The 72,089-nt window shown below is 40.4% G+C and overlaps 1 long non-coding RNA gene across 1 annotated transcript; it reads left to right on the forward strand.

Annotated features, from left to right (window-relative positions):
- Window positions 1-8,343: 8,343 nt before the first annotated feature.
- Window positions 8,344-42,236, forward strand: LOC142164768 (uncharacterized). The gene is made up of 2 exons (XR_012695739.1): window positions 8,344-9,040; window positions 41,940-42,236. It is a non-coding gene; the product is annotated as an uncharacterized LOC142164768 (long non-coding RNA).
- The last annotated feature ends 29,853 nt before the right edge of the window (window positions 42,237-72,089 follow it).

Genomic DNA, 72,089 nt, shown 5'->3' on the forward strand with positions numbered 1-72,089 from the left:
ACCTTACCCCTAACCCAAAAAGGGTGGAGAGACTATTTCCCGGAGACTCTCGGCTCAACAAGAGAGACAATAATATCAGAAAAGAAACAAAAGAAAAGGCATGTAACAACAAAAGATGCCAGAAAGAAAATAACAACAACGAATAAGTGAAAGGACAATAACACAAAACTATGCAAAACAACAATGTGAACACAACATAAACCACTAGCAAACCTAAACAAAACTCTATCAGACTACCTGATACAAAGAGGGAAGAACTCTCGACTACCCCCTAGCCTACCATCCTAATGTTCGACCTCCGCATATTCCTATCAAGAGCCATGTCCTTAGAAATTTGAAGCTGCGCCATGTCCTGACTGATCACCTCGCCCCAATACTTCTTAGGCCGCCCTCTACCTCTTCTCGTACCTGCCAAAGTCAACCGCTCACACCTCCTAACCGGTGCATCTAGGCTTCTCCTTCATACGTGTCCTAACCATCTAAGTCGCGCTTTCCGCATCTTGTCGTCCACAGGAGCCACGCCCACCCTCTCTCGAATATCTTCATTCTTAATCTTATCCAGCTTAGTGTGCCCACACATCCATCTCAACATCCTCATTTCTGCTACTTTTATCTTTTGTATATGTGAATTCTTGACTAGCCAACACTCAGCTCCATACAACATGGCTGGTCTAACCACCGCTCTATAGAACTTACCTTTGAGTTTTGGCGGCACATTCTTATCATACAGGATTCCAGACGCTAATCTCCATTTCATCCACCCCACCCCAATACGGTGTGTAACATCCCCGTTGATCTCCCCATCTCCCTGGATAATTGAACTTAAGTACTTAAAACTTTCTCTCTTGATGATGACCTGTGAGTCACGCCTGACTTCTACATCCGCTTCCCCCGTCACGTCGCTGAACTTACATTCCACATATTCTGTCTTAGTCCTACTCAACTTGAAACCTTTAGACTCCAGGGCCTACCTCCATACCTCCAGTCTCCCATTCACGCCGCATCGTGTCTCATCAATCAGAACTATATCATCAGTGAACAACATATACTATGACACCTCTCCTTGGATATGGTGTGTTAGTGCGTCCATCGCCAGAGCAAATAAGAACGGACTGAGCGCAGATCCTTGGTGTAATCCCATAACAACCGAAAAAGGCTCTAAGTCACCTCCCACAGTCCTAACCCGAGTCATAGCTCTATCATACATATCCTTTATCGCCCTAATGTAAGCTACCGACACACCTTTTACCTCCAGAAACCTCCAAAGGACGTCCCTAGAAACCTTGTCATACGCCTTCTCTAGGTCAATAAACATCATATGCAAATCCCTCTTCCTATCCTTGTATAGTTCCACCAACCTCCTGATAAGGTGGATAGCTTTCGTAGTAGAACGACCCGGCATGAATTCAACTAGTTTTCCGATATAGACACCGCCCTCCTTATCCTCCCTTCCACCACCCTCTCACACAATTTCATGGTATGACTTAGTAAATTGACACCTCTATAGTTGTTACAATTCTGGATATCCTCTTTGTTCTTGTATACTGGAACCATTGTACTCCACCGCCACTCATCAAGCATCCTCTTTGTCCTGAAGATAACATTAAACAACCCAGTCAGCCACTCCAAGCCTGCTCTAGCCGCATACCTCCAAAACTCTACTGGAATCTCGTCTGGTCTGGTCTCTTTGCCCCGACTCATCTTACCCATCACACTCACGACCTCCTCAACCTTAATACGCCTACAATACCTAAAGTCTCAGTGACTCTCAGAGTGCCCCAATTGCCTTAACATAATGATTTCATCCCCCTCTTCATTCAGAAGTTTATGAAAGTACGACTGCCATCTTTGCCTAATTTGGGCCTCTTCCATCAATAATCGACCGTCTTCATCTTTGACGCACCTCGATTGATCCAGGTCGCAAGCCTTCTTCTCTCTCGCTTTGGCCAACTGAAATAACTTCTTGTCCCCACCTTTGCCCCCAAGTTCCTCATAAAGCCGACAAAAAGCAATAGTCTTAGCCTCTGTTACCGCTAATTTCGTCTCCTTCCTAGCCTTCTTATATCTTTCTCTGTTCACTCTCCTCTGATCCCCGTTGGTGCTCTCTACTAACTTAATGTAAGCCGCTTTCTTGGCTTCTTGTCAAGATCCAAAACTAACCCTGTCGTGATGGCGCCTAACGTGGTACTAGGCAAGCCGATACACTACAAAACCAATTAATATTTTCATTTTTAAGACAAAACCAAAGCTATTTAACAATAAACCTGCATAAGGAGTTTAAATCAAAACAACAGTACGGAAAGAAAGCTCGACATCGGGGTGTCACTAGTCATGAGCATCTACTACAACCATCTGACAACATCAAGACTAACATAGACTGGAAATAACTGAATACAACTAAGGGAGGATATTTAGGGAGAAAAGCAGGGTTGCGATCGCTAGACAGCTACCTTACTAACTCCGATGGACTTGGCACTGAGTAATCAACACTCGCTACCGGATTCAGAAATACCTGGATCTGCACACAAAGTGCAAGGAGTAATGTGAGTATGCCAAATCAGTAAGTAATAAAAGTAAATAGAGACTGAACAGTAATGACGAGCAATAAAACATATACAGTTCATATCATGAAATCTCAGTAAAATACAGCAGGCTTTTAAAATCAGGGTTTTGAATCAACTCAGCTCATTTAAATCCAGTCTTAGTAAAACCATTTAAAACATCTTTCAATAGTTTTCAACGAAGTGATGAAACAGTGAGTAAAAATGATGAAAACATAAACAGCCCCTCAGGCAAAACTCACTCGTATATAGCCCCTCGGGCAACATAAATCAAGAACAGCCCATGTAGACATGTAATTTTTGACGCTCCCCGAAATTTGACATATTTTAGCATTTAAATATTTAGTTTAGGCCTAATATTGCTATTTCAATTAGTTTTGACTCTTTTACTTTATTTTGTCACAAAAATAAAAATTACAAAAATATTTTCTTTTATTTAGCTAATTGATATAAAATAGTTTCACTTTTAGTTTTTGAATTTTTACTTTAATTAATTAGAAATAATTTCATAATTTTGTAGTTGTTATTTTAGGAGTTAATATTTTTAGTCTAGTAGAGTTAAATGGCCAATTTAAAGATAAACTTTTTAAAGGTAAATTTGGCAAAAATTTAGAGCAAATTATGTTATATACCTATTCTACCCAAAAATATTACCGGCTTTACCTATTCTAGAAATAATTACAGTACATACCTATGCAATCAAAAATAATAACCCGGCCATCTATCTTCCTATTTTTGTTTTCTCTGCAGCTAACTTTTCTCCTCCCTTTTTCTTTCATCCCCTATCCTTTTTTCCTCTCTTTCTCTTTCTTCTCTTTCTGACGTTGCCAGTATAGTATGATCTATCCACCTTTCCTTTCATGTCTTTATCATCCATCCGGGGGTAAAAAAGGCTACCAAAAAAATCTATCAAAAAATAATAAAAATTTCTAAGGTTTTAGTCTGCCACAAAATTGTAAGGTTTTATAGGTAGTCATCATTTGTAACGATCCAACTGATTGTTTTATGTAGTTGCGCCTTCTTTCCCCTTTTGATGCTTTACACACGTGTAATTTTGGCTTTATAACTTGCGAGGTTTATTTTCGTTCCGAAAAGGCTTCGGGTTATTTTGGTCCCTTTGGTTCTTGGTTTAGAAGCCTAAGTTGGAAATGTTGACCAAAGTTTGATTTTTGTGAAAACAACCCTAGAACAGTATTTGCTTGGAGTCAAATTCGGAGGTCCGGATGTTAATTTGTATTGTTTTGCCGAAAGTTGGCAATTTATGTTTAGAGGATTTTCCAAGTTGACTGATATTAGATTATGATGTAGATTGAGTTAATTAGCTTATGTGACAACTGATATTATTTCAGTGTAATAATAGAATTAAATCTTTTTTAAACTCTCCGCGTACAACTATATATCATGTTGGTATATCTATATACTATACTGGTATTATATGTTAATTGGAACCTTTTTTGGTTGTATTAGTTATATTTAATTGGTACATTGTTTGACTTTTCTTTAGTAATAGTAGAAAAGTACAGTATCTTGAATTTTTAAAATTTTCCTTTATGCATGTTTATTATGTAATCATTTTAATTTTTTCTTTATGCATTTGTTTTATGTAATAGTATTACAGTACAATATCTTGAAAGACATTATTATATTAATATGTGGCGCACTATTTTTTGATTTTTCTCTTTATGCATGTGTATTATGTAATAGTAGTATAGTCATATATAGTTGCCTGGAATTAATTAGTATAAATGTATACCCTATTGGTATAATTATATGTCATACTGGTATCATATGCTAGTTGAATCATTTTTTGGTTGTATTAGCTGCATTTAATTGGTATACTATTTGATTTTCTTTTAATAATAGTAATATAGTACAATATCTTGAAATACTTTATTATATTAATATGTGTTACACTATTTTTTTTATCTTTCTCTTTATGCATGTGTGTTATGTAATAGTAGTATAGTCATATAGTTGCTGAGAATTAACAAATAAAATTATATACCATGTTGGTATAGTTATATACCATATTGGTATCATATGGTAGTTTGAACATTTTTTTTGTTGTTTTAGCTGCATTCTTAAGTGAATTCTATTCTAAAATTATTTATATGAACATGATTTGCAGTACTGGAATTTTTTTGTGCCGATAGACATATATTATGTGTATTATGTAATAGTTTCTATAGTAATAGCCAACTATTGGAATGATCTCATACAACTATATACCTTGTTAGTATACGGAATGAGCAAATTGCTTTGCGAATATTTAGCTTTCAATGCGAGCATGTAATTTTCTCATACTTATATTGCATCCTTTAATGTTTTGGTACAATAGTATAGTCGCAGATAATTGTTGCAATATTCTAGAGCAATCATATACTTTGTTGGTATACATGTATACCATATTAGTATCATATGGTACTACAAGTCTTTTTTGCTACTTATACTTTTATTGCATTTTCCAGTATTTTATTATCATTTATATTCTAACTAGTATATATAGAGATTTGGTGGTCGTAGATTATGCTTTCTTGCTCCATAACTGGTTGTGTTACTGCTAATGGTAGAGTGTGTAGTGATATTTAGGGAAGGAGATCAAGGTTTGTATGGCAATCACGTGTTGATTCTTAGAATCTGATTATGTAATTTATGGTGCTTAGCAGCAATCAGTGTAATATTCAGTGAATTAGATGAAGTGACAACTCATAATATTTCAGTTTAATAATTGAATTAAAAAATAAAAAAAGACAAAAAAGTATATTTCACTAGTTATATTTAAAAAAAATAGGTGAATAAATATTTACTATATCAATTATTTTTCTTATTGTATAAAAATAAGAATAATAAAAAATAGTGAAAACAGTAAATGAAATTAGATTATGAAAAGAAAAGGAATATAAAAAAAAGAAGTTAAATGAAATTAGAAAAGGAAAAACGAAAAAATTAAGAAGAAAACGAGAAAAAAGAAAAGGAGAAAATAAAAAGAAAAAAGAAAAAGAAAAGAAGCATAGAAATAAAAAAGAATTGGAGAATACAGAAAAAATTCACCACAAAAACTACTATGGGTAGGAAATGTAATTAGCTTATGGGTAAAAAATAAATGGGTAGACAAGGGTAAATAGTTTTGTTTTTGTAGGTAACTGTATCAAAAAGAGCAATTTATGCTATATACCTACTAAAGACAAACTAATTACCCGCTTTTACCTACTCTCAAAATAGTTACACTATACACCTAGCCGACCAAAACTATTTACCCGTATACCCATTTTTCTTATTTATTCTTCTACTGCAACTATGCAGTTTAAAGTTGCCTTGTACTTTTTCCCTATATTTTTTCTTTTCCTTCTCTTTCTTCACTTTCTCTAATTGGATTATATCCCTCCCTGTAATCTCTGATCAATCCACTTTTTCTATCCTCTCTTTTTCATGTATTCCAGGAAAACAAAGCTAGAAAGTAAATCTATAAAAAAAATTAGGTTTTTAATATATTCTTCTTAAAATTCTCAATCTCACTGCATTCGACAGATTTTGGCTTTCTCTATACGAGATTTTTATTCAACGTCACGCGCGATCCTCGTACTAATCACCTAAAAACACCCGATTACTTAATTGGATGTTGTGTTCAAAGTTATTTTCCAGAGATTTTCTTGTTAAACTCTTTTCCAAACTCCAGATCTGGAATTTTGTGTGTATTTGAAGACCATCCATTGTTGAGCTTGAAACTCTTGAATTTAAAAATCCTTTTTGAAGTTTTGTTGTTTGATTCGAATTGGGTATTATAAAATATTATTTATAGTACCTTATGGGAAGTTCATATTGAAATTTAGACGAAGCTCTCATTTGTTTTTCAAATACTTTTCTAAATGAACTATTTAATGGAATTCCATGGAGGTATTATTCATTGCATAAGCTCTCGTTGAGTTAATTAGATTATGTGACAATTGATATTATTTCATTTTAATAATTGAATTAAAAAAAGTAAACTCTTTGCGTATAATTATATACTTTGTTGGTATAACTATATACTATATTGGTATCATATGTTAGTTGAAATATTTTTTGGTTGTATTAGCTACATTTAATTGGTACACTATTTGATTTTTCTTTAGTAACTATAGAATAGTATGCTATCTTGAATTTTTTTAATTTTCCTTTATGCATGTGTATTATGTAATCATTTTGATTTTTTCTTTATGCGTTTGTTTTATATAATAATATTATAGTACAATATCTTGAAATACATTCTTATATTAATATGTGGTACACTATTTTTTGATTTTTCTCTCTATGCATGTGTATTATGTAATAGTACTATAGTCATATATCAACAACAACAACAACCTAGTAAAATCTCACCACTACTATAGTCATATATAGTTGTCTGAATTAATTAGTAGAATTGTATATCCTACTGGTATAATTATGTCATATTTGTATCATATGGTAGTTGGAATATTTTTGGTTATTTTAGCTGCATTTTTAAGTGAATTCTATTCTAAAATGATTTATATGATCATGTTTTGTTGTGTTGGATTTTCTTGTACCTATGGATATAGATTTTATGTATTATGTAATAGTTTTTATAGTTATGTGCAGTTATTGGGACGATCCCGTAAAAATTATATACCCTATTAGTATAGCTATATACTATATCGATATCATATGCTAGTTGAATCATTTTTTGGTTGTATTAGCTGCATTTAATTGGTACACTGTTTGATTTTCTTTTAATAATAGTAATATAGAACAATATCTTGAAATACTTTATTTTATTAATATGTGGTACACTTTTTTTTATTGTTCTCTTTATGCATATGTGTTATGTAATAGTAGTATAGTCATATAATTGCCGGAAATTAACCAGTAAAGTCGTATACCATGTTGGTATAGTTATATACCATATTGGTATCATATGGTAGTTTGAACATTTTTTGGTTGTTTTAGCTATATTTTTAAGTGATTATTATTCTGAAATTATTTATATGAACATACAGTGTTGAAATTTTTTTGTGCCGATGGACAAAGATTATGTGTATTATATAATAGTTTTTATAGTTATAGGCAATTGGTGGAACGACCTCATATAACTATATACCCTGTTAGTATACATAATGAGCAAGTTGCTTTGCGAATATTTAGCTTGCAGTGTGAGCATGTAATTTTCTCATACTTTTATTGCATCCTTTAATGTTTTGGTACAATGGTATAGTCGTAGATAGTTGTAGCAATATTCTAGAGCAATCATATACTCTATTAGTATACATGTATACCATATTGGTATTATATGGTACTAGAAGCCTTTTTTGCTGCTTATACTTTTATTGTATTTTTTAATATTTTATTATTATTTCTATTCTAACTAGTATATATGAAGATTTGGTGGCTCTATATTATGTTTTTTTGCTCCACAATTGGATGTGTTATTGCTAATGGTAGAGTGTGTACTGATATTTGTAGGGAAGGAGATCAAGGTTTGCATGACAATCACGTGTTGATTCTTAAAATATAATTATGTAATTTATGGTACTCAACAACAGTCAGTGTGATATTCAGTGAATTAGATTAAGTGATAACTGATATTATTTCTATTTAATAATTGGATTTAAAAAATGAGAAAAAAGACAAAAGGTATATTATACTAGTTATATTTAAAAAAAAGGTGAACAGATATTTACTATATCAATTATTTTTTCTTATTGTATATAAAAAAAAGAATAATAAAAAAATAGTGAAAACAATAAATAAAATTAGATTATAAATAGAAAAAGAATATAAAAAAAGAAGTAAAATGAAATTAGAAAAGGAAAAAAGGAAAAAATAAGAAGAAAATGCGAAAAAAGAAAAGGAGAAAAGAAAGAAAAAAAGGAAAAAAAGAAAAGTATTATAGAAATAAAAAAGAAATGGAGAAAAAAAGAGAAAATTTCCCCAAAAAAACTAGTATGGGTAGGAAATGTAATTAGTTTGATGGGTAAAAAAACAAATGGATATGCAAAGGTAAATTGTTTTGTTTTTATGGGTAACTGTGTCATTCTCCCTATCAAAAACCCAAAAATTTAGCCCAATTCGGATCTAGCCCATAATTCCCAAATACTTTAGAGACCAACGAACGACCTCTGCTTCTTCATCTTCAACCTTCAGCCGTCTCCCTGATTTTCTTCAACCAAAAACACCCAAAACTGAAGAACCCCTCCATAGCTGCCGCTGACCCCGTCCTCTTATTCAACTCACAGGCGACCTCCATGCCGTTTACCAACCAAGCAGCATCCGACGACCAGCCGTACACACCAGACCCAACACATCTCTGCCGAGTTTCTGCTTCTTCTCTTTGACTTCAATTTCGAATTTTGGTTTCAAATTCATGGAGTTCATTTGAGTTTGAAGTTGTTTTGTGATTCAGGCTGATTCGAGGTCGTTGTTCGCGATTCGCCATTCAAGGTTCGGATTCCGTTCTTACTTGCCGATTTTGAAAAATCAAGGTTCGTTTCTATTTCTTGCTCTGTTTTGGTAGGATTGAAAATATGATGTTGATGGCTTAATTAATTTATGATTCTTTTCAACAACCAAAATGGTTAATATTTCTTGTTCTAGTATTTTTCTTCTCCTTTTGTTTTTTTTCGATTATGTTTAGTGCAATGCTAAAATGATGTTAGTTTCTCTAGAAAGGTTCCATATTTGCTTACTAGCAGCTGAAACTCTTATTGCAATTAACATTGTATTAGTACTAATTTGAGAGGATTCTAAAACACTGATTAATTAAGGTAGTAGTAGTAGACTGGATTTTGTTGATTTTGTCGTTTGTCTTACTAATTATTTGAATTAATATTTTGTTGATATTTGTTCCGTTTTGGTTGAAAGTCTAATGTTTTTGGTTTGTTCCATTTTTGTGATTGTTTGGATTACAGTATGGGGGTCTAGAAGTATGAATTCACTATAAAAATGCATTGTCAGAATTGAGATTAGAGATATAAATTCAAATTCATCGTATCTTTCATATCATGTCTGATTGTGTATTTTTGGTTTTGTTACTCACTTGGATAATGCAATAAATGAGAAACTTCTGCAAGTTCTTTAACTTATTAGTTAGTACATGGAAGAAAGTTTGCAGCAATTGTTTTTAACTTCCACAAGGTTAGACATTTTCTTATCATGCATGTGTTGCTACTTAGTGAAGGATTGATTTTCTTTAAATATCTTTTTTTTTTTCCTTTTGCATCACCCCTTATGTCATAATGGGGCTTTGATTAATTCCAAGTCTATCCAACAATCTTACTGTAGAACCTTAGAAGCTTACCGATAAGTGTTGTTGAACTTTTGTTGTTATGTTGGCTCTCCTAATGAATTGCCAATATGCGGGTCAATTGCTTAGTTGGAAACTGTACTGGGTCATGTCAGCTTTTTGTTCTTATATATAGTTTATTTGTCTTAAATATTTTATAGTTTTATTAATTGTCGGAAAGATATATCATCACATATAGGTAAAGGTAATTGGCATTTTCGGGCATCAAGAATGAAAATTGAATTCATGTATGTTAATTATATTATTTGATTTGCTTGGATTGCTAGAGGCATGTTTAGGTCGTCACCATGTGGGTAAGCAAACTTTTCGGCGAGTAAGTAATCATCGTGACTATGGTACAATTCCCGTGACATAGTCATGATACATAAATCTAAATTCGGGTGTACATTTCATGTGACCCGACCATAATTTTGAATACTAATAAAAATACACACGTTGTAGATCGTGGGTACGATTCCCCTGACGCGATTCGCAATGTTTACCAAAACGACAAGTGTACGACAATCGTGCCTTGTTCCAGAAAATATTTTCTTAAATAATTAAAAGCAGTAGAAGTTAAAAATGCACGTAGGTTTAAAATGTGTAATTAATCAGTTAATTAGGCCAATATTAATAGTTGAGTGACCGTGCTAAAATACGGAACTCGAGAATGCCTAACACCTTCTCCCGGGTTAACAGAATTCCTTAACCGGATTTCTGTATTCGCAGACCATAAATAAGAGTCAACTTCCTCGATTCAGAATTTTAAACCGATGACTTGGGACACCATAAATTATTCCAAGTAGTGACTCTGATTTTGAATAAATAATCTCGTTTCGATTATTGTCACTTTAATTGGAAAAACTCCCTTATATCTTTTTGGGGTAGAAAAAGGAGGTGTGACAGCCCCTCGGCGAACATCACTCGTGAACAGCCCCTCGGGAAAACATGAATCATAAACAGCCCCTTAGGCAAACCTCACAGTCACTCATATATAGCCATCAGGCATTACCTCACAATCGCTCGTAAACAGCCCCTCAGGCACAACATGAATCAAGAACAACTCCTCGGGCAAACTCATTCAGGGTACCTGCGCTTACTGGGGGTGTACAGACTCCGGAGGGGATCCTACAGCCCAAGCACTATAACAAGCCACCTCGTGGCATAAATCAATCAGGCCCTCAGCCTCATAACAAGCCACCTAGTGGCATAAATCAATCAGACTCACGGCTTCACAAAAATCATGAATCAATAACATGCTGCGGCATGCAGCCCGATCCCATAATATCCTTACAACACAAGCCCTCGGCCTCACTTAGTCAGAAACCTCTCAAGCCACTCGGGCCATCAGTAAAACAGGGTGCTCAGCTCAAAATATCATTTTATGCATAAAAACGGAGTAATAAAGACTGAGTTATGAAATCAGTAAACATAGCATGACTGAGTATAGATCTTAAATAAAAAACAGTGAGAGGATAATAAGAAAAAGCCCCTAAGGGTCTAAACAGCTCTGGCACAAGGCCCAAATATAGCATTCAACCCAATTTATAGAAAATTCTTTCTAAATACATAAGTATCATATAATTTAAGTCAAATACGCAACTTTATAATTGCTACGGGACGGACCAAGTCATAATTCCCAACGGTGCACGCCCACACGCCCATCACCTAGCATGTGCGTCACCTCAAAATAGTAAAGCAATGTGAAATCCGGGGTTTCATACCATCAAGACAAGATTTACAATCATTACTTACCTCAAACAACCCAATTTCAATACCGAGCAAGCCAAGCGATGCTCCAAAAAATACCATCTCGCGCGTTCCGACCTCCGAACGGCTCGAAACTAACCAAAAATAACTCAAATACATCAAATAATGCTAAAGCAACCAATCCCAATCGAAAAAGGTCGAATCTTTAATCAAAAGCCCAAAATTTGCCAAAAAGCCCAACCCGGTCCCACATCTCGGAACCCGACAAAACTCACAAAATCCGATAACCCATTCAATTATGAGTCCAACCATACTAGTTTCATCCAATTCCGAATCCGAATCGATGTTCAAAATTTAAAAATTCACTTTATGAAACTTTAGGCAAAAATCCCAAATTTCACTTTGAAATTATCAATCAAATGCCAAAAATGAAGGTGGATTCATAAAATATAACCAAAACCGAGTAGAGAATACTTACCCCAATACATATGGTGAAAATTGCCTCCAAAATCGTCCAAATCCGAGCTCCCTTATTTTATATATTTTTTTGCTAGTTATTCTGCCTTGATTCTCATGTCAAACGATCCTGAAACTCGCTTTTGATGCCTCCAATGAATTTCTTGTGAAATTTTAGTCAAGTTAAGCTCTTGAATCACTCCATTTGACCTTATATTGAAGGAGATATGTTGGTTTCAATATTTGAAAATAGTGCAGATTTTTAAATATGAATTCAGTGGCAATTTCATAATTAATCTGAAAAAAAGCTGGCAACCCAGTTCTTAGTAAAATGACCATAAAATTCTCATACGATGTCAAAAATTCTTTTTGTTATGGTTCCGTAATTACGATACGGATCTAATACTTCAATAAAAACAGAAATCGGAGCTCATTTGCTTAATGTAGTACCATTTATGCTTAAAAAATAACGTCGAAACATCAAAAACGAGCAAAACACAACCCAAACCTATCCGAAACTCACCCGAGCCCCTCAGGACCTTGTTCGAACATACCAACAAGTCTCATATCATAACACGGACCTACTCGAGGCCTCAAAACACATATAACAACATCGAAACGATGAATCACATCTCAATTCGAAATTAATGAACTTGAAACTTCAAACTTCCACAACCAATGCTTAAACCTATCAAATCATGTCCGATTGACCTCAAATTTTGTACACAAGTCACATTTGACATTATGGACCTTCTCCAACTTCCGCAATCGGAATCCGACCCCGATATCAAAAAGTCCACTCCCGGTCAAACTTTCCAAAATTTCAACTTTTGCTATTTTAAGCCAAATTCTACTACGGACCTCCAAATTACAATCCGGACGCGCTCCTAAGTCCAAAATTACCCAACGGAGCTAACAGAACCATCAGAAATCCAATCCGAGGTCAAATTCTAAAAAGTCAAAACTTGGTCAAACCTTTCAAATTTAAAGCTTCTAGCTGAGAATCATTCTTCCAAGTCAATTCCGAATAACCTGAAAATAAAAATCGACGATTCACATAAGTCATAATACTTCCTACGGAGCTACTCATGCCCTCAAACAATCGAGCGAAGTGCAATTGCTCAAATGATCGATCGGGTCATTACATCCTCCCCCACTTAAACATACAATTCGTCCTCGAACATACCTAGAGTTGTTCCTAAAGCCATCAACTCGCTGTATATTCTCACTATGCACATACCCGGGGGTGATCCCACGTCACCCTATCCCATATAGGTCTGATAACACAATATGACTAAAATTTCTTAATCCAACCTAGTCCATAAGTTTTAGGGCCCAATTTCCAACATCTGAAATTTTTTATAAGATCAGAACCTCGCATCTACACAGTGTATAAGTCCGAACAAGTTGTATCAAACCATATCCGTAACCCAAGATGTAATCACATGATATACCACATAACTCAAACACTCATGGCGATAACTCCTAATCACAGTAGCTGCTCAAAACAACCCAATACCGGTAATACACCTCTTAACAAATAAAGCCTCGTTCTAACACTTTCATATACTACCAATGATGAAAGAAACATGCAAAAACTCATTACTATTCATCAAATCAACAAGTCATGGAGATCCCTCTTCTCCGACAGGAACTATAGCAGATTTCTAAGTTGGCTTCCGATATTATCCTTCCAACCATACTGTAACCAATTTTGACAGTATTCATTCTAGGTCCAATGACCTCATCTCATCCAACACTACCACTCTGATGACATGACACATCAATACAATCCAAATCCATAACCTGTGCAACTCGTGCACCCAATAGCAACATCCCAAATGTACTCAAATAATGAAAAAAAATGACTCAAACGAGAGGACTATCCCGCAAGCTTAACAAGTATTGCCACAACGAAATACTGAAAATCCATCACACCCCGTAGGACCATCACATGAATCTAACACAGGTTCATACCTCAACATAATTCCGCTGCAATGTGTGCCCTATCCAAACACTAATCCATGGCATATACCTCAAGCCACCTTGCTCAAAATCAATAACCACGCGCAACGACATCAAGTACTAAAAGTGCATTACCATAACCATGGAAAAGCAAATGAAATAACGCCACACAAAATTCGAAAGAGCATAACCAATATGCCATCCACTAAGCAATATCCAATACTCTTCCCCCTCAAATTCGCTACAAGACCCCAATAGAACCGCATCATATGTGCATATAACCAACAAATCATAACCCCTCGTAATATAGAAGACTAGCTCATAGATCACTCCAGAACACGAATAAGCTCAACAACAATCGAATGGCACATCCCTCAACAATAACAGTTTGGAGTCAACAAATCCGACCCGGTACAGAACACTCCTCCATGTTGGGCCTACCAATGAACCCCAAATCAACTCTGGTCCCCCATGATAGATAAATATCCCTCCGAAAGTCTACAATGACTGAATCACAACACATACTAACCTCTAACTAACCTTGGCTACTTTTTACGGTCCACAACCACGAAACAATCTACTCACGAGAACTCCCAGTCTCTAAATCCATAGAACATACGAATCACTATCTCTGATCTCAACTCCACCGCCTGAATGCCCACACTTCTCCAATTACATAGTCACCCCACGAGGAATACTTCTAAAATTCTTCTATGTCACAAAGCAAAATTTGAACTCCAACAGTCGATCAAACAAGAGAGTGCCGCAATACCAATGAAGTATCCATAACTCCCACACATCGCCCTTTTTTGAAATGTATACTCTCATCAAGCCATACCAATTAGTAATATCATTTACCTAGTCATCAGAAACTATCCATGCTGCCTAAGAATTTATGACCTTCCTTTCAGAACTGAACCGTGAGCTTACACATGCAAATCTCAACCCTACACAGCATATACCATGCATATACCATGCCATCTCATGATAAATATGAGAACTTTATAATCCACTCCGAGTCACAAGTAAGTACGTACTTGTCACACCTCCTTTTTCCGCGCCCGAGAGGGCGCAAGGGAGTTTTTTCCAATTAAAGGGCAATCGAAAACGGGATTTATTTATTTATTTCAGAGTCGCCACTTGGGAGATTTAGGGTGTCCCAAGTCACCAATTTTAATCCCGAATCGAGGAAAAGAATGACTCCATATTACAGTCTGCGTACCAGAAATCTGGATAAGGAATTCTGTTAACCCGAGAGAAGGTGTTAGGCATTCCCGAGTTCCGTGGTTCTAGCACGGTCGCTCAACTATTATATTCGGCTTATTTATCTGATTTTAAATACAATTATGAACCAACGTGCCAATTTTAACTTGTAACCGCTTTTATCATTCACTGCTGGTTTATAGGACTTGCAACGTCGTGAAAACATATCTCGAACCCCGTTACATCAATGCACCCGTGGTTATTGACATATCTCGACTTGGTTGAGATTTGGATTTGGGTCACATAAATGTGCACCCGAATTAAGGAGAATAAATTATTAAGACGCGCCTAAAGCGACTAACGTATTGTTGTTTTGGGGAAAACCGTAAAATTTGCTAAACGGCCTGTCCCGGATTCAAAGTATTTTAATATATGCATTTAGAGGGCCCCGCAACTCCTACATTTTTTGTTTGTCGATGCTCGTCTCATTTTATTATTAAATGGAATTTACAACGTCATGGAAATGCATCTCGGGCCACGCCACAATCAATGTGCCCGTGACTAAAGACATATTTCGACTCCGTTGAGATTTGGATTTGGGTCACATAAATGTGCACCCGAGTTTAGGGAGATAACATTATTAAAGGCGCGCCTAAAGCAACTAGCGCATTATTATTTTGGGGTAGGGCCGTGAAATTTGCTAAACGGCCCGTCCCGGAATCTAAGTAATTAATACATATATTTTGTGAGGGCCCCGCAATTTGTCCCTTTTATTCGGCGAGGCTCGTCTCATTTTATTTTTTTTTAAAAGGATATCCTATAGCAACTACGTTTCTTGTCGCATTTGTCTCTACTAATTGAAAACAGAGATAGTCCTAGTTAATTACATGCTTGCTGGTTATTTACAGCAGGATTCAAAATGCTTTTATAGAACAAGAAAATATGACTACGCACACGGACAACTGATTGAACATTACGGGCCCAAATCCAGCTCATGCGGAATGGGCCAGACCTGGGCCACTGTTTGTTTGATGAGGGCTTGCTTGGTCTGTTTCGACCTGGGCTCGACCCCTGTGAGGTTGAGGTCGTGAACTTGTTCTTGGTTCTATAGGCGTGGTTTATCAGTTATAAAGGGACCGTTTATTAAAGGGAAAAACAATTAACTAATGATGAATAGTTTTCGTGCGCTACTAGACATGCTAATCACTAACACAATTAATTTCTAAACTGCAGCCTACTACATGGTTGAAAATTTTTATCCAACAGCCTACACGCACAATCGGATGTCAAATTACCCTACATTTACAGTTACTATATGTTAAAGCTAACCCAGTATCCGAACAAAAATATAGGCTATCATACATCACAGATCATTCAGTGTACATGCTGTACATAAAATAAACTATCTTCAACTCTTCTCTTTGTATTCATGCTCAACCTCAGATTACATTGACAGTATTAGTCGTGTACCTGGATGTTTGGACAATAGACAGGAGAAGAAGAAAGATATCAGCAACCGGCAACCAAACAGCAAACACAGCAACAACAACCAACAGCCCACAAACGACCCAACAGCAATTTCAAACGATGAAATCCATAGTGGTCGAGTACCCACCAATCGATCCCAGAAACAGAATAACGAGACAGTCGAGAAAACTAGACTATTTTGATGCAATAGCGAAGGAAATTCAATAGTCACACAAGCTCAGCAAATAGCCAACACAGCTTCGATAATCAGTAAGACTGAACTCAATCCACAACACACAGAAACTTAGTGCAGTAACAATCACAGCAGAAGATACACAAACTTCTCTTAATGGAACAATAACAGCCCCAGTTCGAGTAACTGACTTGGCCAGAACAGCTTAACCAACTTAGTTCTTTTTGCAGTTTTGGACAATGTTTTTGTAAAAATGCTCTGAAAATTTCTTTTTTTCTTTTCAGTTTTCTTACTCACCGAAATCTCTTCAGACTCAAAAGAATGGAATCCCCTTCTTTCTAATGGAAGGTCTCCTCTTTTATATCCTAACCTTAACACTTTACAGTCTGTTTTACAACTCAAAATTGCCCCCCCCTGTTGCTTTTCCACTTACTTATTTTAAATAACCAAGCCCCCATGAAATCCCTGACAGCCCTTCTCTCTTTTTGGTTGTTAAAGTGTACTGATCACTTGTTTATTTAATCAAAGTATGGGCAGCAGGAATATAATCTGACAACACATGCTGTCCAATTATTTTAATCCCTTAAAGCTAACCATACACATGCTGCCCACGGTCCAAACCAAATGGCATTGTGTTTAAAAACCAAAATCTGAATCTGCCATTATAACCTTTCCCCTAGACGTTCTTTTAATTTAATTTGAACAAAATCAACAGGCAATACAATTCCGTTCCTAATGGGACTCAAATACGATCACAGCAGAATAAGCAATACGAATCAAGTTGTTACCATTAACGATTGAAACTAATTGACGACATATATCGACTCGACTATATTAATCGTAACACATAACAATCAATCGTTCATATGAACAACACGTATAGAGTCCCGAATGACTTCAGACCAATTTGTTCAAACACTGGGAACTTATGTGAATTAAACTCGTTTGACGACTAATCTATATCACAGGGTATATTCAGAACACAAACAGAAGACAATTGGCCAAATAAAAAGGCCTTTAACAGAGATGGAAGAAATCCGACTGAAAAATAACAAAATAACAAACAAACACAAAGAAATATGATGACAACTTAATTAGAACCAAACAAAGAGAAAAGGAAACTTACTGAAAAAGTTTGAAATCAAACGGACCCAAATCAAACTCGACTTCGAACTTTTGAGGCCGAACAAACTTTAATCAGGGTGTTCTCACATGAGAACACCTTGATTAAGGTCTATTAGACCTCAAACCTATGTCCAAACCGGCCGGATTCCCCAAGTGCATGTGTTCTAAAGTCTGGATATCCAGATCTGGATTTTTGGGAGTTGTGGGTAGATTCGGACCAAACCAAGTTTGGTTTGGTCACGAGGAAGGTCAAGGGAGTGTCTGGTATGAAGATGGGATGGTTTGGCATAGATCCGGGTTCGACTCAAATCTTCAAATGAAGATTCGAGACGAACGAAAGTGATTCGAGGCTCGTGGTTAGTGGATTCGTGTTCAGGTCGGTGAGGTGGTCCTAGGGTGTTCAGGAGGCGGTCATCGGCGTTCATGCCGCCGGCTTTAATGGCGAGGGATACTGGGGCGGCTGCTAGGGTTCGAGGATGAGAAGGGGTTGGGGAAGGAGATGACTGAAGGGGGGGTTCGGATAGGGGGTGCGGGGTAAAGGGCTGAGTTTATATATGGGGGGGTTGATTGGATCTGAGCCGTTGGATCATACGATCTCAACGGCTTGGATCTGAGGGTGAGAAACAAGACGGGGTCGTTCAGTAGTTAAACGGGGTCGTTTGGTTTAAATGAGGGGTTGGGTCGGATTGGTTATTGGGTCGGGTTTGAACACGGGTTGTTGAAAGGGGTTCTGAACCGTTGGATTGGCCTGGACGGACGGCTTAGATTTATTTGCCTGAAACGGCGTCGTTTCAGAAGGTACCTGGGCAGGCCTGGACTTGGACTGGGTCTGAGTGCTGGTTTGGGCCTGTTTTATTTCATTTCTTTTGGGCCCAAACCGGTTTTCCCTCATTCTTTTACTTTTTTTTTCTTTTAATAATAATAAATAAAATAGCAAAATTAAAATCAACAACACTATAACATTTCCACATAATTATCACGAAAAATATTTAAGTAAGTTAAATCACAACCTAGAACGAACGACTCACATATATTTATATTTTGAATTTTCTTTTAACGACACATATATATATATATTTTTTTTGTATTTTTGTTTGATAATGACTAGATGCAAAATGGACAGACCCACAAACGACTACCAACACATGTCACGGAAAGATCGAAAAATTGTACAGCGAAACCATTTGTCACTATTTTTATTTTCTTTTTTGGAGCGATTGTCCGTAAAGCAAAAATCACGTGCTTACAGCTGCCCCTCTTTGCACGAAGACACGAAGGGTTTTCGCGCGAAGATAAGCGAGCGATTTTTGCCCGTCCGAATACTCCGTGTGAAGCATTTTTTGAAAAGGATTTGACCGAACCTTTGCTTCAGAGGTTTCCTACATATCCTGGGCTGAAATAGGAATCAGGTCAATGTAGTTCGGGAAATTTTGGTAGCTGGGACTACCGTGTGACTGTAGTGTTTGCTGTTGTTGTGCGCTGTTGTATGCTGCTGTAGGATGCTACTGCTCAACCGATCTCCCTATTACATTGCTCTAAAAGGAAAACAAGAAGCTAAGCTAAACTGAGGATCCTGAAATCTCATCCATCTTCAACTTGTTCTTGCTGCCTTGCTTTCTTGTCGGCTAACGCTTTCCTCTGACGCCTTTATTTTGTGAACTTGGAGATGATGCTGGTCCTTCACCTTTTCTGAATGTCAGTTCTCATCACTTTGCTTGATTTGCTGGGGATACGGCTTTCTTCTTTAAATCTTCCAATGGTTTCTTCAGTGGTATGGCTTTTCATCAGAATTGTTATACCGGGCATGCTACAACGTTCCCAAACTACTTCTTTTGAGACGCGTTCCTTTTTCCTTTTGAATTGCGCGCTTGCCTCTGCAGTTGTCTGCTTCTTGGTGCTGGGGATTTCATTGTTTCCCGTTTGGGGATCTCTGTTGTACCCTTCCGTCTTCAGGTGGGGTGACTGGTTCCAAAATCTAGAGCTGAATGTATTCCCGCATTATACTGGTGGGCGACCTAGAATTTAAAAGTATTCCCGCATTATACTGGTGGGCGGCCTAGAACTTAAAAGTATTCCCGCATTATACTGGTGGGCGACCTAGAACTTAAAAGTATTCCCGCATTATACTGGTGGGCGACCTAGAGCTGAATGTATTCCCGCATTATACTGGTGGGCGACCTAGAACTTAAACGTATTCCCGCATTTTACTGGTGGGCGACCTAGAACTTAAATGTATTCCCGCATTATACTGGTGGGCGACCTAGAACTTAAAAGTATTCCCGCATTATACTGGTGGGCGACCTAGAGCTGAATGTATTCCCGCATTATACTGGTGGGCGACCTAGAACTTAAACGTATTCCCGCATTTTACTGGTGGGCGACCTAGAACTTAAATGTATTCCCGCATTATACTGGTGGGCGACCTAGAACTTAAAAGTATTCCCGCATTATACTGGTGGGCGACCTAGAGCTGAATGTATTCCCGCATTATACTGGTGGGCGACCTAGAACTTAAAAGTATTCCCGCATTATACTGGTGGGCGACCTAGAGTTAAATGTATTCCCGCATTATACTGGTGGGCGACCTAGAACTTAAATGTATTCCCGCATTATACTGGTGGGCGACCTAGAACTTAAATGTATTGAAATTGTTTCCCCGTTCTTCCGAGAAAATTTTCGACAATCGGCAGAAAATTTTCTGCCCCGGTTTTTGGTGACTTCCATGGCGTTGCATCTTGCTGCCATCATCAATTCTTTGATCTCCTGCAACAGACAGAAGGATTTAGTCAGTTTTAATCGTGGTGGTGCCTTTCTGGCAAGCCCTTTTTCTCTCTTCCCCTTTTCTTGCTCTTTGTCCCCATAATTGGTTGGCGGGCAAAGTTGCCTGTTGGGGGTCTCTAGCCTGCTGGGGATCGGTTTTCAATTTATCCCCTTTTCTTCTTTCTCTTTAAACACATGATGTGGGAGTCTACTTCTAACTCCCGAAACCACTCCCTTTTGGAGCTTACTTCTTCCAAAATTTCCGGGCACAATCCCTGCATTGCCTGGGACCGGCCTGTTTGTATCATCCTGCATTGGATGAATTCCCCTTTGGTTTCTGGTAGTAAGCTTTGAAAAATCCTTTAAAGACACTTTTTAGGAAAAGAAATAAAGATATGGAAAAGAGAAAAACTTTCTGAACCAATATTTTGTGGGAGGAGACAATCCAAAGAACTTATCTGGAGGACGCAACTGGTCCCCATGATCATGACGTGCACCATAGATTCCCGACCCAGTCTATTTGTATCAATCGATTTGTCCGACGGTCTGACTTGCTGGGGATGATAAATGGATGTTCATCTTGTTGCGAATGTGGTAGCTTTTGCTGCTCTATCTTGTCGCCTCATAGTGCCCTTCGTGGGGTTTTCACTAATGAGACTCTCTCTTTTCTCTCATCTCCCGGCGCCTTATGGTGCCTGTGAAGGTTTTCACCAATAAGACTCTCTCATTTCATATCCCTTATCTTACATCGCCTCTCGGTGCCTATGAAGGTTTTCACCGATAAGACTCTCTCATTTTATTTCTTTCGAGGAATCGGGGCGTTGTAGATACGACCCTCTCTTCTGGAGATTCTTTTGACTATCAACTCATTCCCAGTCTTGCGATCCTCTTCTTTGCTGGGGATCAGTGTATTATTCTCGGCCTTATTTGCCGGATTTGGCATCTCTCGAACATTGATCGGGAGGTCTTTTGGATGTTGACGTTGGTTTTGGTGTGGGATTGAAGAAAGGCTACAAAAATGAAAACAATTTGAAGGGTGATGTGCTACAACTTTTGGAATCTAACCTTTGTTGGAACTTAAAACATAACCTCTGCCCCAGTTTTCTTGCTTGGGGAATTTTATTTTTTATGCTTATGTTGAGTTACGTGCGTTACGCACATTGTGCTATATTGTGCACCCTATGTACATTATGCATCCTATATTTGCTATGATGCATACTATGACCGAGCCGTGAGGCGCCTACGTATCCTCTTTGAGGAATCAGGTCAAACGTAGTTCCCACGGTTTTGTATTTCTTTATGATTTCATCTTCTTCTTTTTTTTCTTCTTTCCTTTTTCGTATCTTTCCCATTAGTGATTCCAAAAGAGGGGTATTGAAAGAATTTGCTTAAGGCTCAAAGGGGGAAGCAAGGGTTAAACAGTGTTTGGGTAGAAGAAAGAATTGCCTCCGTCATCTCATTATCCAATAAATGCCAAATACAAACAAACAAACCGAATAATTGCCGTAATTAAAGAAATTACGCATAATATCTCTTGACTGCATCTGAATTGATAGCCATGTCGACACATCTACCCTCGACATCTGTCAAACACAAAGCACCGTTGGACAATACTCTGGTCACGATATAAGGCCCTTGCCAATTTGGGGCGAATTTGCCTTTCGCCTCGACCTGATGTGGGAGGATCTTCTTCAATACCTGCTGCCCTACTTCAAACTTCCTGGGGCGCACCTTTTTATTATACGCTCTAGCCATTCTCTTCTGGTACAGCTGACCATGGCACACTGCTGCCAATCTTTTCTCATCTATCAGGCTCAACTGTTCCAAGCGAGCTTTGATCCATTCATCATCATCAATTCCGGCTTCAGCGACAATTCGGAGGGACGGAATTTCGACCTCTGCTGGTATCACGGCCTCAGTTCCATACACCAGCAAATAAGGAGTTGTGCCTATGGAAGTCCGGACGGTAGTGCGGTAACCCAACAAAGCAAAGGGCAATTTCTCGTGCCACTGTCTGGACCCTTCCACCATTTTTCGCAGTATCTTCTTGATATTCTTATTGGCTGCTTCGACTGCTCCATTTGCCTTAGGACGATATGGGGTGGAATTGCGGTGTGTAATCTTGAATTGTTGGCATACCTCTTTCATTAGGCTGCTATTAAGATTCGCACCGTTATCCGTGATGATCACTTTTGGGATCCCAAATCTGCAGATGATATGGGAGTGAACAAAGTCCACCACTGCCTTCTTGGTTACCGATTTGAAGGTTTTAGCCTCAACCCATTTGGTGAAGTAATCAATGGTCACTAGAATGAACCTGTGACCGTTGGACGCTGCTGGCTCGATGGGCCCGATGACATCCATGCCCCATGCTACAAACGGCCAGGGTGCTGACATCGTATGCAACTCTGTTGGCGGAGAGTGAATCAAGTCTCCATGTATTTGGCACTGATGGCATTTCCTCACGAAAGTGATACAGTCGTGTTCCATGGTTAGCCAATAACACCCTGTTCGAAGGATCTTTCTTGCCAATACATATCCGCTCATGTGTGGTCCGCAAACTCCCGCATGTACCTCTTCCATAACCGTCATTGCTTGACTGGCATCTATGCATCTCAACAATCCCAAATCCGGGGTTCTTTTGTACAATACCCCTCCACTGAGGAAGAAACCATTCGACAACCGCCGAAGGGCTCTTTTTTGGTCTCCAGAGGCATGTTCCGGATATATCCCCATCCTGAGGTATTCTTTGATATCATGAAACCAGGGTTTGCCATCCGCTTCTTCTTCTATGGCATTGCAGTAGGCGTGCTGATCACGGACCTGGATGTGTAGAGGATCAACATACATTTTGTCAGGGTGGTGCAGCATTGATGCTAAGGTGGCTAAGGCATCCGCAACCTCATTGTGAATTCTCGGGATGTGTTTGAACTTTACCGATCGAAATTTCTTGCTCAGATCATGCAAGTATTGTCGGTATGGTATGAGCTTTAGATCTCGTGTTTCCCATTCACCCTGAATTTGATGTACCAAGAGGTCCGAGTCTCCCAAGACCAAGACGTCTTGGACATCCATGTCAGCAGCCAAGCGCAGACCCAGAATGCAAGCCTCATATTCGGCCATATTGTTAGTGCAGTAGAAGCGCAGTTGGGCCGTAACAGGATAATGCCGTCCTGTTTCAGAAATGAGTACTGCCCCTATTCCAACCCCTTTTGCGTTTGCAGCTCCATCGAAGAAAAGCTTCCAACCTGATTCCTCGGGTAATTCCAACTCATTCGTATGCATCACCTCTTCGTCAGGAAAATACGTTCTTAAGGGCTCGTATTTTTCATCAACGGGATTTTCTGCCAAATGGTCTGCCAGTGCCTGGGCTTTCATGGCCGTCCTTGTCACGTAGATGATATCAAATTCTGTGAGCAGAATTTGCCATTTTGCCAACCTTCCCGTGGGCATAGGTTTCTGAAAGATATACTTCAATGGGTCCAAGCGGGATATGAGATAAGTAGTATATGAAGACAGGTAGTGCTTCAACTTCTGAGCTACCCAAGTCAGGGCGCAGCATGTTTTCTCGAGTTGAGTGTACTTGACCTCATGCACTGTGAATTTCTTGCTAAGATAGTAGATGGCCTGCTCCTTCCTCCCTGTGTCATCATGTTGCCCCAGTACACAACCAAATGAATTTTCCAAGACCGTTAGGTAAAGGATGAGGGGTTTCCCGGGCTTAGGCGGGACCAATACGGGTGGATTAGACAGATATCCTTTGATTTGGTCGAAAGCCTCCTGACACTCTGCCGTCCAACCTACTGCAGCATCCTTTCTCAGTAGCCGAAATATGGGCTCACAAGTTGCTGTGAGTTGAGCGATGAACCTGCTGATATAATTGAGTCTACCCAGCAAACTCATTACCTCTGTTTTGTTCCTTGGCGGTGGCAAATCTTGGATGGATTCAATTTTGGATGGGTCTAACTCAATCCCCCGTCGACTGACGATGAATCCTAGCAACTTTCCTGATGGAACCCCGAATGCGCATTTGGCCGGGTTAAGCTTGATATCATACCTTCGGAGTCTTTGGAAAAATCTCCTTAGGTCTGCTACATGGTCCTCCTGACGCCAAGATTTGATGATCACATCATCGACGTACACTTCTATTTCTTTGTGTATCATGTCATGAAACACAGCAGTCATTGCTCGCATGTACGTTGCCCCAGCGTTCTTTAACCCGAACGGCATTACCCGATAGCAGTAGGTTCCCCATGGCGTAATAAACGCTGTCTTCTCAGCATCCTCTTCGTCCATTAGGATCTGATGATAACCCGCATAGCAATCCACAAAGGATCCGATCTCGCGCCCAGCGCAATTATCGATCAGGATATGAATGTTGGGTAACGGGAAATTGTCCTTGGGACTTGCTTTGTTGAGGTTGCGATAGTCGACGCACACCCTGATTTTTCCATCCTTCTTTGGGACTGGTACCACATTGGCCAGCCACTCGGGATACCGAGTGACCCGAATGACCTTAGATTGTAATTGCTTAATCACCTCTTCTTTGATCTTTACACTCATTTCTGTTTTAAATTTCCTTAGTTTTTGCTTGACCGGAGGGTATGCCGGGTCAGTGGGCAATTTGTGAACCACTAAATCGGTGCTCAATCCAGGCATATCATCATATGACCATGCAAAAACATCTTTGAATTCCCTGAGAGTTTCGATCAATTCTGCTTTGACATTCGGCTCAATGTGGATGCTAATTTTGGTCTCTTGGATGATATCAGCGTCTCCTAGGTTCACAGCCTCAGTGTCGTTTAGGTTAGGCTTGGGTTTCTCTTCAAATTGGCACAGTTCTCGGTTTATTTCTTCGAAGGCTTCCCCTTCGTCACATTCGGATTCATCATCACAAAAGACCTCTTGTATCATTGAGTCAGATTCAGATTGATTTATTAGACTAGGTCGAAGATCTGCTGTGCATGCCATGTCATTAGGACCAGTAAAAAGAGAACTGTTCAGAAAGAAAAAGAACAAAACAAGAAATTAAAATGGGACAAAAGAAAAGAACTTTATTAAATTTGCAGGATAAAAAGGGTTCACACTTTTACAAAACGAAAGTAAAGTTGGGATTACACCCTTGAATAATTCGATCAAACAAACAAACAAACAAAACATTAATCAAAGCCTACTACCAAGACTCCCCTCGAACAGGAAGAGGAGTAACCGTCCAATTGTTGATCTTGGCCTCAGGCCCCACAAATTGTATCTCTGCTCTGCTGGAACCTTCTCCAGCTTCCACCATACTGACATCCGCAAATAGCCTCTCAAAACTCTGATTGAGGTCTTCATTTATACCGATCAAAGGTCCTCGAATCTTTGGGATCGCTGACCCCTTGGCACTTGCTTTAACAAAAGACCTTGAGAGGCGTGGCACTGGTTTAGGCAGGGACCAGACTATCTTCTTCATTTTTCGCGCTTGCTTCCTGTCTGCTGTGGTTGGTTTGAACCCCAACCCGAAAGTTTCCAGATTCTTAGGAAGGGAGACAGGTTGGACTATCCCTTGAAGTTCAACTCCCAGGCCTTTTCCCGGCACAAACCCATTACCCAGCATTTCTGATACCATCATTACTGTTGCGGCAGTCACCCTAGGGTGCGGGATGATTTCTCCTTCAGAAATTTTGTTGGCCGACCCTGTATCGAGAATCTGGTAGACCCAGGGACCCTTGTCATCAGTGGTCTCTATGAAAGGCACAATGGTTCCGCCCATGGTGCATGTCGTATCCTCGCCGTGCAACACGACCTCTTGTCTTTCCCACTCGAACTTCACTGTCTGATGTAAGGTGGAAGGCACCGCTTTAGCTGCATGAATCCAAGGTCGTCCTAACAGCAAGTTGTAAGATACCGTGGCGTCCAACACCTGGAATTCCATGGTAAATAGGACCGGACCAATGGTTAATTCAAGTACAACATCCCCCACAGTGGCTGTTCCGTTTCCGTCAAACCCTCGGACACAGATGCTATTCTCCCGGATTCTTCCACGGTCAATCTTTAACTGGTCCAGGGTGGATAATGGACAAATATTGGCGCTTGAGCCGTTATCCACCAATACTCGGGTTACCACCGAGTCTTCACATTTGACAGCTAGGTATAGAGCTTTATTGTGCTCCGTTCCTTCCACCGGCAGGTCATCATCTGAGAATGTTACCCTGTTCACCTCGAAAATCTTGCTGGCAATGGTTTCCAGGTGGTTTACGGAAATCTCACTGGGTACATGGGCCTCGTTCAGTATCTTTAACAGGGCCCTGCGATGTTCCTCGGAATGGAGGAGTAATGACAATAGTGAGATCTGGGCAGGCGTTTTTCTCAGCTGCTCAACCACAGAATAGTCTTGTACTTTCATCTTCCTCAGGAAGTCTTCAGCCTCTTCCTCTGACACTGGCTTCTTGGTTGCCACTGGGTTGGTTTTTCTTAACTCCACCGGAGCAAAACATCGACCTGATCGAGTCAGCCCTTGCGCTTCACAACTGACTTCTTCCACCTGTTTTCCCTGGTACGTCACCACTGCTTTTTCATATTTCCAGGGCACAGCCCTGCTGTCAAGCATAGGCAGTTGGACCACCGGCTTTATGGTTACCCGTTCTCTACATACCCCTTTTAACACGACCGCTGGTGTGGGCAGGATCCCTGGTATTACCAACTTACTTGGCTCGGGTTTGCTTGCTATGACGGACGGGTTCTTCCCCCATAATACTACCGGCTTGACACCTTCTCCCTGCGACTGTACATTTGTTCCTCCATTGGTTAAGACTTCTTTTGGGGCAGCTTGGACCATCATCACTGTTTGTGAGGGTTTTCTTAATTCACCTCCCTCACACACCAACTCAATCATGTGAGCTTCGTGGTGCGCTGGCAGCGGATTTTGGTTGATGTTAGGAGCCTCCGGTGTCTGGACCTCGATCTTATTGGTGTCAATAAGATCCTGTATGGCATGCCTTAACTTCCAACACTTCTCGGTATCGTGCCCGAGCATCCCTGAACAGTATTCACAACTGATTGAACGATCCAAATTCTGAGGCGGGGGATTTGGTTCCCGAGTATGGACAGGACTAACCAAACCTAATTGCCGCAGCTTGTGGAACACAACGGTGTAGGTTTCTCCCAGTTCGGTGAAGGTTCTTTGTTTCCGCAACCTATCATTTCTGGCATCTGGATTTCCCCGGAAACCTGCCCCCGAAGGATTTCTATATGCCCTTGGTGGAGGGTAAGTGTTTTGTGGTGGTGCATATATGTTCTGGGGAGCCGGTGCGCGCCATTGTGGGCGAACCGGAGGCTGAGTGTATACCTGGGCTTGGTGTACGGAACAATGTGGTTCTCGAGGTGGATAGAAATTTTGTGGTGGGTTGTATGGGTAGTTTGACCTGTGAGGCCTGGGTTGGTTGTAGTGCGGCCTGCCAGCCCTGGACCAACTGCCTGCCTCGATCGTGGCAACCTCTTCTTTCTTTCTTCTTAGCGCACCTCCCGTGCCGCTTTGAATAGCCTGGGTTGTGGCCTTAAGTGCCGAATAGTTTAAGATCTTGTCCGACCTCAAACCTTCTTCTATCATGACCCCTATTTTGACCACCTCGTTGAAAGATTTTCCAACCGTTGTCACCAAGTGACCAAAGTAGGTTGGATCCAATGTCTGCAAAAAGTAGTCTACCATTTCTCCCTCTCTCATGGGAGGATCGACTCTAGCTGCTTGTTCTCTCCAGCGGAATCCGAACTCGCGAAAACTTTCTCCGGGTTTCTTCCCAGTTCTCAATAACGTGAGACGGTCAGGGACTATCTCTAGATTGTACTGGAAATGACCTGCAAAAGCCTGTGCCAGATCATCCCACGTGTACCACCTGCTGAAATCCTGCCTGGTATACCATTCCAGTGCAGATCCGCTCAGACTTTGGCCGAAGTAAGCTATCAAAAGCTCATCCTTGCCTCCTGCCCCTCTCATTTTGCTACAAAATCCCCGCAAATGTGCCATGGGATCACCGTGCCCTTCATATAAATCAAACTTGGGCATCTTGAACCCTGCCGGGAGTTGGACATCTGGGAAAGGGCACAGATCTTTGTATGCCACGCTGACTTGGTTGCCCAGCCCGTGTAAGTTCCTGAAGGATTGCTCCAGGCTTTTGAACTTTCTCAACACTTCATCCTGTTCAGGGGCCTTAACCGGCTTCTCAACCTCTGCCGGAACTTCCAAATGGGGATTGTAAGCCTGTGGTTCGGGTGCATGGAATGTAGGCTCAGGGGGATAGTATTGTGTATCGTGAGCCTGAAACAATGGCTCACTGGTCGTTCGCTGCAAAGGGGCTGATGTAGGTCCCACAAAAATGGGAATATTGGGTGTTGGGAGAGGTTGATGGGGTGGTGGAGCTTGGGAATCATGAGGGCTTCTTTCTTGATGATAGAGGGGATTTGGGCGGCTTGTGGAAGGGCCAGAGTGAGGGTACTCCGGCACGTGTCCCAGTGTCTCAGGGCTCTTTTGCGTTTTGGCCAGGGCTAGCTGCATTGCATGCATCTCTAGTCCCATCCTTTCAATCTTTTCCATTGCCTCTTTTAGCAACTGGCTCATCGGCCTTTCTTCCTCATTACTATTCTCAGAAGTGGTCATGCTTGTTGCTACCGGTCCTTTGGATCTGGTTTGGTATGAATGTGTTGCCAGAATTCTTTAACAACTAACTGTCTGGTATCAGACAACAACAAACTTTGTTAGTGTTAGAGCTTAACAGATTTGATCATAACACATAGAGGATGCAATGCACCTAGGCAGTTAACCGTTTCTACATGCTTTGCTTCAAACCACATGCGTCATCCCGGTTTGTTCATTCGTTTTTTTTTAGAGTATTCTGCGAAACCCCGCGTTTTATTTTATTTACATTTTCTTTTATTTATTTATTAAAAGCGGTCGAATCTTATGGGGATTGCCTACGTATCACGTCCCCGCGTGAATCAGACCAGGCGTAGTTCTGCCTTAAAGTAAAGACACATAGAAATTCTTCCGGAGTCACTTAATTTCATTATCAAAATTTGCTATTACACATTACTTCAAACAAAATAGCAACAGTACAGACTCCAGGGTTTTAAACTTGGTTTGAGGAAAAGAAAACAACATTGGGGAAACAACAAACAAAACAACCAGGACTCGATCAACAACTAATTTTCCAACTTAGGGACCCACGAGGCATCTTTCGGCCCTTTCGCGGCCCTAGGTGTAAGGTCTCTTTGCAAGCCCTTCAACTCGTTCATAATCCGATGGACGCAGCTCATGATGGAAGCAATGAGGTTTTCCCGAGGTGTCTGCTCGCATGCCAAACATTTTAGGTAGATGTAATGCCCGACTTTGTCAATTCTTGCCCGAATGTTGTCCCTTTCTGCGAACAATTGCCTTATCTGTCGGCTTTTCAACATTAGCGTTTGTGCATTGGCGGCGAGCTGATCCTGGAATATATCCATTTGCCTTTCCATCCTTGTCATTGCATTGTAATAGCGTCTCCGGTCGGCCTGGGCATCTTGCGTTTGCTTGAAGATCCGCTCTTGCAAGGCGGAATTTGTTTCCTTCGCTGCTTTGACGCTCAGTTCACAATTTCTCATGACTTGCTGTAGGCGCTTTCTCCGGGCCATGGTACCTTCTGCCCATTTGGCCTTCATCCTTGCTATGCAGGCCTCTGATAGGTCTAATTCTACCTGGCTCTGGATGACCTGATTTCTCAAACTGGCTATCAATCTTTCATCGGAGCAACGCCTCTGTCGGTCGATGTTATTCTTACTGGCTTGGTGAAGCCGGGCCTTCAGGGTTTGGTTTTCTTGGGCTAACTTGTCTTTTTCAGCCTGCTCTTGGGCGACTTGTACGTTGTTTTCGAATACCATCCTTTCCATTTGTCGCTTGAGCTTCCTAATTTCAACCAGGTAGTCCTCCTCTTTTGCAAGCCAGTCCCATTGTTCTTGCGATGACTCAACAAAATTTCGGAGGTGAGGCCGTTTGGTTGGCCGTTTTACGATGTTCTTCATGTTCTGCCAAGTGATATAGGCTGGCGAGACTTCACCCCTAGACAAATCATTTACTCGGGTATTCGCCGTTAAGTACTGGCATTCACTCCATATGCAACGAACTGTCTTTTCAGGAAATTGGCCGTCACTGCTGACCTCGACTGCATAAGTGCTGAGATCTTCGTCCGGGTGTAGTACTTGACATCTTCCCAACTGCCTCATTACCCTGTAAGGGGCATAAGGTTGAATACCCCTGAGTCCCATCAAGAGGAAGTGAGGACCAGTGGCGGGCATGTATATGATTTCTTCCACAGAAAGCCAACCCAAAGTCCAGTTTATTTGGTCTGCGGTGATGATCCGGAGATAGGATATCCATTCTTCAAACCCTCCCGGTGATCGGAAACCTGAAACCCTTAGGCTATAACCCTCGATGCAGCCCCCATTTGTAGACATGTAGCGCATATACTGAGGGTGGTGACACAAGTGTTCGATCATCCACATCTGTAACAACAAGTTGCACCCTTCGAAGAAGTCTGCTCCAGCCTTACAAGCCGTGAGGGCTCGGTATATTTCTGACATTATCATGGGAGCAAGGATGCTTTTATCGTTGGTAATCAGGATTCTGACGATTCCAGCCACCTTTAGGTCGATATTTCTATCTTTTCGGGGAAACACCACAAGGCCCAAAAATGCCACCATAAAAGCGAACCGCCTATGCTCATTCCATTTTACCAGATTTCCCCTTCTGCAAACACCACTTTCTGGATCATTGAATCCTCCCATGCTCCCGTACCTCTGGTATATGAATTGTAGGGTAGAAAAACCTTTATCCAGTTCAGCGTATGGGACTCCTTTGCTTATCTTCAACAGATCCATGAATTTGTGTGAATTCACAGCCCTTGGAGCGATCAGGTATTTGTGTCTCAAACCTTCAGTGACGTCCATGTAACCCGCCACTTCCTCTAAGGTTGGGGTGAGTTCGAAATCTGAGAAACGGAACACGTTGTGGGCCGGATCCCAAAATGTAACCAAAGCCTTTATGATGTCGCACCGAGGCCTGACTTTCAACAAATCAACCAAACCCCCCAGATGCAGTTTGACCTTGTCTTGCTCTGGCCTTTCCAAATCCTCCCACCATAATCGTACCTCCAGGGGAATTTTGCTTCTAACTGTCATCGGCAAACTTGGACTCATGCTCATTCTGCATGTTTATTGGGGTGATTAAGCAAAGATCCAGACTCACAAATCGACACATTTTTTCTAGAAAAACGAAATTTTGGTTGTTTCTGAAAAGTACGATGTTACCTTAAAACTTTCGTTATTTAGTTTATACCTCTATTTTGAAAGAACAAGTTGAGCCCGATGGGGGTTGCCTACGTATCCCGCACCATGCGAGAATCAAACTGACGTAGTTCGGGCATAAATTGAATTTTGGGGACACCCTATTTTTCTCTTAAAATGAATCAAAGACTCCTTTTTTTTTTTTTAAAACAAATTAATAAGACACACATTTTTTCAAAATTCTGGCAGAGCTTTGACCATTTTTGTGACTTTTCAAGAATAAATAAGTAACCCCTTAACCGTTATTCCTCTTCCTTTTCCAAACATTCCCGATATTCAGAAACCGGTCAGCATGCAAGCCTTGAAACAAGTAAATGCATAAAGCAAACAGGATGTAGCAGGATGGTCTTTATTCTCAGGTTGCCTGTCCTAGACGGACCCAGCCCCTGTGCTAAGTCCCCTAAGTCAAATGAACATGATGCAAATAAGCGTTCCTACTAGGGATCCGGCATGAAGTTATGTTATGCTAAGCTGTAAAACCTAGGTGCTTGTTCTAGACCTGGCTTACCCGAGCGGACAACTCGAGCCGAGGATGGGAGCTGTGTACCGGTAACCAAAAGGCCATCCGACTTTGCAACTCCTCCGAATCCTCGTTCTATTTTGGCATATGACACTAACAGAAAGAAGCCACGACCAGCGTGCGCTCCTCAAGAGAGAAGAGAAGGGTTTCGGCACAGTTTATATATACAGTCCAAATAATATCAAGGCGGTAAAAGCAACACTTAGCACATTAGGCTCAAAACATGTAATAAAATCAGATAATAAATAAAACCAAATAGTAACAATTATTCTAAGCTCGAATTCTTAACCCTGAACCAGTGGTTCTGGGTGCTGTCCCCAGCGGAGTCGCCAGAGCTGTCACACCTCCTTTTTCCGCGCCCGAGAGGGCGCAAGGGAGTTTTTTCCAATTAAAGGGCAATCGAAAACGGGATTTATTTATTTATTTCAGAGTCGCCACTTGGGAGATTTAGGGTGTCCCAAGTCACCAATTTTAATCCCGAATCGAGGAAAAGAATGACTCCATATTACAGTCTGCGTACCAGAAATCTGGATAAGGAATTCTGTTAACCCGAGAGAAGGTGTTAGGCATTCCCGAGTTCCGTGGTTCTAGCACGGTCGCTCAACTATTATATTCGGCTTATTTATCTGATTTTAAATACAATTATGAACCAACGTGCCAATTTTAACTTGTAACCGCTTTTATCATTCACTGCTGGTTTATAGGACTTGCAACGTCGTGAAAACATATCTCGAACCCCGTTACATCAATGCACCCGTGGTTATTGACATATCTCGACTTGGTTGAGATTTGGATTTGGGTCACATAAATGTGCACCCGAATTAAGGAGAATAAATTATTAAGACGCGCCTAAAGCGACTAACGTATTGTTTTGGGGAAAACCGTAAAATTTGCTAAACGGCCTGTCCCGGATTCAAAGTATTTTAATATATGCATTTAGAGGGCCCCGCAACTCCTACATTTTTTGTTTGTCGATGCTCGTCTCATTTTATTATTAAATGGAATTTACAACGTCATGGAAATGCATCTCGGGCCACGCCACAATCAATGTGCCCGTGACTAAAGACATATTTCGACTCCGTTGAGATTTGGATTTGGGTCACATAAATGTGCACCCGAGTTTAGGGAGATAACATTATTAAAGGCGCGCCTAAAGCAACTAGCGCATTATTATTTTGGGGTAGGGCCGTGAAATTTGCTAAACGGCCCGTCCCGGAATCTAAGTAATTAATACATATATTTTGTGAGGGCCCCGCAATTTGTCCCTTTTATTCGGCGAGGCTCGTCTCATTTTTTTTTTTTTTTTTAAAAGGATATCCTATAGCAACTACGTTTCTTGTCGCATTTGTCTCTACTAATTGAAAACAGAGATAGTCCTAGTTAATTACATGCTTGCTGGTTATTTACAGCAGGATTCAAAATGCTTTTATAGAACAAGAAAATATGACTACGCACACGGACAACTGATTGAACATTACGGGCCCAAATCCAGCTCATGCGGAATGGGCCAGACCTGGGCCACTGTTTGTTTGATGAGGGCTTGCTTGGTCTGTTTCGACCTGGGCTCGACCCCTGTGAGGTTGAGGTCGTGAACTTGTTCTTGGTTCTATAGGCGTGGTTTATCAGTTATAAAGGGACCGTTTATTAAAGGGAAAAACAATTAACTAATGATGAATAGTTTTCGTGCGCTACTAGACATGCTAATCACTAACACAATTAATTTCTAAACTGCAGCCTACTACATGGTTGAAAATTTTTATCCAACAGCCTACACGCACAATCGGATGTCAAATTACCCTACATTTACAGTTACTATATGTTAAAGCTAACCCAGTATCCGAACAAAAATATAGGCTATCATACATCACAGATCATTCAGTGTACATGCTGTACATAAAATAAACTATCTTCAACTCTTCTCTTTGTATTCATGCTCAACCTCAGATTACATTGACAGTATTAGTCGTGTACCTGGATGTTTGGACAATAGACAGGAGAAGAAGAAAGATATCAGCAACCGGCAACCAAACAGCAAACACAGCAACAACAACCAACAGCCCACAAACGACCCAACAGCAATTTCAAACGATGAAATCCATAGTGGTCGAGTACCCACCAATCGATCCCAGAAACAGAATAACGAGACAGTCGAGAAAACTAGACTATTTTGATGCAATAGCGAAGGAAATTCAATAGTCACACAAGCTCAGCAAATAGCCAACACAGCTTCGATAATCAGTAAGACTGAACTCAATCCACAACACACAGAAACTTAGTGCAGTAACAATCACAGCAGAAGATACACAAACTTCTCTTAATGGAACAATAACAGCCCCAGTTCGAGTAACTGACTTGGCCAGAACAGCTTAACCAACTTAGTTCTTTTTGCAGTTTTGGACAATGTTTTTGTAAAAATGCTCTGAAAATTTCTTTTTTTCTTTTCAGTTTTCTTACTCACCGAAATCTCTTCAGACTCAAAAGAATGGAATCCCCTTCTTTCTAATGGAAGGTCTCCTCTTTTATATCCTAACCTTAACACTTTACAGTCTGTTTTACAACTCAAAATTGCCCCCCCCTGTTGCTTTTCCACTTACTTATTTTAAATAACCAAGCCCCCATGAAATCCCTGACAGCCCTTCTCTCTTTTTGGTTGTTAAAGTGTACTGATCACTTGTTTATTTAATCAAAGTATGGGCAGCAGGAATATAATCTGACAACACATGCTGTCCAATTATTTTAATCCCTTAAAGCTAACCATACACATGCTGCCCACGGTCCAAACCAAATGGCATTGTGTTTAAAAACCAAAATCTGAATCTGCCATTATAACCTTTCCCCTAGACTTTCTTTTAATTTAATTTGAACAAAATCAACAGGCAATACAATTCCGTTCCTAATGGGACTCAAATACGATCACAGCAGAATAAGCAATACGAATCAAGTTGTTACCATTAACGATTGAAACTAATTGACGACATATATCGACTCGACTATATTAATCGTAACACATAACAATCAATCGTTCATATGAACAACACGTATAGAGTCCCGAATGACTTCAGACCAATTTGTTCAAACACTGGGAACTTATGTGAATTAAACTCGTTTGACGACTAATCTATATCACAGGGTATATTCAGAACACAAACAGAAGACAATTGGCCAAATAAAAAGGCCTTTAACAGAGATGGAAGAAATCCGACTGAAAAATAACAAAATAACAAACAAACACAAAGAAATATGATGACAACTTAATTAGAACCAAACAAAGAGAAAAGGAAACTTACTGAAAAAGTTTGAAATCAAACGGACCCAAATCAAACTCGACTTCGAACTTTTGAGGCCGAACAAACTTTAATCAGGGTGTTCTCACATGAGAACACCTTGATTAAGGTCTATTAGACCTCAAACCTATGTCCAAACCGGCCGGATTCCCCAAGTGCATGTGTTCTAAAGTCTGGATATCCAGATCTGGATTTTTGGGAGTTGTGGGTAGATTCGGACCAAACCAAGTTTGGTTTGGTCACGAGGAAGGTCAAGGGAGTGTCTGGTATGAAGATGGGATGGTTTGGCATAGATCCGGGTTCGACTCAAATCTTCAAATGAAGATTCGAGACGAACGAAAGTGATTCGAGGCTCGTGGTTAGTGGATTCGTGTTCAGGTCGGTGAGGTGGTCCTAGGGTGTTCAGGAGGCGGTCATCGGCGTTCATGCCGCCGGCTTTAATGGCGAGGGATACTGGGGCGGCTGCTAGGGTTCGAGGATGAGAAGGGGTTGGGGAAGGAGATGACTGAAGGGGGGGTTCGGATAGGGGGTGCGGGGTAAAGGGCTGAGTTTATATATGGGGGGGTTGATTGGATCTGAGCCGTTGGATCATACGATCTCAACGGCTTGGATCTGAGGGTGAGAAACAAGACGGGGTCGTTCAGTAGTTAAACGGGGTCGTTTGGTTTAAATGAGGGGTTGGGTCGGATTGGTTATTGGGTCGGGTTTGAACACGGGTTGTTGAAAGGGGTTCTGAACCGTTGGATTGGCCTGGACGGACGGCTTAGATTTATTTGCCTGAAACGGCGTCGTTTCAGAAGGTACCTGGGCAGGCCTGGACTTGGACTGGGTCTGAGTGCTGGTTTGGGCCTGTTTTATTTCATTTCTTTTGGGCCCAAACCGGTTTTCCCTCATTCTTTTACTTTTTTTTTTCTTTTAATAATAATAAATAAAATAGCAAAATTAAAATCAACAACACTATAACATTTCCACATAATTATCACGAAAAATATTTAAGTAAGTTAAATCACAACCTAGAACGAACGACTCACATATATTTATATTTTGAATTTTCTTTTAACGACACATATATATATATTTTTTTTTGTATTTTTGTTTGATAATGACTAGATGCAAAATGGACAGACCCACAAACGACTACCAACACATGTCACGGAAAGATCGAAAAATTGTACAGCGAAACCATTTGTCACTATTTTTATTTTCTTTTTTGGAGCGATTGTCCGTAAAGCAAAAATCACGTGCTTACAGTTGTAATGTGGGCTAAGGGGCAGGTAGGATATATTTAGTATATAGTAGCTAACCCTCCTAACCACTTTAACATATCACGTATTCATCTCTAACCGTGGTAGAAACCATCAAGAACTCTCTAAATTCCATTTTCTCAAAACCCAACCGTCAAGACTGAATCCTTCTAACCCAACCAAGCTACGCAGGTCACCAAAACTCAAGAGCATTGCCACGAAACACCTGTAGAAACTCATTACCTCATAAACACCCAAAGAACTAATCATACCCATTACCATGCCGATCCAACCTACTACCAAGTTGTCCTATCTATCCGAGTTCCTTCTGAATTGCATTCACATTGATACTTCTCCTCGCCATAATACCTCAATCCTCAACCCAGCTCACCACATGAGACCCTAACATAAATCACACTACCCTAAGGCTCATAAGTCGCGGATGCTCTCTTAAGTACCCCAAAAGTACCACAACTGAGATACCCACTCCGAAGAGACCTTCTATGAATTTCAAGTTGTTCATCTTACTTTCCTGATACTAAAATGTAGAATCCACAACGATGTAGAAATACTGTGAGCCTCGACACCATCTAATGTAACTCTCAGCTTCTATCCACATACAAACCTGCAAAAATTCTCAATTGCCACATATAAATCTTGAATTCATTAGAACCGTTCTCGAGAGTTATCCACTCTGCTCAAATCTCAATTAGACTGATCAAAATGGCCGATCAACCTGAGCCCCATTAGCACTCCAACACCCAAGGATGTAACCCTACCTTAATGCAACCAGATAAGTTTCTGCTCTACGCATATTACATCCTTCACCAATAACAACTCAAATCATTCCATGATTATCATATACTCATAAAACCTAATATAACTCGTATCCAGAAATTTCCTTTACTCGAGTCATCCTTGATCTCAACCTCTACAAGTCATAACTGATTCACCGGTATACCTCAAACTGAAACTAATACGATACTTAGCTGTGCAATCAACTTATCAATAGCAGACTCCCCCACTTGGCTCAAAGCCATAGATCAAAACACATAAAAACTCACTATGCCCATACTCTATTACTGTCATAATACCATAGTGAGATTGAACTAAATCCTTTATAAGCTCATGCAACACAAACCATCTAGTACTTCAAATCATCTGCAAATCTCGCATTCACCCTCGTAACAGTCAAGACAACTCTTATACGTGATCCAAACTCAATTTGTAGCACATATAATTCACTGGTAAAGGAGGACTCGCTACAAAACAACATAGGGATCACACGCCCTCAGGATACCCCGCAGGAGATAACCCATCTGCTTCGTCTCTAACTAACATCTCTTTATAACCTTCCACCATCATAAACATCACGCAATCACTTAATCTTCCTGAGTCTGAACTCATATCACGACATGAAATCTACTTTATTCCCCAACTAAACAACATGAAAAGACCTTCAACACACCCATAACTCGGGGCTATACATCAAATCAAGATGGAAATCAAGCACATCCAAGTAGTTCTTTCTATCCTCAAGCAAACCCTCATCGTCACATCCAAATCATATGAACACATCTCGCAGTCAAATCATACTCATCACGTAGCCATCCAGCCATCACTTTCACTAATAGGGACACTACCGAACATATAAATCCAAAAGCACACGCTCACATAATCAACACCTCAGTGCTGAAGCTACAAACAAAGCCCGGCCCGAAATCCTCCGGATTGGCCCAACATCAACACACAGAAATCACATATCGCCTCTCATTCAGGAATCACAAGCCGTTGATGCACAGCTGATACCGAGCGCTCATGCGCACATACGAACGCATGGAAGGAATTTTAAGAGTTACATTTCAAGCTGAATCAATGTCGCACGATAAAAATTCAAGAATGTGGGATTTTGTAAAGGTTCAACAACCTCTCGAAGATAAGTACAGACGTTTCCTTACCGATCCGCGAGACTTTACTAAACCTGCTCATGACTCGTGAGACCTATGTAACCTAAGCTCTGATACTAACTTGTCACGACCCAAAACTAACCCTGTCGTGATGGCGCCTAACGTGGTACTAGGAAAGCCGACACACTACCAAAACCAATCAATATTTTCATTTTTAAGACAAAACCAAAGCTATTTAACAATAAACCTACATAAGGAGTTTAAATCAAAACAACAGTGTGGAAAGAAAGCCCGACAACGGGGTGTCACTAGTCATGAACATCTACTACAACCGTCTGACAACATCAAGACTAACATAGCCTGGAAATAAATGAATACAACTAAGGCCTCATAAGGAGGGAGAAAAGCAGTGCTGCGATCGCGAGACAACTACCTTACTAACTCCGATGGACCGGGCACTGAGTAATCAACACCCGCTACCGGATTCAGAAATATCCGGATTTGCACACAAGGTGCAGGGAGTAATGTGAGTACGCCAACTCAGTAAGTAATAAAAGTAAATAAAGATTGAGCAGTAGTGACGAGCAATAAAACATATACAGTTCATATCATGAAATCTCAGTAAAATACAACAAGCTTTTAAAATCAGGGTTTTGAATCAACTCAGCTCATTTAAATCCAGTTTCAGTAAAACCATTTAAAATATCTTTCAATAGTTTTCAACGAAGTGATGAAACAGTGAGTAAAGATGATGAAAACATAAACATGCCCTCAAGCAAAACTCACTCGTATACAGCCCTTCGGGCAACATAAATCAAGAACAGCCCCTCGGCGAACATCACTCGTGAACAACCCCTCGAGCAAACCTCACAGTCACTCATGTACAGCCCCTCGGGCATTATGAGCACGTGATTTGTGCCATATGTGAATTACTCCCATAAATTCAAGAAAAAAAATGAATTTTTCACATTGTTTGCAATTTCGTAGATTTTTGTGGCATTTTTATCGACTGTTTGCATTTGTCTGTGCATGTTTATTTTATCTAAGTCATGAAAAATACAAAAATATGTTGCATTTGCATTTAGTATTTAATTTTACATTTGTTAAACTAATTAGCAAATTAGTTGTTTTATAAAAATGGAAAAATCACAAAAATAGTTTACTTTTGCACTTTTTAATTTTAATTTTGGAATTTTGGTAGTTTTCCCTTTAAATTTGGTTTTTAATTACTTGTGGTAATTTTTAGTTAGAGTTAATTAATTCAATGTGGTAGGATAATTTGATTTAGGAATTAATTTAGGTTTTTATTCTTTTAGATTTAATTTAAAAGAATTTTGAAAAAAAAGAAAAAGAAGGATGAGAGAGGATTTGATTTTTTGGGCCTGTTTTATTTCAAAATCCACAAGCCCAAATCATTTGTCCCCAAAATACTCGCCCAACTCCAGCCTAGACCCGTCCCCGATCTGGTCCAAACCCATGCATAAACCAAACGACGCCGTTTTGCTATCCCCTTATCTGAGCCGTTGATTTCGCTTCATCCAACTGCCCTAGGACTTCCCCCTATCTCAAATAAGACTGTCCGAAATCCCTCATTTAGACCTAAGATCAAATAAGCCCTCCTCTCATCTCCCTCATCAGATAACGCCATTTTCGAGCAAGTCCACCATTATTATCACCGGCGAAATAACTCTAGTCACCACCAAAATTTGGCCATGCAACCATCACCCCTCCTTGCATCCTAATCCATCACCATTTTCCCAAAACCCTCGCCAAATTGGACCTGTTTCAAATCTGAAATCGAAGGAGAAGAAAATCTCTCAAGTCCTCGAGTTCTGATGAATGATTGGGCTTGAAACGAGTATTGCTCGTTTGTTCTCAAAAGGAACATACGGTTAATAGTAGGTTTCGAGTCAAGTCGGAATCGTTTGAAGTTTATCAAGCCTTGTGGCCATCGAGGTATTTGTTCTTTGTTCTTGCTCTTTCGTCTCTGTCGTCTGCTTCATGTTTGAACCAACCTCCTTCCGTTTCTTCTTTTCTTATTCTTGTTAATGTTTAAGGCTATGGTCCTGAGCCTTATTCCTCTTTAGTTTAAGTTTAGTTTTAAATAAAACGGGTTAGCGTATCAATATCCTGGTTTAATTAGTCGTTTAATTACTAAATAACTGTTTTCCGAGCTTCTCTAAGTGAACTGAAATTCAAAGGGTTAGTCTGTTTTGAAGATTTCTATTAAGTCAGAGTTTGAAAACTCAAAAGTGGGCTGTTAGTACAGGCTCATGGTTTGGGCTGGGTTTTGAATTAATTCAACCTTGGGTCAACTTTGACCCATATTGGTTTTGGTTTCAGGGGTAATAACAGGGTGCTTAAGGGGTAGTTTAGGAACTTAGGCTTAGAGAATCTTTGAAAACTGATTGAAGAAGCTTCTAGGAAGCTGGGGTGGGGGACTCATGTGAGAATCTGAAATTTACCCTAAGGGTATGAAAGCAAAAACCAAAATTGGAAAAGGTTTTAGGGGCAACAAATTGATTCCTTAGGGCTGCCCTAGAGCCTTGCCTATAAAGGCATCATAACTTGACATTCAAGTCAGAATTTAAGAGATAAAAACTGAAAAAAATTGAGACAGCTGGGAGATTTTGAACATTGATTGTCCTGCATTTTCTTGGTGAAAATTGCTTAAAAACTCTGTTTAAGTGTTGAATTTCTGATCCCCTTCACTAGATAGAATCCCTGGTAGCCTAGATTCTGCACTTGGCTGAAAATGGCTTGATTTTTGGTCTTGAAAAGCTGGTTTGAAGCTGTTTGGTGTCTGGTTTTACTGTTCCATTGCTTGAATCAAGCTGGTTTTCCTTGCTTTGTTTCCTGATTACTGGGCTACTGCTGTTTATTGCTTCCTCACTTCTTTTTCCTTGCAATTGCCAGGTATATGATCTGAAACTTGTATAATGTGATGTTCAAGTCGAAGAGTGAAATGGAAATGAGATTTTGAAGCTTAACTTTAAGTCATTTGTTCATAGCTTAGCCTTATTTCTGTGGTCTATGAATCCTTTTGTTTCATATTTCTCCTAGTTAAGTTTCCTCATATGTGGTTGATCATGTCATCAAACGCTATATGTTTACTTTAGGATTTATTTGGTTTTGTTTGAATGTAATTAATTCAGAAACATTTTTAACTTTATGGAGTATAACCTAAATGGATCAGCGATTAGATTCTATGTTTGATGGTGTAAACTAAGTAATGAGAAATGTATTAGATTTGTTTGCCTGCTATCTGATTCATTAGAAGTATCATAGCATGCTAAGCAACATTAGGTTTCACGGGATATCTAATTGAATGGTGTTTTAAGTTATGATCAGTTTTTTTTTACAAGTTGTGTCTGAACATGTGCCGTTAATAATATTCAAAGTTTCCTGGTATATTCATTATTGGTGGTGATGAGATTTATCCCGTTGTGTTTGAGTGTAAAGGGCTGTTTTGCGTTAGTATGGGTTCGATGTTGGGTCTAGGATCCTCAGTTTGGTTCTTCACAGGATTTGGGCTCATTGGGCCCTAAATTCTAAGGTCATTGCAAGGGAAAATGGCTTGTTGTTGTTATTTGGGTTTGCTTATTGAGCCTAGTAGCTCATTCGTTTGGTGGCTGGACTGTCGTGGTAGCAGAAGTGACCCAATGTTGCATAAGAGACAAAATTTGAAATTTAGCTTAGTTAAGCTGTATTAATTGTTTTAAAAATCAGAGTTGAAGTTTGCTTAATTCGTTTTCATGCTCAATGCTAGTATCAGTCGACTTGCATTATTGGTGCTAGAGGTGGATCATCGGGATTGTAAGAATTTGATTAACAATTCGATTAGTATCAGTTAAGTTGTTCAATTCGATTGGTATCAGTTAATAATTGGGGCGTGCCATAATGAGTTAAAGCATATTTACGGCCCTCAGAGGTTTAGCTTGAGTTCCTTTTTAAAATTAGAAACAGGGTGTGCCTTGCCAAATAAAATTTCAAAACTGCAAGGCCCTCGTTTAATTACTATTTTTATCCTTAGAAATCGAGGCGCGCCATTTAGTGAATTTCCATGGCCCTCACAAATTTAAAAATGCGCAGTTGCTTTAGGCGCTATCTAATAATTTACCTTTCTAAACTCGGGTGCACATTTATGTGACTCAAATCCAAAATCTCAACAACGTTAGACAAATGTGTTGCGGACTGCGGGTGCATTTATGTGACGTGGTTCAAGACATATTTTAAATGGCGTTGCAATCTTCCTTAAAATGGTTAAAAGCGGTTATAAAGCTAAAATGCACATAGGTTAAAACATGTAATTAAAATCAGATAATTGAGCCAAAAATAATAGTTGAGTGACCGTACTAGAACCACGGAATCCGGGAATGCCTAACACCTTTTCCCGGGTTAACAGAATTCCTTATCTGGATTTCTATGTTCGCAAACTGTAAAATAGAGTCAACCTTTTTATCGATTCGGGATTTGAAACCGGTGACTGGGGACACCATAAAATTATCCCAAGTGGCAACTCTGAATTTTTAATAAAATAATCCCGTTTCGATTGTCACTTCAAGTTGGAAAAAACTCCCTTACACTCCCTCTCGGGGTGTAGGAAAAAGGAGGTGTGACAACTCTGTTAGGGAATGAACCCAGAATCTCTGGTTCAGGGTTCAGAATTCGAGCTTAGATGAACTGTTATATTTGACTTTATTTATTATCTGATTTTATTATATGTTTGAGCCTACTGTGCTAAATGTTGCTTTTACCGCTTTGATATTATCTGAGCTGTATATAAACTGCTATGAAACCTCTCTCTTCTCTCTCCCGACGAGTGCACGCTGGTCGTGACTTCTTTCTGTTAGTGTCATATACCAAATAGAACGAGGTTCAGACAAGTTGCAAAGCCGGATGATCTTTTGGTTACCGGTACTTAGCCCCCCATCGGCTCGAGTTGTCCGCTCGGGTAAGCTAGGTTTAGAACAGTACACCCAGGTTTTAAACCTAGAATAACTCAGCCTCATGCTGGATCCCTAGTAGGAATGCTTATCTGCATCATGTGCATTTGACTTTGGAGACTCAACACAGGGGTTGGGTCTGTCTAGGACAGGTGCACCCGAAATGAAAAAGACCATCCTGATGCATCCTACTTGTTACTTGTGCATTCATTTGCTTCAGATTTGCATGTTGACCGGCTTATAGGGGAAAGTTTGAGAGAACGAAAGTCAATGTGACGGCTAAGAGAGATAGTTGCTTGTTTATGAAAAACTGATGTCCCAAAATATACTGAAACTCTGCCAAAATTTTGAAGAAAAAAAAGAGAGAAATTTTTGTTTTGTTTTGAAAAAAAAGAAAAGAAAAGTCGGTTTTTATTTTGTCTAAATTGTTGATTCTCATCGGATGTGGGATACGTAGGCAACCCCCATCGGGTCCAACTTCTTTTTTGCAAAAAATAGCTCAAAAGTCACCAAAATTTTATTACTTTGTTGGAAATAAGTAAGGTGAAACCATTCTTGTCCAAAATAGCCGAATGTCCCCGAAGGGGCGCCGGAAGACTGTCTTTGCAAGAACAGCCACCTTTGGTCTCTTTTTTGGCATTTTGGCCGATTAGCAAGCACAGCCTTAAAATTTTCTCCCCGGAAGTGCTGAAAGGCCATATTTGCAAAGTCGGGTTTTATTTTGAAATAAAAATTTGAAAAAAGAGAGAAAAACAGTGTTAACTTTGTTTTTGAGTCAAGTGAGTCTTGATTTTGCTTAATCACCCTAATAAATGTGCAGAATGACCACAAGTCAAAGTTTGCCAATAACAGTCATGAACAAGATCCCTTTGGAGTTGCATATGTGGTGGGAAAACCTGGGTAAATCAGAGCAAGATAAGGTCAATCTACACTTGGGAGGTCTCACCGGGTTGTTGAAGATCAGGCCTAGAGGAGACATCATAAAGGCATTGGTTATGTTTTGGGACCCAACTCACAACGTCTTGCAGTTCTCGGATTTTAAACTCATACCCACCTTAGAAGAGATAGCAGGTTATATGGGAAGTACTGAAGGTCTGAGGCATAAGTATCTGATCGCTCCAAGAGCCGTTAACTCTCACAAATTCATGGATTTGCTAAAAATAAGCAAGGGAATCCCGTACTCTGAGTTGGTGGACGATTTTTCCACTCTACGTTTCATATACCAGAGGTACGGGTATGTAAGAGGATTCGACAACCCAGAAAGCGGGGTTTGTAGCAAAGGGAACCGAGCAAAATGGGATGAGCACAGGCGTTTTGCCTTCATGGTAGCTTTCTTAGGCCTCGTGATGTTTCCCCGGAAAGATGGGAATATCGATCTGCGGGTGGCTGGAGTCGTCAAAGTCTTGATTACCAACGCCAAGAGCACCCTTGCCCTATGATAGTGTCTGAGATATACCGAGCTCTCACCACTTGTAAAGCTGGTGCAGATTTCTTCGAGGGATGCAATTTGCTACTACAGATGTGGATGATCGAACACTTGTGTCACCGCCCTCAGTATATGAGTTATGGGTCCGCAGAGAAAAGTTGCATTAAAGAATTTGACAGGATTTCGGGGTTCAAGTTATCGGAAGGGTTTGAAGATTGGGTATCCCGCCTCCGCTCCGTCACTGCGGGGTAACTAAAGTGGACACTGGATTGGCTTCCTATTGAAGAAATTGTGTATATGCCCCCACCGGTCCTTATTTCATCCTAATGGGTCTTCGAGGCATTCAGCCTTACGCTCCATACCGAGTGATGAGACAGTTGGGAAGGTGCTAGGTGACGCACCCAGATGAAGATCTTAGTGTTTATGCGGTCGAGGTTAGCTCCGACGGCCAATTTCATGAAGAAACAATTCGTTCTATTTGGAACGAGTGCCAGTATTTGACAGCGAACACTCGAGTACGTGACCTATCTATAGGTGAAGTCTCACCCGCCTATCTTGCCTGGTATAGAAAGAAGAACACTGTAAGGGCCGAACCTGGAAGACCATCTAAAAAGCCTCACATTCAGGAATTCGTTGAGGCGTCGCAAGAACAGTGGGCTTGGTTGGCCAAGGAGAATGAGTACAGGGCCACAATAGGAAAGCTAGAAAAGCGAGTCAGGGATCTTCAGTTTGAGAATGGTTTGCAGGCCGCCGCAGATGAGGGCGAGAAGAGAAAGTTAGCCAAAGAAAATGACGCTCTTTGAGCCCAGATTCGAGAAATGAAAATAGCAGTTGAAAATCCCGCCAGGAGTGCAAAGGATGAAAAGCTTATAAAGAACCTTAGGCAGAAGGTGAGTGAGTATGGTTTCGATTTAAACAAGGCAGAGGGCGAATTAGCAAGGGCTCGAACAAAGTTGGCTAAAAATGCGGAGGAACGAGAGCGCTTAGTTAAATAGTTAAAAGAGAAATATGACAATGAGGTTGTGCGGTTGAAGAAAAGGGTCATTATCTTTGAGAACAAAATGATCAAGCAGGCAAAAGACTTTAATTCAGAAAGGGAACACTATTACGCAGCAATGGCAAGGGGATTTAAACAGCTATACCCTAGTCTTTCTTATTATCGTTACTTGGCTGACTGTTACGTATTATTTCCATTGTTTAGTCTCCAAAGCGAGCAACAGTGTAAAGAAGAAATGAATAGAACAACAACTCCAAGAACACAATAATATATCTGAACAAACTTTGGAAGCTAGGGCCCAACAGATTGGGCATTTGTTGCAAGAAAAGGGCCTCATAAGAGAAAAGGTCAGAAGGATCGCCGACTACATCACAATGAAATGCAGTAAGTGTGAGGACATGACCAGATCCATGTTCTTCGCTACTGTGATGGCTTTTGTTCGCCAGATAATGGAAGATCTCTACCACCTCCAAGAGGATTTAGCGCGTAGGCTCATGGCGAGACCGAATGATGTCCCGCGGGCCCCAGGAGCATTTGAAACATTGATGTATTCATGATTTTTACTCGAGTCTGTGTTTTCCTTCCGTTGGAGTCTATTTGTTTGTTTTCGAGTCTGTGTTTTCATTTTGTTGTTAGAGTCTGATAGTTTCCTTTTCGAGTCTGTTAGTTTTTGAGTCGTTGTAATCAAAGTATTTTCTTTTTATGAAAAATTTTGAAAATCCCAAAATGTTTTATTATTTATTTTACACTTATCCCCAAAACTACGCAAAGATCTGATTCATGCGGGGTCATGATACGTAGGCAATCTCCATAGGATCCGATCGTAACCAAAAAGAGAAACAATGGCATAACAAGAAGGAGAAATGAAAGAATAAAGAACAACGAGAAATCAAGCAAAAAAAGGGAGAGAGAAAAGAGAAGTTGCAAATAGAAATAAGAAAAAAGCCGGGATGACGCAAACAATCGATCAAATGCATTATAGAAATGGTTAACTTCTTAGGAGTATTACATTCCCCCAAATGTGCGGTTGCCTATCTGTTAAGCTCTAACTGCTAACAACTTTGTTGTTGACAAATCCAGTACAGGAAGGTGGTTAGTCTGTTTGGCATTCTGGCAACTCACCCATACAACACCCGGTCCAAAAACAAGTTGATCATGTCTAATCAAGAACTTGATGCGAGTGTTATCGATCCTCCGAGAGAGGTGGAAGAGTCGGATGTTAATTTGATGAAATAAGAGATGTATAAGCTGAAACAACAGATGACCGAAATGTACCAGGCATGGGCAAAAGGGCAACCACCACCAGCTTACCCCGCCAACCCTGCCTTCATCCCGCCATTGGCTCAGTCCCAGGAACCTCCTGCTACCGATTCGTCCCCGAGCTTTCCAATTTACCACCACTACCAGAGCACCACCTACCAAACACCACAAGCTCTACCACCCAAACCAGTTCCACACCCTCCTCCACCAGCCACTCCTGTCTTCGTGGTACCCCTACCTACTACACTCCACAGATCCTCCAGCGATCCCTTATTCCAAAACCATGATAACCAATATTACCCCCCCGGAGCTCACTTTCAAAGCTCCAAAACCCTATTTCTTCACTCTTCGTTTTGATCTCCCTATGGAAACTAAGAAACCATCTAAAAATCCCGAACAGGAGGAGATGTTCAGGAAAGTTAAAAGCCTGGAACAGTCATTTAGAGACATGCGGGGGGTTGGGAGGTCAAGTAAGTGTGGCTTACAAAGATCTATGTCTATTTCCAGATGTGCAATTATCGGCAGGGTTTAAGATGCCCAAGTTTGATTTGTATGATGGGAACGGTGATCCAGTGGCGCACTTGAGAGTTTTCTGTAGCAAAATGAGGGGAGCTGGAGGGAAATACGAGTTACTAATGGCATATTTCAGTCAGTGTCTGAGTGGTTTGGCGCTGGAGTGGTACACTCGGCAGGATCACAGAAGATGGTATACATGGTATGATCTAGCCCAAGCATTCGTTTGTCACTTCCAGTACAATCTCGAGATTATTCCGGATTGTCTGTCCTTGACAAAGATTGATAAAAAGCACAATGAAAGCTTCAGGGAGTATGGTTTTTGGTGGAGAGAACAGGCAACAAGGGTGAACCCTCCAATGAAAGAAAGTGAAATGGTGGATTATTTTCTGCAGGCCTTAGAACCTACTTATTATGGTCATCTGGTATCAGCTATAGGCAAGTCCTTCAATGAAGTGGTAAAGATGGGCGGTATGGTAGAAGAAGGGCTCAAGACAAACAAAATCATGAGTTATTCGGCTATTAAGGCAACTACCCAGACCATTCAAAGTGGAACTGGGGAGGGGAGGGGGGTTAATTGGAAAGAAGAAGAAAGAGGATGTAGCAACGATTGATTCAGGAGCTTGGTTCGGACCCAAGGGCTCACCTCACCACTATAATCAGCCTCGACCCCACCACCAAACCTACCTCCATACCCCATATAATCTACCCCAACACTACTACCCACCACCGGACCCCCATTTTTCTGTCCACCATGCCCAAACATACAGCCACCTTCCAGCTTACGCACAATGTGCGCCAGTCCCACAAAATACATACCCAGCTCCAAAAAATGCCTATCCACCCCCAAGAGCCTACCGAAACCCTCCTGGATCAAGTTTCCGGCCCAATCAAGCAATTAAGAATGAGAGGTTGCAGAAGAAGAAAACCTTCACTCCATTGGGACAGTCATATACTAGTTTGTTCCACAAGCTGAGACAATTGGATATGCTGAGGCCGATCGAGCCAAAACTGCCAAATCCTCCCCCGAGAAATCTTGATCATTCTATAAGTTGCAAATATTGTTCTGGTGCTCTGGGGCACGATACGGAGAAATGCTGGCAATTGAAAATAGCTATTCAAGAGCTTATTGATACCAATGGGATTGAAGTCCAAGCTCCGGAGGCGCCCAATATCAACCAGAACCCATTGCCTGCCCATCATGAGACAAATATGATCGAGATAGTGCATAAGGGAGGGGAGCCTAAGAAGCCTTCGCAGACCATCATGATGATCCGATCCAGTGAGGTAAAGCCGGTTGAAAAATTAACAAGTGAGATATCAGTGATCAAGTTGAGCGGGACAAACAGTGAACCATCTGTGGTAGTCAAGATGGGGTCCTCAAGTGATGTTGCAGTGAAACAATAAAAAGCAAAAGTGGTTGTGCCAGGGGTGGCAAACAAGCCTGTCGTAATTGTGGAGGGTGCCCACATAGATCCTGTCATTATCAAGCCGGTAACTCAATTACCTATAGTCAACAGCAAGGTCGTCCCATGGAATTATGAACGGGTGACAATGACTTACAAAGGCAAAGAAGTCAAAGAAGAAGTCTATGAGACCCATGGATTGACTCGGTCGGGGAGATGCTTTGCCCCCGAGGAGTTAAGAAAAGCTAAAACCTCTAAAGATAACCCAGTGATAGTGAAGAAAGCTATGACTGAAGAAGAGACAGAAGAGTTTTTGAGAAAGATGAAAGTGCAAGACTATTCCATTGTGGAGTAGTTGAGGAAGACGCCTGCTCAGATTTCACTGTTGTCATTGTTAATCCATTCAGACGAGCACCGTCGAGCTTTGATGAAAATTCTAAACAAGGCTCATGTTCCTGACAAAATCTCAGTAAACCATTTGGAAAAGATAGCCAACAAAATATTTGAGGTAAACATGGTCACTTTCTCCGTTGAGGTAAATTGCCTGTGGAGGGCACTGAGCACAACAGAGCTCTCTACCTTACAGTGAAATGTGAAGATTCCGTGGTTACACGGGTATTAGTCGACAATGGTTCCAGCGCAAACATTTGCCCTCTCTCCACTCTGAACAAGTTGAAAGTGGAGGATGAGAGGATTCACAAGAACAGTATCTGCGTTCGGGGATTTGATGGTGGAGGTAAAGATTCAGTCAATGATATAGTCTTTGTGCTGACGATAGGACCAATTGTATTCACCATGGAGTTCTAGGTGCTGGACGTAGCTGTTTCTTACAATATGCTATTGGGTCAACCCTGGATTCATGCTGCCAAAGCAGTCTCGTCTACACTGCATCAGATGGTCAGGTTTGAATGGGACAGACGAGAAATCGTTGTGCACAACGAGGATAACTTATGCGCCCACAGTGATGCCATTGTACCATTCATTGAGGTTGAAGACGACAAGGGGCCATGGGTTTATCAATTTTTTAACACGGTGTCGGTAGAGAAAATTCCAGAAGGGAAGTGCGTTCCAATTCCGAAGGTAGCTGCTGCATCAGTCATGGTGGCCGTTGAAATGTTGAAAAATAGTTTTGTACCTGGCAAGGGTTTGGGTGCATCTCTGCAAGGTATCGTACAACCGGTGTCCCTCCCCAAAAACTTGGATACATTTGGTTTGGGATTCAAGCCCACAGTTGCAGACGTGAAAAGAGCCAGAAAGTTGAAATAGAGGGCATAGGTCCTCCCAAAGCCTGTCCCATATCTCTCCAGATCATTTGTCAGGCCTGGCACCAAGAAACGCCCAGTAACAGCAGTTCCCAGTTCTGTGGTTGGTCCTGATAAAGAGTTGATTGAAAGGTTCGAGAAGTTATTCGATGATGTGAACATGGTGGAAGCTGGAGAGGGTTCTAGCAAGGCGGATGTGCAATTTGTTGGGCCCAGTGCAAAGATTAACAATTGGGAAGCTACTCCTCTCCCCACCAGGAAGGAGTTTTGGTAGTTTGCTTTGATTTTCTTTCAGTTTATCTGGATTATTCCAGGGTTGTAATTCAAATTCTATGTTCCATCCGTTTGGATGTATAAACCTGGTTATCTTTCAATTTCAATGAAATGCAATTTCCATTTTTCTTCATTCCTGATAGTTTTATTTTTGTTTTTGTTTTTCTTATTTGTACAATTTTTTTATGCTGGTTTCAATGACATGACATGCATGAGGAATCTTCGGCCTAGTCTTAAAAGCCAATCTAATTCTGAGATAGTATTTTCAGAAATAGAGCGTGATGATGAATCAGAATATGATGAGGATGAGGCCTTTGAAGAGATTAGTAAAGAATTAAGTCATTTTGAAGAAAAACCCAAGCCTAACATGAGTGATACAGAAGCAATCAATTTAGGGGACCCCGATAATATCAGAGAAACTAAGATAAGTGTCCATATTGAACCTCAACTCAGGGAGGATATAATTAAAGCATTGTTTGAGTACAAAGATATTTTTGCATGGTCATATGACGACATGCCAGGTCTAAGCACTGACTTGGTGGTTCACAAATTGCCCACTGACCCGGCATTCCCTCCCGTCAAGCAGAAGTTGAGGAAGTTTAAAACAGACATGAGTGTAAAAATTAAAGAAGAGGTCACAAAGTAGTTTGAGGCAAAGGTCATTCGAGTCACGCAGTATCCCACTTGGTTAGCCAATGTCGTGCCTGTACCAAAGAAGGATGGTAAGACTAGGGTGTGTGTTGATTATCGAGATCTCAACTAGGGAAGCCCAAAGAATAACTTCCCATTACTGAACATCCACATTTTGATTGATAATTGCGCCAAACATGAGATTGGGTATTTTGTGGATTGCTATGCGGGCTATCATCAGATCCTAATAGATGAGGAAGATGCAAAAAAGACGGCATTCATCATGCCATAGGGAACATACTGCTACAGGGTCATGCCTTTCGGTTTGAAAAATGCTGGGGCAACTTACATGAGGGCAATGACAACCATATTCTACGACATGATACACAAGGAGATCGAGGTTTATGTGGATGATGTAATCATAAAGTCTAGAAAGCAGTCTGATCATATCAGAGATTTGAGAAAGTTCTTCCAAAGGCTTCGCAGGTACAATCTTAAGCTCAATCCTGCAAAATGCGCATTTGGTGTACCATCTGGAAAATTGTTAGGATTCATAGTTAGCCGTCGATGTATTGAATTGGACCCGTCAAAGATCAAAACTATCCAAGAATTGCCACCCCAAGGAACAAGACTGAGGTGATGAGTCTATTAGGGAGGTTGAATTACATCAGCAGGTTTATTGCTCAGCTTACAACAACTTGTGAGCCTATCTTAAGACTGTTGAAGAAGGATGTTGCGGTCAAGTGGACAGATGAGTGTCAAGAAGCATTTGATAAGATAAAGGGGTACTTGTCAAACCCACATGTGTTGGTGCCACCAGAACCAGAGAGACCTTTGATTCTGTATTTGATGGTTTTGGACAATTCGTTTGGTTGTGTGTTGGGTCAGCATGACATCACCGACAGGAAAGAGCAAGACATCTGTTATCTCAGCAAGAAGTTCACATCTTGCGAGGTTATGTACACTCACCTGGAAAGGACATGTTGCGCCCTAACTTGGGTGGCATAGAAGTTGAAGCATTATTTGTCATCTTACACTACTTACCTCATCTCTCATTTGGATCCATTAAAGTATATCTTTCAGAAGCCTATGCCTACAGGGAGGCTCGCAAAGTGGCAAATCTTGCTCATAGAATTTAATATTGTCTATGTGACTCAGACTGCGACAAAAGCACAAGAATTGGCTGACCATTTGGCCGAGAACCCGGTGGATGAAGAGTATGAACCTTTGAAAACTTAATTCCCTGATGAAGAGGTGATGCACATTGATGAGCTGGAACAGGTTGAAAAGCCAAGATGGAAACATTTCTTTGACGGGGCCGTTAACATGAAGGGCGTTGGGATGGGAGCTGTACTTATTTCCGAAATAAGGCATCACTACCCTGTTACGGCTCAACTTTGTTTCTACTGTACCAACAACATGGCTGAGTACGAGGCATGCATTTTTGGGTTTGAGGTTAGCTGCAGACATGGGTGTCTAGGAAGTCTTGGTCTTGGGGGACTCGGACCTTCTGGTGCACCAAATTCAAGGAGAATGGGAAACACGGGATTTGAAACTCATACCGTATCGACAATGTTTGCATGATCTTTGTTAGCGGTTTTGATCAGTAGAGTTCAAGCATATTCCAAGGATCCATAAGGAGGTTGCCGATGCTTTGGCTACTCTGGCGTCCATGTTACATCACCCAAATAAGGCTTTTATTGACCCTTTGCATATTCAGGTCCATGATCAGCATGTTTACTGCAACATGGTGGAAGAAGAACTTGATGGTGAGCCATGGTTCCACGACATCAGGGAGTACATCAGAATGGGGGTGTATCCAGTACAAGCCACCGGTGATCAAAAGAGAACAATTCGACGGTTATCAAGGGATTTTTCTTCAGTGGAGGAGTTTTGTACAAAAGAACTCTAGATCTCGGATTGTTAAGATGCATAGATGCTAGACAGGCCACAACTATCATGACCGAAGTACATTCTGGAGTGTGTGGTACGCATATGAGTGGGTACATTCTGGCAAAGAAAATTCTTCGAGCAGGTTATTATTGGCTCACCATGGAGTGAAATTGTATCAGTTTTGTGCGCAGATGTCATCAATGCCAAGTACATGGAGATTTGATTCATTCTCCGCCATCTGAGTTACATACAATGTCTGCACCATGGCCCTTTGTTGCTTGGGGTATGATTGGACCAATTGAACCAGCAGCATCCAATGGGCACAGGTTCATTCTGGTGGCCATTGATTATTTCACCAAGTGGGTTAAAGCTAAAACTTTCAAGTCCGTGACCAAGAAAGCAGTAGTCGATTTTGTGCACTCAAATATCATTTGTCGGTTTGGGATCCCAAAGGTAATCATCACAGATAATGGTGCTAATCTCAACAGTCATTTGATGAAAAAGGTATGTCAACAGTTTAAGATTACGCATTGCAATCCACCCCATATCGCCCCAAGGCTAACGGAGTAGTCGAGACAGCCAACAAGAACATAAAGAAGATACTCCAGAAAATGGTGGAAGGTTCCAGGCAATGGCATGAGAAGTTGCCTTTTGCGTTGTTGGGTTATTGCACTACTGTTCGCACCTCAGTAGGTGCGACTCCTTATTTGTTGGTATATGGCACTGAGGTAGTGATACCCGCAGAAGTTGAAATTCCTTCCCTTCGAATTGTCGCCGAGGCCGAAATTGATGATGTTGAATGGGTCAAAACCTGCCTAGAGAAATTGAGTTTGATCGATGAGAAAAGATAGGCAGTAGTATGTCATGGCCAGTTGTATCAACAGAGAATGACAAGAGCATATATATAATAAGAAGGTGCGTCCACGGAAGATTGAAGTGGGTCAACATGTATTGAACGTATCCTTCCACATCAGGCTGAAGCACAAAGCAAGTTCACCCCAAATTGGCAGGGGCCATTCATCGTAATGAGAGTGTTGTCCAATGGTGCTTTGTATTTAACAGATATAGAAGGAAAATGTGTAGAAATGACTATTAATTCCGATGCAGTCAAAAGATATTATGTATGATTTTCTTGGTTAAATTATGTTTGTTTGTACTTGGCATGTTTTGAAGATTGGAATGACGAAGGTATTTTGTTCTGCTATCTAAACACTTTATCCCTGGTTACCCCTTTTGAGCCTTATTTATTTCCTTTCATACCCCTCTTTTGGAATCAATAGCAAAGATCAGAAACACAAGCGCGAAAGATAAGTAAAGGAAAAGAAAAAAAAAAGAAAAAAAAAAGAGAAAACAAAGAAGAGAAAAAAGAGAGTAAAAAGTAAAGAAAAAAAGAAGAAGAACAACAAAACAACAAAAAGAGAAAAAAGGAAGAAAGAAAACAAGAAAGAAAAGAAAAGAAAAGAGAAAATCACAACAACAAAGCAATTTCTATGTCATGAACTACATTCGACCTGATTCCTTTTAAGGATACGTAGGCAGCTTCACGGTTCGGTCCCATCAAAGAAAAAAATTCAAAAGTCCCCAAGCAAAGGAACTGGGGCTGAAGTTGTGGTTGTTGTAAGAAATCTGATTCCGAAAGTTGTAATCTTGAACCCATTTAAATTGTTTTGAGCCTTTTGATACCCTTTCTTTCTAACCCTATCCAAAAAGCCCACATTACGGTCCAAAGAAAGACCTTCCGATCAGTCTTCGAGAGATGCCAAGTCGAGCAAGTAAAGGTAATTCATATCAAGGGAAACACTCCGGTCCAAACAAGGAAATGAAAAATGAGAGAGTCTTATTGGTGAAAACCCTCGCGGGCACCGTAAGGCGATGGAAGCTGAGAGAAATAAAAAATAAGAGAGTCTTATTGGTGAAAACCTTCATGGGCACCTTAAGGCGACAGTGAGTTGAGAGATAAACAAACGAGAGAGGTTTGTTGGTGAAAACCCTTCGGGGCACCGCAGGCCAAACAAGGACAAGGTTTTGGGTGAAGAAATTGGGTTTTGAAGATCTCAGGGCATAAAGCACAACAACTGAAAGCTGATTGGTTGGACAGATTGGGCCTATTAATCCGAAATGCATGTCATGATCATTGGTGCCAGCTACTCCACTCAGATAAGTCTCTTTTTCTTTGTCCCCTTCAAACAGGCTTATCCTTAACTCTCAAAGTCATTGCGTTTCATTTCTTTTGGGTTTATCTCTCTAAAGTGTTTCCAATGTCAGTTCGGTTTGAGCAATAGAAAGGATTTCAAAGCTTACTACCAACTTCCAAAGTTGCACAAAGCACAGGGCTGTCAAGGCATTGCTAAAGATAGTATGATGTGAAATAAGATATAAAAGGTCAGTGGAAGTTCCACCAGTGAAATGGTTAGTAATTTCGTGGGAGATGCAGAGGTTCAAACAGATGGGTTAGAGATGTAACACAACGGTTTGGGTATAGAACACTCGGGTCATCCAAGGTCATGGGGGGTTGAAAGTCAGTCAGAAAGTCAAGCGGTTCTTAGCCAGTTCGGGGAAGGCAGTCAAAACAAAGCACGACAGCAAAGAGGCCACCTTCAGCAAGAATGCCACAAACTAACCACCACATTTTTAAACTGACAAGATTTTTCTTTGATTGAAACAGGGGCAGAAAATTTTGTTTGTTTCGGAGAAACCCTCCGTAGGGGAAAAGCAAGCACCAGACAAGTTTGATCATAAATTCTCAGGACCCTCCTGGAAAATGGGACCTAGTTTAAAATTCAAAACAATCATGAGTAGCAAAGTCTAGCATAAATGTACCCCAAAGGAATATAAATTGGCTTCAAAGTTTTCATGCTTGAGATAGGATTCAATTAAGAGCTTTCAGGACCCTCCTGAATAATGGGACTTAGCTTTAAGATTTCCATTAGATAACAAGATTTAACGTAAGTTCTGCTGTAGGGTAGTATTCAGCCGTAAAAGTTGTCACTCTTAAGATAAGACTTGATTTTGATTCTCAGGAACCTCTTGGAGAATGGGATGTAGTTTTAAGACCCTCTTAGATAACAAGATTTAGCGGAAGTCATACCTTTAGAAGATATAACTTAGACTTAAAACTGTCGTTTAACTAGGAGTTTTCAGGACCCTCCTGGATAATGGGATCAAGCTTTCAAATTCTTAGTAATATTTGGTAACATGATTAAGTTAACACTCACAGATGTACCCAGCTACCAAACTGGGGCAGAAAATTCTCTTTGTTTTGTCAAGTTTTTGGCAATCAGGCGCCCACCTGGAGAACAAGGGAATACAATTCAAGTTTTAGTAATCAGGCGCCCACCTGGAGAACAAGGGAATAAAGTTCAAGTTTTGGCAATCAGGCGCCCACCTGGAGAACAAGGGAATAAAGTTCAAGTTTTGGCAATTAGGCGCCCACCTGGAGAACAAGGGACTACAGTTCAAGTTTTGGAAATCAGGTGCCCACCTGAAGAACAAGGGAATACAATTCAAGTTTTGGTAATCAGGAGCCCACCTGAAGAACAAGGGAATACAATTCAAGTTTTGGTAATCGGGCGCCCACCTGAAGAACAAGGGAACATAGTTCAAGTTTTTGACAATCAGGCACCCACCTGAAGAACAAGGGAATACAGATCAAGTTTTGGCAATCAGGCGCCCACCTGGAGAACAAGGGAATACAGTTCAAGTTTTGGAAATCAGGCGCCCACCTAGAGAACAAGGGAACATAGTTCAAGTTTTTGACAATCAGGCGCCCACCTAGAGAATAAGGGAATACAGCTAAAGTTTTGGCAATCAGGCGCCCACCTGAAGAAAAGGGAAAGCATCTCAAAATTACAATTCAAGTTGGCAACAAAGGAACTTCACCTCGAAAAAACAAGTCAACAAGGCAACAAGAACTGCAAGATCAAGTTTGAATATATAGATAGGATTCTTGTAATTCATAGATCATAGTTTAGTCTAGCTTCTTTTATTTTTTCATGGCGTAATAAGGAGGTCAGTAAGCAGTAGCAGCAGCAGCAACAACAACAGTGAAATCACAGCTTCATGGTAGTCCCAGCTACCGAAACTTCCCGAACTAAACTGACCTGATTCCTTTATAGCCAAGGATATGTAGGAAACCTCGGGAGCAGGGTGCGGTCAAATCTTTCAAAAATACTTCCCACGGAGTATTCAAACGGGCAAAAATCGCTCGTATCCGCTCACTTTATCTATGCACGAAAACTCTTCGTGTTTCCGAGCAAAGAGGGGCAGCTGTGAGCACGTGATTTTTGCCCTATGTGAATTACTCTCATAAATTCAAGAAAAAAATGAATTTTCCCCATTGTTTGTAATTTCGTAGATTTTTGTGGCATTTTTGTCGACTATTTGCATTTGTTTGTGCACGTTTATTTTATCTAAGTCATGAAAAATACAAAAATATGTTGTATTTACATTTAGGATTTAATTTTACATTTGTTAGACTAATTAGCAAATTAGTTGTTTTAAAAAAATGGAAAAATCACAAAAATAGTTTACTTTTGCACTTTTTAATTTTAATTTTGAAATTTTGGTAGTTTTCCCTTTAAATTTGGTTTTTAATTACTTGTGGTAATTTTTAGTTAGAGTTAATTAATTCAATGTGGTAGGATAATTTGATTTAGGAATTAATTTAGGTTTTTATTCTTTTAGATTTAATTTAAAAGAATTTTGAAAAAAAGAAAAGAAAAGAAAAAGAAGGATTAGAGAGGATTTGATTTTTTGGGCCTGTTTTATTTCAAAATCCACAAGCCCAAATCATTTATCCCCAAAATACCCGCCCAACTTCAGCCTAGACCCGTCCCCGATCCGGTCCAAACCCATGCATGAACCAAGCGACGCTGTTTTGCTATCTCCTTATCTGAGCCGTTGATTTTGCTTCATCCAATGGCCCTGGGACTTCCCCCCCCCTTCTCAAATAAGACTGTCCGAAATCCCTCATTTAGACCTAAGACCTAACAAGCCCTCCTCTCATCTCCCTCATCAGATAACACCATCTTCGAGCAAGTCCACCATTATCACCGGCGAAATAGCTCCAATCACCTCCAAAATTTGGCCATGCAACCATCACCCCTCCTTGCATCCTAATCCATCTCCATTTTTCCCAAAACCCTCACCAAATCGGACCTGTTTCAAATCTGAAATCGAAGGAGAAGAAAATCTCTCAAATTCTCGAGTTCTGATGAATGATTGGGCTTGAAACGAGTATTGCTCGTTTGTTCACAAAAGGAACATACGAATAATACTAGGTTTCGAGTCAAGTCAGAATCATTTGAAGTTTATCAAGCCTTGTGGCCATCGAGGTATTTGTTCTTTGTTCTTGCTCTTTCGTCTCTGTCGTCTGCTTCATGTTTGAATCAACCTCCTTCCGTTTCTTCTTTTCTTATTATTGTTAATGTTTAAGGCTATGGTCCTGAGCCTTATTCCTCTTTAGTTTAAGTTTAGTTTTAAATAAAATGGGTTAGCGTATCAATATCCTGGTTTAATTAGTCGTTTAATTACTAAATAACTGTTTTCCGAGCTTCTCTAAGTGAACTGAAATTCAAAGGGTTAGTCTGTTTTGAAGATTTCTATTAAGTCAGAGTTTGAAAACTCAAAAGTGGGCTGTTAGTACAGGCTCATGGTTTGGGCTGGGTTTTGAATTAATTCAACCTTGGGTCAACTTTGACCCATATTGGTTTTGGTTTCAGGGGTAATAACAGGGTGCTTAAGGGGTAGTTTAGGAACTTAGGCTTAGAGAATCTTTGAAAACTGATTGAAGAAGCTTCTAGGAAGCTGGGGTGGGGGACTCATGTGAGAATCTGAAATTTACCCTAAGGGTATGAAAGCAAAAACCAAAATTGGAAAAGGTTTTAGGGGCAACAAATTGATTCCTTAGGGCTGCCCTAGAGCCTTGCCTATAAAGGCATCATAACTTGACATTCAAGTCAGAATTTAAGAGATAAAAACTGAAAAAAATTTGAGACAGCTGGGAGATTTTGAACATTGATTGTCCTGCATTTTCTTGGTGAAAATTGCTTAAAAACTCTGTTTAAGTGTTGAATTTCTGATCCCCTTCACTAGATAGAATCCCTGGTAGCCTAGATTCTGCACTTGGCTGAAAATGGCTTGATTTTTGGTCTTGAAAAGCTGGTTTGAAGTTGTTTGGTGTCTGGTTTTACTGTTCCATTGCTTGAATCAAGCTGGTTTTCCTTGCTTTTTTTCCTGATTACTGGGCTACTGATGTTTATTGCTTCCTCACTTCTTTTTCCTTGCAATTGCCAGGTACATGATCTGAAACTTGTATAATGTGATGTTCAAGTCGAAGAGTGAAATGGAAATGGGATTTTGAAGCTTAACTTTAAGTCATTTGTTCATAGCTTAGCCTTATTTCTGTGGTCTATGAATCCTTTTGTTTCATATTTCTCCTAGTTAAGTTTCCTCATATGTGGTCGATCATGTCATCAAACGCTATATGTTTACTTTAGGATTTATTTGGTTTTGTTTGAATGTAATTTATTCAGAAACATTTTGGACTTTACAGAGTATAACCTAAATGGATCAGTGATTAGATTCTATGCTTGATGGTGTAAACTAAGTAATAAGAAATGTATTAGATTTGTTTGCCTGCTATCTGATTCATTAGAAGTATCATAGCATGCTAAGCAACATCAGGTTTCACGGGATATCTAATTGAATGGTATTTTAAGTTATGATTAGTTTTCTTTTTTTACAAGTTGTGTATGAACATGTGCCATTAATAATATTCAAAGTTTCCTGGTATATTCATTATTGGGTGGTGATGAGATTTATCCAGTTATGTTTGAGTGTAAAGGGCTGTTTTGCGTTAGTATGGGTTCGATGTTGGGTCTAGGATCCTTAGTTTGGTTCTTCTCAGGATTTGGGCTCATTGGGCCCTATATTCTAAGGTCATTTGCAAGGGAAAATGGCTTGTTGTTGTTATTTGGGTTTGCTTATTGAGCCCAGTAGCTCATTCGTTTGGTGGCTGGACTGTCGTAATGGCAGAAGTGACCCAAAGATGCATAAGAGACAAAATCAAAATTTAGCTTAGTTAAGTTGTATTAATTGTTTTAAAAATCAGGGTTGAGTTTGCTTAATTCGATTCCATGCTCAATGCTAGTATCAGTCGACTCGCATTATTGGTTCTGGAGGTGGATCATCGGGATCATAAGAATTTGATTAGCAATTCGATTAGTATCAGTTAAGTTGTTCAATTTTATTGGTATCAGTTACTAATTGGGGCGTGCCATAATAAGTTAAAGCATATTTCAGCCCTCATAAGTTTAGCTTGAGTTCCTTTTTAAAATTGGAAACAGGGTGTCCCTTACCAAATAAAATTTCAAAACTGCAAAGCCCTCGTTTAATTACTATTTTTATCCTTAGAAATCGAGGCGCGCCATTTAGTGAATTTCAATGGCCCTCACAAATTTAAAAATGCGCAATTGCTTTAGGCGCGCTATCTAATAATTTACCTTTCTAAACTCGGGTGCGCATTTATGTGACCCAAATCCAAAATCTCAACAACGTTAGACAAATGTGTTGCGGATTGTGGGTGCATTTATGTGACATGGTTCAAGACATATTTTAAATGACGTTGCAATCTTCCTTAAAATGGTTAAAATCGGTTATAAAGATAAAGTGCACATAGGTTAAAACATGTAATTAAAATCAGATAATTGAACCAAAAATAATAGTTGAGCAACCGTGCTAGAACCACGGAATCCGGGAATGCCTAACACCTTCTCCCGGGTTAACATAATTCCTTACCCGGATTTCTGTGTTCGCAAACTGTAAAACAGAGTCAACCTTTTCCTCGATTCGGGATTTGAAATCGGTGACTGGGGACATCATAAAATTATCCGAAGTGGCGACTCTGAATTTTTGATAAAGTAATCTCGTTTCGATTATCACTTCAAGTTGGAAAAAACTCCCTTACACTCCCTCTCGGGGTGTAGGAAAAAGGAGGTGTGATAGGCATTACCTCACAATCGCTCGTAAACAGCCCCTCAGGCACAACATAAATCAAGAACAACCCCTCAGGCAAAACATCATATCACTCACTCAGGGTACCCGCGCTTACTGGGGGTGTATAGACTCCGGAGGGGCTCCTACAACCCAAGCACTATAACAAGCCACCTCGTGGCATAAATCAATCAGGCCCTCAGCCTCATAAAAAGCCACCTCGTGGCATAAATCAATCAGACCCGCAACCTCACAAAAATCATAAAATCAATAACAACATGTTGTGGCATGTGATCGCGGAGAACTCAACGTTACACAACGGTAGGAGGAGCGAGATCTAATACTTTTACCCGAATAGTGGTATCGGGGTCAATTTCCACAGGGAGCTTGGAATGGAGTTGCGTATTTGTTTAGACTAGGAATGCGTGTTTGCTCCTAATTGTACTTCTACCATTTTTTGGGTTTTTGTTTAATCACTACTATTATCAACTACAAGTTTAAGCTAATTTATGCTAAAAGGGTATGTTCTAAGTTGTGATTAATATAGAGAAAGGCACTAGGGTCGTGGCATCACCTAGGTGGTTAACTAACGGGTAGAGGTTACTAATAATAGATTGACATATTTGGGATCAATGTTATAACCGTGCACATTTGTACTCACTCTCACACCTCTCGGTAGAGAGAGCAATTTTGCCCAATTGACTCTCTCGAGATCAATTGGGTAGGCCAATTAGACCAAGCAACTAGGGTGATTACTCTCTCGAGGTTTAACCCGTTAATTGGGACTACCATTTCTCATGGATCCACCCCAATTCCTTGTTGGGTCAATTCTGGGGTTATAGACTCTCTTTCTCAAGAAAGGTCAAGACCCACTAAGCTAGAATCAATGTTTGCAACCATCAATCCTTAATTAAACCATAAAATTAACCCAAATAACAAACACCCAATATCAATCTATCAGTAAGAAGCAACACCCATTAATTACCCACACTAGGGTTGATCCACAACCCTAGCTAATGGGTTTAACTAGACATAATTAAAGCAAAACATGAAGAAATAGAAATGAAACAACCATATTAATTAATTGCTAATGCCAAACTACAATAATCTATGATGAAACTAAGCTAAAAATGCCCAATATAGGCCAAAACATAAGTCTCACAAGTGCAGCAGCTGTCAGTTGTACAAAACTTTACCTAAAAATAGTAAAATATTCTATTTATAGTGGGCTGGAAAAATTGGACAAAAATGCCCCTGCGGGGTTAGTGCGGACCGCACAAAGATGGAACGCGGTCGCACTGGGTTGCTTGACCTCTGAATCTTGCTCTCTGAAAATGGTGATGCGGACCGCACAAAGTTGGGGTGCGGCCACGTGAAAACTGGCGCGGACCGCACAAAGTTGTTGTGCAGCCGCATGAAAGGTTTTGCAGCATTTCTGAACTTCACTGATGCGGGCCGCGTATACATAGAGTGCGGCCGCATGGGATGGAGCGCGGGCCGCATGAAGTTGGACGCGACCGCGTGGTTTGCTTCTGGAATATAATACTCTCTGAACTTATTGGACGCGACCGCATAACAACATTGTGCGGCCGCATGAGTGAGACGCAGGCCGCATGAACTGGGACGCGGCCGCATGGGGCATGGCTTGTAAGTTCCCAGTCTCTTAACTTTTATGATGCGGCCGCATGACATGATGGTGCGGTCCGCACCAAGTTCTGAATGTCTTCACTCTACTGATCTTTGGCACTTGAGCAGGTTTCACTCCAATTTGAGCCGATCTTTGACGATTTGTCACTTTATAGCTCAAACCTACAATCAAGCGCAATCTGTAAGCTTTTTGGGACTATTTTGTAGCAATTTACACTCAAAGCGCAGGCAAGTATGGGTATAAAATATGTTAAAATCCTACTTATCAACTCCCCCAAACTTAAACTTTTGCTTGTCCTCAAGCGAACAAAACAAAACCCACCCCTCAAAGGCAACATCCAAGCAATTTCAGCTTATCCTTAAGTAACCTCAACAAGCGTCAATTGGGACTAACAATTGCCCTCAATGGGAATGCATCATTAACACATTTAAACTTTGAAAGCTTGTGGATCAAGTGAACCTCACTTTTTTGAGTATTATCACACAAACCGAGGTTGATGGATTTCCACTCATCTCTCTCAAGGAAGAGGCCACAAGTCCGGCTCTAAGTACCATATGCTTGCCCCTTATGTAAGTATCCACTAATGTAGGTTCCCTTCAACTCAAAATCATGTAGGGCTTTTATGGAGTCATTGTGAAGGCTTTTGGGTAAGGGTAGGACATGGTTTTGTTCAAGTGGGTTCAATCTTCCCTTAAGCACTTCTTTTGATTCATTTCGGCACACTTTCTTGACTCATTTGAGTATTCACTTCTTTTTTCAAGGGGTTAGAGAGACTCATTGTCATCCTTTTTCATGCAATTCAACACATTTCCCCATTTTTTTCCCACCCTTTTTCACTTTTGTTTTCTTTGAATCCCCTTTTTGACCTTATTCAATTGGGTCTTTCTTTTTGTCTTATCTTTTCTTTTTCTTTCTGCTTTTGTACCTTTTTACCACATTATTTTCTTTCTTGTCTCCCGCCCCCCAAACTTACGTTTGCCATCTACTCAAGGGAAGATTTGGGTGCCACGAGAGGGTATCGTTAAGAACGGGTATAGGCTTGTAGCTTTGGTTTTTGAAAGAAGAAGGTTCAAGGCTCAAAAGGGTTAACTAGGGATCATTTCATTGGTAGGTCATGGAATTTTTTCAATCTTAGCATTTTGGATCAAGGAGAGCCTACAATCACTTCTCAAGTCAAATTTCACCTAAGATTTTGCCTCAACAAACATTCGGGGCAAGTTATAGACCATCGGTTCGGGACCTGGACTCGCAAATCGAATTCTTACCACACACACTCAAGGATTGCTAAAGATGTCGAGTCGAGGGCCCACAATGACCTTAGTTATGATTCAAGCGCACAATGGTTCAATACGACCACATGATGACTGTTTGGTCAACACAAGAGTCTCAAGGCCACGACTTTCACCATCCTAAGAACAACATTATGTCTTTGACCATGGGATCAAAGGCAAATGTGTTAGGCCCAAGTGAAGCTTTGCCTGAGGTATCCTTGACTGCAAAACTTGAAAATCAACAAAACGAAAAATCAAAAATGGACTCAAACCCTTAAGAAGGTTGTCACGCCATCTATCATTGGGAAGAGCCACCCGGTTCGCACAACACTCTACACTTAGAAAGAACCGTGGCATTAAGAAAACCAAGGGCTTATTGCAAATGCCAAAACAAAATAAAAAGGCTACGAGCTTACTATGAAGCTACAAACGAAAATTTTTAACGAAAATAAAAAAAAACGAATGAATATGTATAATAGGGGAGTAGAATATACAACGGGGGGAATGAATATGAAGTAGAAAAGTAACTAGAATGAAAAGTTATATACAGGCCAACTATCAACTAGCAACATAAGCAAAGAATCAAATAAATATGTACAGTCATCCCAAATCTATCAACCATCAAAATACAAAATAGTAGGGTGCACCCCCACGAATATAAGCTGGCATTGTCCCCAATGCCAACTACCAAAATAAGCATATAAATAGAGAAAGGATATAGAGTGGCTCCTCAAGCCTGATCCGTCGTCATGGGCTGATCAGTGGTCCCCTGGTCCTCTGTACTGGTGGGAACCTCAGACTGGTTTCCGGCCTGCTGCTGCTCTGCTGCTGGGACAGGGGCCGGGTCATGGACCGACTGAACATCTGGTGGAGCACTGGAAGTATCCTTCTGAACCTGTGCTACCTCTATCACAACACCCTCAGTGCTAGGAAGCTTCCTCTTCTTCCTTGGGTGCCTAGGCTCTTCCTCCTGCTGTGGCTCCGGTACAACTACTATGGTGGAGGTGCTGACTCATCAAATAACAAGTCTAAAGTCAGCTGGTCTGCCTTTAGCTTGTCAACCTCAGCTCGGAGCTCCTTCACCTCATCCTTGGATGCCCGGGATTATCTCATCTTTTTATGTTCTCGGGCAAGCTCCTTTAGAGCTTTGCTCTGTGCATCAATTGCCTTTGTCAAGGCAGTCTGAGTAGCCAAAATCTTCTCCTGGTTGGCCAGGAGTGTCTTCAATGTCTCCTCAATGGACTGAGGAATCTCAACTGTGGTTGGAACAGACTAGGCCGCAACTGTGGTAGCCAAAGTGGACAACTTGGATGTCGAGACTGACATCCAGTTGTTCAAACTGGCCAATGTATTTGCTAATTGCTGGGCCGTGAGGGGGTTGGATCTGGAGGTGGGAACCATTGGGCCAATTGAAGAACTGGGACCCATAGAGGAGGATGGGATGTCCGGAACATTAGTGGCAGCGGAAGTGGGTGGCTCAATAGAAGCTTCTACCGCAACTGGCTCCTCAGACTGGCCAGTCGGGGCAGAGGTGGATGCTTTCCCTTATTATCCCCCTTCAGGTTGTCCGACCCCTGAATATTAAACCATGAGAATGGGGACACCGTCTGGACTTCAACATCGAAAGGGTATTTTTTACCTTTGCATCTTCAAAGTACATTGTGAGGGTGTTCGGGTAGGGGTAGTTTCTGTCCGTATCAATGCCAATGGATGTGATCACACTGTACGTAACATTCCCCACATTGATAGGGAAACCTGCCATGATGGACGCAATGAGAACCGCTCGGGCTATTGGAATGGTTTGGTCATGGGACGAAGGGTCCAACCTGTTGTATACAAAAGTTAACCATCCTCTCGCCTCAAAATTAAGGTCCTTTCTCAGTATTCTCTTCCCCACCTGAATCCATTCCGAAATGGTACCCGGCTGAGCTAAGAACTGTGCCACCCAAGGACGAGCTTCCTCTTTCAACGCTAATTTCTCTTTGTACAAAGCGTCATTCTCCTCGTTGAAACCCAAATATTCGTTCAACGCCTCTGCCGAAAACACTATCGTCTTATCCCACACTTTGGTTGCAATTGATCCTTCTTTGGTGTGGGCTACATTGCAGTAGAATTCCTTCACCATATGTTCATTTGCATTGGTCAGCACATCTTTAAAGAAATCCCACCCCACTCTAGTAAGAAATTGATCATAGACTCTGGGAAGGTAGGGTAGCAAATTCCGGGTGACTATTCTTCTTTCTGGAATCAGCTTCTTCTTTGGCCACACTTCCCGAAATTTTTGAAAGGCTACCTCGCTGACAAATTTGTCCTACCATACGGCTGGGTTTCTACTTCTTTCAATTCCCCCAACTCTAGGTACCCCACTGTCCGGGACCTCCGTATCATCCTTGTTTTTGTCTTCTGAACTCTCCCCGGATTTTGAAACTGTAGGGGAGGTGGAGTATTTGGTACTGCCTGCTTCTGAGCCCTCAAACGACTCAGGTTGTGTAACAATTGGAGCTTTAGTAGGGCCTGCGGGGGCTTTCCACGAACCCGTTGAGAAATCCTGGGAGGGGAGGTACTCACTCCCTAACTGCTCTTCATCACTCACCACCTGCTTTCTTGTTTTTAGCTTTGATTGGGGAGTAAGTTTCTTAAATTTAGCTTTACCTCCCCGGGAGGGGTCACCTCCCCGTCCGGGTTGTTGAGCTCCACGACCTCGTTGTTTAACCATTTTCTGCACATAAATAATTCTAACATTGTTAGTTCAGGCAGTCGCAGAATATAAGTACAGAACAGAAGCACAGGTAGAGAATAGCTGACAGCAGTGCGGACCGCACAAACCAGGCATGCGGACCGCACTGACCAACTTTGGAATTCAACACCTCTCTGATAAGGGGTCATGCGGACCACATGAACAGGGTGCGCAGCCGCATGGAAGCCAATGCAGTCCGCACAAATTGGTCATGCGGCCGCAATGGCCATAATATTGAAAAGTGGTGCCCTCGAACCTCACCCATGCGGACCGCGCAAACATGGCATGCGGCCACATGGAGCATGGCGCGGATCGCAAAAACCCGGCATGCGGCCGCGCTGAGAGAATCAACCTTTGGGCTCAAGGTTTACACGGACCGCGTAACAGACTGATGCGGCCGCATGGGGTATGGCGCGGACCGCACAAACAGGGTGCGCGGCCGCGCTGAGCTGAAAATACAGGGGCAACTAGGGCTTTAATTACTGGGCTCAAGTCTTTCATGTTTTAGCATCCCACTTTGTCCCTACTCATTTCTAACATGCCCATCATTTCAAAGAGCAACAAGAACACTATAGAACTATTCTAATCATGAAAAAATGAAAATCAAAAAGAAAAATTGAAGAAGTTATGACTAGGGGAACATGTATAAAGTTTAAATTAATGCTAAGTAAAGAGTAATGTGAGAGATATGTTACTAGGAAAGGGAAGAAATTCCATTTATATTAACACTAAGAAGGATCTCTGAAGGTGAACAGTAACTTTTAGGGCTCAGGAGTGAATTTTGGCGAAAAGTTCTACTGAAGACCCTAATGGTCTATTTATAGGAAACAAAGGGGGACCATCACTTACCGTCTAGTACGGCCGCGTGAACACGACCGCAGGCCGCACTAGGGTTTAACCGTTTTACCTGAAGTTGCAGCGAAAGCACGCGGACCGCATGAAATGGGATGCGGCCGCATGAGTACCACACGGGCCGCACAAAGTGGGACGCGACCGCTGTAAGCACGTGATTTTTGCCCTATATGAGAATTACTCCCAAAAATTCAAAATAAAATGATTTTTTTTGGTGTGTAATTTTGTGATATTTTGTGATATTTTTTTAAATAATTGTTTGTATTTGTTTGTGCATGTTTATTTGTTAAATTAATAAAAATACAAAAAAACATCACATTTTGCATGTAGGATTTAATCATACAATTGTTAGTAATTAAGTTTGTTTTACAAAAAATAAAAATTACAAAAATAGGCATCTTTTGCATTTTTAGCATTTAATGTCCAAATGAACAATTTTATGCTTAATTATTACTTAATTGTGCGTTAATTGTTATTGGTAGTTAATTTATATTTTTATAACTTAATTTAGTTCTTAATAATAATTTAAGTATTTTTATAATTTAGTTTTAGAAAAATAAAAGAAGAAAAGAGAGCAAAATACAAAGAAAAATCGGATTGAGCCATTTCTTCAAATTTCAACCCCAGGCCCAAATAATTGCCCAACCTTCTCCATGACCCTGTCCACTTCAAACCGGGTCGACCCGGTCTGCCCCATTAACCCAAATACCCAACACCCCTTCTTCATTTTTTTGTCCAAACACAAAACAAAACAAAAAAATAAAAAAACCAAAACCCTAAAAAACTAAGAAAGGATCCCCCCCCCCCCCCCCCATTTTGGCTTCTTCTTCCCCAAACTCAAAAACACCTCCCATGGCTTCCCTTTACCTTCTTCTTCGTCCACACAAACACCCTCGCGTCCAAACGACCCCCCCGTCCTCCATTAAAACCACACAACCACCTTCAAGCTCGAGCTCGACAACCATGGTCGCCACTGCTGCGTCTTCGAAATCAACGACCAGTCCATCGACTCCCTTTCACCATCGTCGCTTCTACTGCTGAGCCAGTCCTCAACCTCACGTCCCAACGGTCCACCTGCTGCTCGCGCTACTGCTACTACTTCATCTTCTTCTTTGTCTTCATCATCGCCCACCTCCAGTAGCCTCACCATCTTGCCCAAACGACCCTTCATTCCCCGTCAAGCAGCAGCTATCGCTGCTGCATCGTCCAACCTCATCGTCCAGCTTCGTCGTCCGCTTCAAGCTCGACACGCTCCTGCTGTCACTACCCTCGTCAACCTTACCACCCCGTCGACGCTACTGTCCCGTTTTGCTAATGCTTTATCGTCCAAACGGACCCAGCCGCGCTGCTGCTTCACTTCATCTTCTTCGAGCTTGAGCTCACCATGGCCAAGTTGTTTCCGGCGCTGCTTCTTCTACTTTCAGCTTCTTCACGTAAATCGCACCCCAGCTTCTTCAGTCAACTTCTTAAATTCGAGTTCGTAGTTGGTTAGTCGTCCGTCGTTTCGATCCGGTTAGTAGATTTTTGAGTTTTATTTTGTCCGTATTTTGTTTTGATATTTCTCGAATCTAAAATCGGCAAATGTTTTTTTTTGTTCATCGTTTGAATTAATTTTTTTTAGTGTGTTCATGTGTTTTGATTAAATTAATTTTCAGATTTCAAATGGAAAGTTAATTAGTGGGTTTTCATGTTTATTTCATGTTTGTTTTATTGTTTAGGTAAATGTTGTTAGTTTAATGTTAGTTAGATACAAATTGAAGTTTAATTAATTGTTTCTTCAATTTGTTTCATGTATTTTATGTATTTTCCAAAAATTATTAATATTGTTAATTTCAAGTTTAAATTCATAATTGTTTCTTCTTAGGTTTTGTTTTGTTATTTGCCTAAAAGAATTTAGTTGTAATAGGGAAGTATGTTGGTTTAATCATTTGAATCTGTCATGTTGTTTTTGTTCAAAATAAATTTAATTCATGTCCATACTTTGTTTAATTGTTCTTGAATCCGAAATTTGTATAGTTTTGATTTTTCTTGTTTATTGTTTATCATTTATGATTACTTCTTGAATTTGTCTCATAATCTTGTTTAAGTTTAATATAGGAATTGTTGGTTGTAATGTTGTTAGAGTTGATTTTAAGTTCCATATTATGGAATTTAGAGATCTGAATATACTTGTTTGTTGTTGTTTGTTGTTGAATCTGAAAATAGATTTGTTTGTTGCTAAAAAAAATATTGTTCAATCAAATTTTAGTTGTTCTTTGTTGTTCAATTTGTGTTCATGTGATTTGTTGTTGAAATGTTGAAGAAATCATGTTCATGTGATTTGTTGTTTAAATTTGTGTAGAAATTGGTCATATTTGGCTATATTTTGGTTGAGTGTGATTAATTGATTTGTTATAGCTGATGGGGTAGTTTGGTAATTTGCAGTACGTTCAGGGGTAGTTTGGTAATTTCAGTAAGGTCGGAGGGGTAGTTTAGGAATTGTACATTTTTGTAATTTTTTATGTGAAGCATGGGGGACAAAATGTAATGGGGTGGATTGTGATATAATTGTTTAATATAAAGAGGGGACAAGACAAAATTTAGTGGGGAGGAATCTTGTATTTGTTTAGTGAAGCATGAGAGACAAAATATAATGGGGTGGTGTGATATATTTATTTAATGTAATGGAGATGAGTGGGAAGATAATGGGTTTGGTAGAGAAAATGGGTTGATTTTAATTGATTAAAAGATTTATGGGATGAGATATAAAGTAGAGGTCTTGAAATCAGATTTTGGGGGGACAGAAGAAAAAAAAACAGAGAGAACACACGGATAGAACAGAATACAGGTAGAGAGGAAAAAATCTGACAGAAAGAGAATAAGAGAGAGAAAAAAGGGCTGAACATTTAAGAGAGAGAAAATTCCGAAAAAATATTTAAACTTTCAAATAAAAAAAAACTAAAAAATATTCTGCTTTCTTTCATTGTTTCAAATTAACATTAATTGTTGTTGTGTCATAAAAGCTTGAAGTTTTTGTTTTGGGATTAATACTCCACCGGTTTGCAAACTCTGTTCTTGGGTTGTTACTGTTGCTGGATTGTTGTTGCTGTGCTGTATTGTTATTACTGCTGCTGATTCTCATCTTCATTTTCTTTTGCTTCCAATATCAGGTACACAACTGACACGCTAGTTATTGTAATCCGAAATATGAAACATGAATACGAAAAAATGAAGAGTTGAAATTCTGAATTATATTTAATTATATTCTGAACTTTATTTGTATGAATTATTTAGCTTGCAAAAAATCAGAATCATGTAGATATTTAATACATATAGTGGAACATTCGACGATAGCTTAACAAATAAACTATCTACATCTATTGCCTAAAAATAAATAAATGGTGTAGTAATTCCGTTGAGTCAAAAATCAAACGAATATGCCATTTGGTAGGAAGTTGGTAGAAATATTGTTTAGTTAAATAATATTGGTTAATTTCAGCATGTAAATGGTCTAGGATTAAAATTAGAATTGCTATTTTTTTTTAATTTGACAAACTGAGAACATGCCTAGTATAATGTAACTAGGTAATAACATGTAAATAAATTAAAATATTTTCTCTTTTATTTTGTAGAGACAAATTTCAAATAAAAAATGTAGGCATTTTAGGGCTGACCTTTTTTTTTAAAAATAAAATGAGATGAGCCTCGTCCAATAAAATGCACCAATTGCGGGGCCCTCGATAAATGTTTAATTGAGTATTTAGAATTCGGGATAGACTGTTTAGTGAATTCCACGGTCTTACCCATAAATAATAATACGCTAGTCGCTTTAGGCGCGCCTTTGATAATCTAATTTCCTTAAACTCGGGTGCACATTGATGTGACCCAAATCCAAATCTCAACGGAGTCAAAGTGTGTCGATGACCACGGGTACATTGATTGTAACGCGGTTCGAGATACATTTTCACAACGTTGTAATTC

The sequence above is a fragment of the Nicotiana tabacum genome, chromosome 10, assembly GCF_000715075.1.
Source record: "Nicotiana tabacum cultivar K326 chromosome 10, ASM71507v2, whole genome shotgun sequence".
Lineage (NCBI taxonomy): Eukaryota > Viridiplantae > Streptophyta > Magnoliopsida > Solanales > Solanaceae > Nicotiana > Nicotiana tabacum.